We start from the raw sequence: 72,089 nt of genomic DNA, 5'->3' as shown, positions 1-72,089 counted from the left end.
ACTAAACAACGTGTAATTGTTCTCCCTTTATGAAGGAACTTGCTAATCGTTAACTCAACAACCTGGTAACTTACTCGATAATATGATAGGAACATAACAATGTCATGGTACTCTGATTTCTTTGACACCGTCATTATTTTGTGACATGTGGTTGGTTTTCTAGTTGTCTTCTATTGTTGGATGTGAAGATTAACAATGGGCATGTATTGATGAAAAAGGGTACGGCCCCGCTTTGGAATCATTTATTGTGAGCCCTATGGGCAAGCATATATTCTCTACATGTCTTGGAGAATAAGAAGGCCTCGTAAAGATATGGTAAGAGAGAAATATGAATCCTATGATAACAAATACACATATACCAAATCTCTACTCTCTTTTTTTGAGGAAAGCATGAGCTTTATAACTTAACGGTGCCAGCTAATATCAGCCAAAGCACATACAACCACAGCGGCTGGAACATCAGACTCCCACTGCATACAGTGGTGCGGATCACACAATCGCCCCATACTAGCTAGCTAGTTCATAGGCTACAGAATTTGCCGAGCGGCGACACACAAGAATTACATGATGCGGGAACCACATCTTTAGCTGGTACTTAGTATCCTCAATAACTGCTGCATACATCGAGGAGTAAGATTTGCGCAGGTCCATGGCCTCCATGAGGAGTTGTGAATCGGTTTCCAGGATCACCCTCACGATGCCCAAGTCAGCAGCGAATGAAGCTGCATGGGACAGAGCATAAGTTTCCGCAGCGAAAGCATCTCGAATATTCTCCTGTCTTCCCACCCGGGCTCCCACAATATTGTCATCTGCAGTTCTCGCGACCACACCCCAGCCGGCGAAGTCTTCTCCAGGCACAAAGGACCCATCAAGGTTAATCTTGATCATGTCTCCATCCGGTGGCCTCCATCTCTCCGGTGTAGTCTTTTTGGGCGGAGACATGAAGATCTCTTGATATTCAAGCACAAAACATCTTGCTTTCCATGCCACAGTTGTTGCTTCAAGAGGTAACTCCCCCTCCCTTAGTTTGTTCCTATTAGACCACCATAGCCACCGGAAAATGAATACAAGAAGCCTCTTCTTCTCGTCCAGCCCCCATAGATAATCAAACATTGCATGCACTGACGTAATGCCTTCCAAGTACATCCTCTCCTTCTCCAAAGCCAGTTCCCTCCAGCCTTGCTTGACCAACTTACACTTAATGGAGAGGTGTGCACCATCCTCATCCACCCGCCAACAAAACAAACACATAGTGTCAGATATAGGGATTCCTCTGTGTTCGATGTTGGTCCGAAGAGCTAGAGATTCATGCTTCATTCTCCAGGCAAACATATGAATGTTTTTCGGCCATGGCAATTTCCATATTCTTATCCATGCATCATCACTAGTGTTATCCAGATTTCCGACCTGCACTGTGCTCTGACCCACATCCCCATTCTGTTGGCGACTCGTAAGCTGTGCGTGCAGTTTGTATGCACTTCTGACCGAATGCAGACCCTTTTTATCGTATTGCCAAGCGATGAAATCTTGGACTCCTTCCCGCGGAGGAATTTGGAGGATATGCCGTGCATCATCTACCCAAAAAGTTTCTTTAACCAGCCGTTCGTCCCACATTCCCATTGCTGGGTCTATCAAGTCGCTGACTCGCTCTAGGAGATGAGCTCCCCTTGGCGTGATAACATGTCGAGACCACAGACGCGGGATCCACGGGTCAGACCAGATGTTTACATCCGCCCCATCTCCAATACGCTAGATGTAACCCTCCTTCAATAGCTCTAGCCCATGCAGGAGGCTGTGCCAAGCATAAGAGATACCATCTTTTGGAACTTCTTCAAGGATATGTGTATCGGGAAAATATCTTGCTTTCAGTAGCTTAGCACACAGCGTGTCTGGGTTTTGGACAATCCTCCAAATTTGTCGTGAGAGCATTGCTACATTGAAGCCATACATATCTCGAAACCCAAGACCACCCCTTGCTTTTGATTCCGTGAGTTTCTGCCAGCTAATCTAGTGCATTGTGTGCTCTTTTTCTTGCTGACTCCACCAATAAGTACCAATGAGTGAACTAAGTTCCTTGCAGAAGGATTTTGTTAGGTAGAAGCAGGACATAGCGAAGGTTGGGATTTCTTGGGCCACAGTCGTGACGAGTGTTTCCTTTCCTGACTTTGCAATGAGCTTCTCCTTCCATCCATAAACTCGTCCGAGCATACCACTCTTCACAAAGGAGAAGGCCTTCTTCCTGGATATACCAACATGCACAGGTAAGCCAAGGTATTTCTCATTCCATGTCTCACTTCTAATCTGTAACGCTTCTTTGATATCCTCTTTCACTGCTGCCGGAGTATTTGGACTGAACATGATGGCTGATTTCTCGGTATTAATACATTGGCCTGAGCAGTCCTCATATAGGTCTAGTATTTCCTATAGAGCCGCCCCCTGCTCCTGGTTGGCTTTCGGCAGCACCGAGTCATCGGCAAAGAGAAGATGGGAGACCACTGGGGCTGCACTGCATATTTTGACTCCACTGATTTTCCCAGTTCTTTCTGCATCATGGAGTAGAGCAGACAGCCCTTCCGCACAAATAACGAATAGATATGGGTATACCGAGTCACCTTGACGGAGGCCTTGTGAAGTGAAAAATTGGCGTGTCAGCTCTCCATTGACCTTGATCTGATAACGAACCGAGGTGATGCATTTCATGATCAGTTGAACCCAGTTATTGCTAAAGCCCAGCTTAGTAAGCATGGCCCGTACAAAGTTCCATTCGACTCGATCGTAGGCTTTGCTCTTGTCAGCCTTCACTGCTGCCACCCCCTGTTTCCCCTTCTTCTTGTTTAGCAGATAGTGTGATAGCTCGTATGCCACAAGGACGTTGTCCATGATTAATCTACCAGGAACAAAGGCACTTTGGTTCCCCGATATGATGGCAGGCAGGATCATCTTGAGCCGGTTGGCAATGACCTTGGACACAAGTTTATAGATAACATTGCACAAGCTTATAGGCCGGAGATCCTTTATTCGGTTTGGGTTCTTGACCTTCGGGATTAGCACAACGACCGTATCATTTACCCCTCAGGCATGTCACCCCCATTCAGCACAGCAAGAACTTCTTCGACCACTTTTTCGCCCATAAAATGCCAATGGCGCTTGTACACAAGCGAGGGCATCCCATCCGGTCCCGGGACTTTAAGGTTGCCAATATGATCCAACGGCAGCCTTCACCTCTTCCCGAGTGAATTCAGCATCAAGTATGCTCCTCATGTTCGCTGTGACCCGGGGTTCAACCTTGTCAATAAGTTCATTGATTCTGGAACCTGCCGATGTGGTAAATAGATCCTGGAAAAAAAGAGCAAACATAGTCAGAGAGTCCCTCTCCCTCCTTCACCACCGAGCCATCCTCCCTCCTCAGCTCCTTTACTCTGTTGGCCTTCCTTCTAGCATTCGCCACCGCCATAAAGTATTGAGTGCTTCTGTTCCCATCCCGCAGCCATGACACATGTGATCTTTGTCGCGCCTTAATGTTCTTCTTCTCCTCAAGCTCTTCAACCACACACCGCAGCCTTGCCTCCTCTCTTATCTTGTACTCCGACACCGGGGCACCCATACACTCCTCCAGATCCCTCTTAGCTTTTTTTAGGCGTCCCTCAAGCTACCCCACTACTTCTTTATGCCACTTCCTCATTCTTCCTACAACAAACCGCGTAGATTGAGCCACATTTGCTCCCTCTCCCATCATTCCTTCCTTCCATGCTCCTTGGATTTCAGCACTACATCCCTCCTCCTTCAACCACCACGCTTCAAACCTAAACTCCCTATCACCCCGGCTGATTGTTCTCCCTTCTCCTTGAGTGCATATAATTACCGGCCGATGGTCCGAGTGACGTGGTGGTCTATTGATCACATTATAGTCTGGGAACATCTCACACCAAGCAGGGTTTGCTGAAAAAGGCTTTCGCCCCGCTTTATATATAAAGCACAGATCACCAACAACTCAGTACAACACACGCCACCAACACACACGCACACACCCAAGGCAGGATACATAGGCGCTGAGCGCAGCAACACCACCCCTATCACTACAAGAGCCACCGGGGTCTCAACCGTGAACACGCCACCGCGAAGAGGAGAAGCTACATACGACGCTCTGTGGGCTCCAAGGCGGTGCCAACAGGAAGGTTACGACACCGAAGCGCCGCCACCGCCCGACCCAAGGATCAGAGTTTGCCGTTGCCCGATCTAGCCTTTCACATATGTAGTTATATATTAATGTCCCTACTATGATTCCTCCAAGTGTACTTGTCCCCTGTGTAGCCAATATCAGTGAGATCACACGCTTCTAGAGCTCCCCGAAAATTGTCCATCATTGTTTGTGGCCTCATCACCCCTCCAACCTTCTCATCATCCGAAAGAATTTCGTTGAAGTCTCCTAGACATATCCACGGCCTCCCATCCTGGTGTTGTTGCCCCAGGATTCTTACCGTATGCCACATTTCTATCTTCCTCTCCATGACTGACTCACCATACACACCCTTCATCCTCCACAATCTTCCATCCTCTTCCCTCACATCCACATCTATGTGTCTCCTACCATACGATCTCATCACTACATCAATTCCCCTTCGCCAAAACAAAGCCACACCCTTGCTCCTTCCCTCTGAGTTCCATCCCGTCATATGAACAAGGCCAAGCATCCACCTGAATCTCTCCAGTTCTTTCGCTGTCATCTTTGTCTCCGCCAGAAACACAATGTCGGGATCCTCCACCCTCCCCAAGTCGGGGAGACTACGAACTGCCGGGCCATTCCCGAGCCCCCGGCAGTTCCAACCAATCAGTTTCATTGCTCTCGGCGGGGCTGCTCTGGCAACCCGGCCGATATGCTAGTTTTGTCTGCAGCCTCCTCAGAAGCATCCACCCGGTCCGCTTGCAGCTCTTCTGCCATCTTGCCCTTCTTGTGGTCTCCCTCCTTCCCATCCTCCAATAAACTACTCTTTCTTCCAAGAACCTGCTCCCTCTCGCTAGCCATACCCTTCTGAATCTCCCTTCCCTCTCTCCCCTGCTTCTTGTACCGTTTGCCATCCACCTTCCTCCCTTGTCCACCCGCAGATTCACTCCTTCCCGCACCTACTCCTTTAGTCCTCTCTCCTTACCATGCAGGTCCTTTGACCCTTCAGATCCACCAACATATCACTCACCTGCTCCCCCTTCGTATCCCCCTGATCACCTCTAATGGCTAGCACCACATAGCTCTCCCTATTCTTGCCCACATTCCCACCTTCTTCCAACAGCAGCTTCCTCGGGACGCCCGCCCTTTCTCGCACGTATCCAGCTATGGGTGGGATAGTCGCTTCCTCTCCTCCGTCTACCTTGCCGTCAGCGCGTCCGCTAGAATGTGAGTCACTCTTACGCCAGGACAGACTGTCACTGCCGCTGCCGGACCTTTAACTTGATTTGCTATAGCAGAGGGTTCTGCTACCTCCAACCCCACGCCCTGCGCTACGCCAAAACCCCTCCTCTGATCCAGTTCTCCTCTGCCCCATATAACATAATTAAGTATAGCCGTGCAGATAACACTCTCCTAACAATGAAAAATAGCTGTAGAATTTGAGATCTAATAAGAAACCATGCATATAACATTCTCGTAACGGCAAAACTGCGATATATTTGTAAAAGGGCAAATGATAAATAGCGAACCTAGTGCATTTGAAGAGAATATAGCAATAGATTAAGAGCATATTGTTTAGCATCACACGATAGTAGCAGTGTACAGAGCATCCACTAATCTCTATTAGCCCTAGTTGAGCATTTAAGTTGGCACATGACGAAGTAAACATTCGGTGAACATGGAATATCCAGGAGTTAAAGATTTAGCATTTAGTGAACATGGAATCTTTCACATACACAACAACTCTAAAAATATACAATGCATGCAATTCCCAGGACCAACGGCACATCAACAACGACCTCCCCCATGAGCATCTCAGTATCACTTACATCATAGACTCCAAACAAAGAGCAACATGTACAGCGGTGAGCATGTAAATCGGTACACACACCTGTACTGTTGTACAACATCTAGCCACCGTGGCAGAGGCCATGCTGCATGTGTGCCTCCCTTGTGAGTGGGACTGCATCTATACAATTGTACAATGGAAAAGGAATTAGAACTAAACAACAATAATTAGTATAACAGAAGGCAGAGACTGTACTGTGCTCTGTGCAATTTTATCAGTAAAAGCTGAAGTTATAGAACAAAATTTAACAGTATAAACAGGTAGAGACCGTGCAAGTTTATCAGTACAAGCTAGATATATAAACAACATTTAACTGTATAAACAGAAGGCAAATACTGTACTGCACAAGCTATCACTATAAACTAAATCTATAAACAAAATTTAATAGTACAGATAAAATGCAGACTGTACTGAGTGTAGTACTATTGTGCTAATTTATCAGTATAAACTGAACTTTGTTCAGTGATGCATCGTGTGCTTCAGTGCTTGTTCTAGCCGAGGAGAACCTGTGTAATTGACTACTGGCGTGTACTAGCAAGTGAGCTATATACTAGCAACCTGGCATGATTATGTGCATCGTGTAATTGACTATTTGTGCTTCAGTGCCGCAGTGAGCAGTGAGCTATGTACAGACATGAACTCTAGTATCCGGCAGATCAGAAGAGGAAGGACAGAACATGAAAAACCTTCCATGGCGTCATGTACTAAACCTACAACATTCTGATTGTCCCATTGGAAACAAAAATTCCAATGGATTAAGCCACGTCTGTACTAAACCTACCATATATTCCCATCTAATTTAGTCCAATGGATTATGCCACATTAGTACTGAACCTACAACATTCTAATTACCTGCAACAAATCAGTAGCATACATGACATCGAAGGGATGCAAACTAGATAATTTAGTAGTCTTCTACAGCACACAGAACAGTAGGCATTCTAACTTGCAGCAGCAAATCAGTAGGTAGATGACCACCAACAACACAAATCAGCTCGAACACTCGGTCCTCGACGCGACGGCCAGCAAGTAATCAGCCATGGAACCGAGGCCAAACTCTAGCATCACAGAAAGCAGATGGGAACAAAGGGGTGGAGGGGCTCACCATGGGGGTGCTGCTGCTGCTCATCCATGGTCGGTCGTCCTACATCCATCCGGCTACAACTGCTCATTCATGGCAGGAAACCACATCACATCTCAGTCAAGGGAATGGAGGGTAAGGGAAGAAGAAGAAGAAACTGAAGGTAAGAAGACCTGGATGGCGTCGGAGCAGTGGTGGAGGGGCGTCCTCCATGGCGTCGGGGCAGGAGGACGAAGACGGCGTCCTCCATGGCGTCGGGGCAGGGGGATGAAGACGGCGTCCTCCATGGCGTCTGCGCAGGGGAACCAGTGATGGACGTCGCATGCGAGGGGCGATGTGGAGTCGGCGTGGAGGTAGAGGACGTTCCCGTAGGCGTCCATGCGGAAGAGCGTCGGGTCGAAGCTGGCGTCGCCGTGGTGGTCGAGCTGCTTCCAGAGCAGGTTGGCAAAGCCTGCACGACCAACCACCAACATGGACCGAGGAGCATCGGGGTGTGCCTGCATGAGGAAGGAAAGCAGTATCAGAGAGTTGAAGGGAAGAAATCGAAGATGAGGGTACCTTGAGGACAAAATAGAGCAGAAGTACTATAAGTTAACGGGGCAAGGGTCATCACTACTAGGAAAAAGCCTAACAGTAGCGCGGATTTTAGGTACATTAGTAGCGCGGGTGCCCGCGCTACTGATACGGCGCTACAACTAAGTGGTAGTAGTAGCGCGGGTACCACCCGCGCTACTACTACACCCATTAGTAGTAGCGTGAATACCACCCGCGCTACTACTAACTAGTAGTAGCGTGGGTCTTTACCCTCGCTACTGCTAACTAATTAGGTATTAAAAAAAATTAAAGCCATGGCTGCTGCTGCTAGCTAGGCGTCATCGTCCTCTTCATCCATGGTCGATGCTGATCCCGGGGGATGAAGTCGGCCATGGTAATACACCTCTCCTTTGCTGCTGCTACAAAAAAAAGAGACAAGAATTAGAAGAGGAAGAGAGAGATAGAGAGGAGTAGGTGCAGCAACTCACCGGTGGTCGCCGGAGTTTGAGCCGAAACCCTAGATGACGCCATGGATGGTGCTCTGCTCGATCTGGAAGATGAAGAGAGAGAGAGAGAGAGAGAGAGAGAGAGAGAGAGAGGAGTAGGAAGAACAACTCACGTGTGGTTGTGTCCATGGCGGATCTGGCCTCTGCCATGGATGGCGCTCTGCTGGATCTGCCTCTCCTTCCAACATCAGAGAAGGAGGAGGAAGGAGGGGGAGGGGGCTGCAGTGGGTGTGGAGGTCGCCGGATTTGGGGGAGGCATGAGGTGCGAGGCCAGCGGTGGTGGTGGATGAGGAAGGGAATCGCGGGTGGGAGGGAGAAGCGGAATGGGAGAGCTTATGGAGAGAGGGGGGAGAGTGAGGGAGAGAGGAGGGATTCGACTGAGGATATGGAGAATTCACCTACCTTGTACTTAGTAGTAGCGAGGGGTATAAAACTTAGTAGTAGCGCGGGTTCATACCCCTTGCTACTACTATGTCATGTCCGGGGGGGGGGGGGGGGGGCACCGTAGAAATTGCTTAGTAGTAGCGAGGGTTAAAAACCCGCGCTACTACTATCAACTTAGTAGTAGCGAGGGGTAAAAAACCGCGCTACTAGTAAGTAGCAGCAGCGAAGGGTATAAACCCGTGCTACTAGTAAGCGCCTGTTATCCTGGTGGCATTGACTGACTGCAAAATTGGCTCTACAGTTTATTATTTAGCTATGATAAATAAGCTGGTATAAGAATGATTGTGACAGCAGTAGATATAGTAAGAATGCAAAAGTACATTCAATGAGAATTGTATTCTTATAAGCTACCAGCAGAGAAGCAGAAAACAGACGAACAGCCTGGCACTAGCATATAGCGCTGAGGCACTGGCGGCAGTACAGAAAGCACTCCAAATTCAGATCTGCTGGACCAATTCAGAACTATGCAAGAGCCAGGTACAGAAGCAAGCATGGTACAGAAGGAAGCAAACAGTTTCATCAGTGCATAGCTGTAGCAGATCACCAGGTATGGTGCCGTAATTTACTGTTGTTGTTGCCTAGACAACACCTCCAAATTAGAGAACCGGCCATGAACTTTTGTCATTTAACACATGTGGTAAACTATAAAATGATGAAAGCACTACTGATGACAAATGTACTAGTAACATTCTTGTCATGCAAGCAGTCACAAACACCCCATATATATATTCCAGTCTGCGAGTTCAAAGACCTATATATGATTGCAGAACACTAGCATCTGTGTTGATTCAAACTTCATGTTGGCTGAGTTTGTTACTGATTCATCTACTGAATTTCACACTATACAAGAGCCACAAAATCTCAGGGGCCTGAATTTTCTACAAGATTTGTTAAGGCACGCCTACAAAAATTTAACACGCTTCGAGTTTTGGGCAATTGTGGATACCATAATGGAACACACACGTTTCTGGCCGGGCGGGCGACGGGAAAAAGCATGGGCAAAGTAAAGTGAAATTTCGATCACGCAGTTGCCGCTATGGGCAACGCTCTGTAGCAGGCTCGCCTGGCCGCTCGGACAATATCCTCGATCTGCAAGGGCAAGAACAAGAGTATGTTTTGGTCACGTTAATAAGATGATGATATAAAAAATGATCAACGTATCGTCATATGAACAGTGCATGCCTTGTTGTAATAGCATTCAAACTGTGCATTGTTTACAATGTCATTACCTTGTCACTGTGTATATCTCGACCAATAAATAAGCCACTGACATGTTCTGGCTTCTCCCTTGAGGCGTGAACATATATGGTATATCTTCCGTCATGACCCTACAGAGACGGCAACACAAGACATGAACAGATAACTCTGAGCAAAGTGTGATGACACAAGAATCATGGCAGTGCTGAAAAGATCGGTACTTCTACATAGAACATAAAATCAATTTACAGTAGGTTGCAATTTACATAGAACATAAAATATATAAACAATCACTAGCTAGAAACCTTGCAATTTACACTAGGTTGTATACTATTGCCTTCCTTTCCACTTGTGTTCATGAGCATCTGCTAATCTAATTAAACAGGTACTGCCCACTTGGAGTAGTTTAGCTTACAGGCCACATCAAACCGCCGAATCTCGGTGCAAGTAGAGCTAGACTATTAGTGTAGTAGTTGCCACCCTTTGATTACAGAAAGGAGCACAAAGCACCCAGGCTCTGAACTTGAAGCGATGAAACATCTACTATCTGGTTAATTACATGGGCAGACTCATGGATACTGGAAAGATCGCACAGGTAAAAAGCTAGCCGGAGTTTTTCTTAGTGAAAACCACGCGTCACGTTTATGTAAACAGTCAAAAGTTAGCATTTAGTTACCGGGTCCAAACGGGATAGAAAGATAGACAGGCACTGCTACTCAACTCATCAGAAACTAGCGGCTAAAACAGAGGCGAGAGTACTCTGCCTTGGATGCCAAGACGGTACACGTTTACCCGACCGTCACTCGTGGCTACTACGAGGTCAGCACCATAATCCACTCTCTTGCACCTAGCCGCTGAACTGAAACATGAGCCCGAAATTAGGAGATAACAGATAAGCCAAATGCATAGGGGACCTACGGAAGATGGAAATGATAGCACTAAACCAGCGCAAGGCCAATTGCATGGCACCAACGAACCAAAGATAGATGCAATGAAGCAGAGAAAATCTAACTAAAACAAGCATATGCTAGCTGGGCCATGGTCAAGTGCAAGCAGAGGAAGATGAGAGGGGGAGGGAGATGCTACCTGCCGTGGTGGGTCGTCGTGGACGAGCTTGAGCTCGGCAGGACCTCTTGGTCACCCTATGAGCAGAGGAGCAAACCTCAGATCAGTGTTCATCCACGGCTGCCATATCGGATCGAATCGAAGAGAGAAGGGGAAGGGAAGGGATACCTTGAGGGTCGACTTGAATCGGCGCCGCCACCTTCCTGGTAGCCGGAGACCCGCGGCCGGTGTGTAGCGCCGCCACCGCAAAACCTATGCAGGCCACGCGCGCGCCGTGGTCCGGCCAGCTCGACGAAGCGCAGTTCGGTCCTTGTATGAATGGTGACCTCGACGGAGATGGTAAGACCAATCTCGAGTAAATTGCTCCAATAAACCACATTTGTGGCTAGTGTACTGGATTGCCATCATTTTTGCCAAAAACCATAAAAAAAACACCAACTCTGCGGCAAGTGAGTAACAAATAGCACTGATTCTTGCGTTAGCTTGTTCAAACAGTGTTTCTGACAGATGGGACCCACCTATCAGGCTGAATTGCTAAAAAATAAACATGTGGACGGTTGACTAGTCTCTCACGCTCTCTCTCACACACACTAGTCTCTCTAGCATTTCATCGAGCACCTCGTGTGCACCCACATCACCTACTCCTTCGGTCTGGCAGCGCAATGCCGACCGCCACCACCGTGCCATGCACTTGCAACCATCCGTAGCCATCTCCGCGCGCCTCGCCGGCGCTGGCCCAACCACTAAGTCCTCCTCCTGGGTGTGGTGCGACTTCCAGGAACTCGAGGACGCCACCCCACGCCTTGCCTCCATCCGCGCATAGGATGTGGAGCTCAACGGCGCCGGCCTAACCGTCTAGTGCGTAGCCATCTCCGAGCGCGTCACCGGCTTGGGTCTAACCGCCGCTTCCGCTTCCTGGCGAGTCGACGTTTGGCAAAACGTTGCCATTGGCTACCCGTGCTCATTGTTTCTCTTTCTCCTGGGGATAATCTAAGGCTGCCATGGCCCACACGCTACCCCCTGGTTTTTTTTAGAACGAAGACGCTAGGAGCGTCCGGCTTTAATTTAATAAAGCCCACAGCATAGGCAGCGTAACAGACAATGTTAGGACCTCGAACACGAGCACGGAGGCTCAGACATAAGTTTCGAACCAGAGCACGGAGGCTCAGACCACGATGACGCGAAGGCAGACAAGTCTAGACCAGGCCAGCAGTAGCACGCAGCAGGCAAAATACAGTCCCGGAGGCAGAGCATAGAGCACGCAGGCTCGCTCGCAAGACAAAAGGGTCACTTCACGGCGCAGAGGTGGCAGATGGCTCCCTAGCCAAAACGTAGATCTGACGAAGGCGATCTTGGGCGAGTTTCAGTTTTTCAGCATCTTTGCGCTTCGCCAACGGACTCCACTGCTGCAGAAGAAGGTTGCATTTGTAGATTATATTAGCAGGGTGAGATGGGAAGATACCCTCGATAGCTAGTTTGTTCCTAGTGAGCCAGACTGCCCAGGTCAAGGCGCCGATACAGCTCCAGAGCACTCGGTTGTTGCCACCATGAAACGAGTCTACTATGGTAGCGAGGTCAGACGCTGACCGGGGATCCCAGGAGGTGTTGGCCGCTGCACGAACGGCGCTCCAAGCAAAACGTGCCAGAGGACATCGGAGAAAAACATGGGTCGCGTCCTCCAGGACGTTACATATCGCACACAGGCCGGTCAACGGCCCATTGCGTTTGGCGACGTTAGCCGAAGTGGGCAGTCTATTGCGGAACAGTTGCCAGAAAAACACCTTAATCTTAAGCGGAAGGCGCGCGCTCCACAAGCCATTTGGCATCTGGAAGGGTGGGCCCTTGCACAGCTTACGGTAAAGAGACTTGACCGAAAACTTGCCAGACGGGGTGAGGGCCCAGGTGACTGTGTCCGCCGTCGATGACAGCAAGACCGGCGCAATGGTATCAAGCAATTCCGTTAGGTGTGCTTGTTCTACTTGCGATAAATCTCTCCAGAAATGTAATGCCGGAGGGGAAGAGGCAAGCGCCATGGCAACTGTGATCTCCGGGTTGACAGCCAGAGTATAGAGGTTCTGGAAATCGACCCAGAGGGGTTGGGCTCCCACCCAGTGATCTAGCCAGAAGCGAGCCGAGCGTCCATTACCAATGGAGAACTTGGCTCCCTGAGCGAAAGCTGGCCGGACCGCTTGGAGATCGTTCCAGAAAGGAGATCCCCTCGCCACGCCCTCGAAAAAATTCCCATTCGGGAAGTACTTGGCCCGCAGCAGATCAACCCATAGACCTGTCGCTCCCTGCGAGAGTTTCCAAATCCATTTGCACAAGAGTGATTTGTTCTAGATTCTGGTGTTTGTGATCCCAAGCCCTCCCAGATCCTTGGGACGGCACACCGCAGCCCACTTAACCATGTGGTACTTGCGTTTTGGTCCCGAGCCTTCCCAAAAGAAACGGGACCGCGGTGTGTCCATCTTGGCGTGTACCCCTTCTGCCAGAAGGAACAGACCCATTGCAAATTGCGGCAGCGAGGAGAGGCTCGCATTCGTGAGCACCAGCCTAGCTGCAGAGGAGAGGAACTTCCCCCTCCACGGACAGACCCGCTCTCCCACCTTGGTCCAGAGCGGAGCCCACCCGTCGATCTTGATGCGTTTGGCATCCAACGGGAGACCTAGGTAGGTAAACGGCATATTGCCAAGTTTGCAATTGAGCAGGTCCGCGATACGTCTACCTTCATCCGCCACCAATCCCATGGGCATCACTTCACACTTGTGAAAGTTGATCTTAAGCCCTGACATAATCTCAAAGCTAATCAGTAAGGCTTTGACCGTAGCCACACTATGGAGGTCGGGCTGGAACAGCAGTAGCGTATCGTCTGCATATTGCAAGTGCGAAATCCCCCTGGGATGAGGTGTCCCAACACCCCTTTTATGTGGCCTGCCTCCGTTGCTTTCCGCAGCATAGCTGCCAACGCATCAGCGACAAAGTTGAACAAGAGCGGCGACATGGGGTCACCTTGGCGTAAGCCACGCTTGTTCCTGAAGAAGTGCCCTACTTCTCCATTCACCGAGACCGCAGTTTGGCCCCCCGAGACCAGTTGCATGACTCGGTGCACCCATAACGGCGAGAATCCTCGACTGGTGAGGATCTGCCTGAGGAAGTCCCAATTAACTCGGTCATAGGCCTTCTCAAAGTCTAGTTTAAGGAGGATCGCAGGTTCGTGTGTGCGCTTAAGCTCATGAAGGGTCTCTTGCAGCGCTAGTGGTCCCTCCAGAATGTTTCTACCCGGTATGAACGCCGACTGAGCACGACTAATGGTGCGATGGGCGATCGGCGAGAGCCGAGTGGCACAACTTTTGGCGCAGATTTTAAACGGAACGTTAATAAGCGCGATAGGTCTGTACTGGTGTATGTTGTCCGCCCCTGGCACTTTTGGGATTAGCGATAGTACGCCGTAGTTTAACCTAGCAATATCCACGAAGCCACGCATGAAGCCATTACACACCTCGTAAATGGGATCGCGCAGCAATGGCCAAAAGTGCTTAAACATCGCCACCGGCCACCCGTCCGGCCCCGGAGCCGTGTCTGCTCTCATGCTTAGGAGAGCGTCGTCAATCTCCTTAGGGAGAAACGCGAGCCCCAACTCTTCGTTCTCACTATGGAGGACCTTTTGGTACGGGAGCCACACATCCGTGCTGAGACGCGCTTGTTGTGCCTCGTCGGTCCTCATCAGACTTATGTAGAAGTCGTAGATATGTTGGGTGATTTCCGAATGTTGTAGAAGAAGCCCCTGCTCCGACTGCAACCTAAGAATTGAGCATTTCCTGCGTCTGCCGTTCGCGTACGCGTGGAAATACTGAGTGTTCGCATCTCCTTTGAGCGTCCACTTGAGGCCACCCCTACGCCTCCAATATTCCTCCTCTGAACGCAGCAGGGCTTCGACTTGCCCTTCCAAGGCGTATCGATGCGCCCATTCTTGCTCTGAGAAAGGACGAGTGTCCGCTTGATTGTCAAGGACGGTTATTTCAGCAAGAAGCCTCTCCCTGAGGATCTTGTCAGCACGCCCCTGGTTCGCGCCCATCCATTTAGGCTTGCGCGGAGGCGGCCCCCGACAGCGATCCAAAAGTCCATAGGGCCGCGTTGCTGGCCTGCGAGTTGGACGCTTCGCAACCATCTCTCCCTAAAGATGGAGTCGAAATCTGGGACCTCAAACCACGCGGTTTCGAAGAAGAACCGCGGGCTGCGGCGAATCCTGTCCTCCCCTGAGGATAAGATGAGGGGCACATGGTCCGAACCAATCCTGGTTTCTGCAAGGAGCGAGCAGAGTGGAAACACCACTTCCCAGTCTGGAGACATGAAAACCCGATCCAAGACGGATCGCACCGGGGCTAGTTGCTTGTTAGTCCAACTATACCTTGCCCCAGTTCTGGCCACTTCCCTAAGTGCCATAGATGCAAAAGCATTGTTGAACATAGCCACCCTTGGCCAGTTGATATTATCGTTGTTTTTGTCTGCTCCTGACCGGATCAGTTTAAAATCACCTCCCACCATTAACGGGAGTTGAGCTACCAAAACCTCCCTCACCTTGGCTTCAAGTTCTCCCAAGAACTCGGCCGAGCGTGAGTGATCTGCTGGTCCATAGACTTGCACGATCACAAGCTCGCGAAGCGACGCTCGCACGCGGATGTTGGCAGCAATGAAAAAGATGTCGACCTCCCAGGTCAGCACCTCGAATGTGGCGCTGCAGAACCCGAGCAGCATACCACCCGAATGGCCCGTTGCCGGCTTATTGTGCCAAACAAAGCGCTCAAGGGGGTCTATGGCTAGGATATCATGGTGTCTAAACTCTGGTCTAATCGTTTCCTGGAGACCAACGATATCAATGGCTTCTTTCCTAATATATTCTTTAAGTTGGGTGCGCCGACCTGCGTGGCCGAAGCCACGGATGTTCCAAAGAAGCGCACGCATCTAGATGACGCGATTACGCAGGCGCACCCCCCTTGAGGTGATCGCCTTGGCCACACGCCTCACCTTGCCGCAGCGAGGCGAGGGAGGAGCAGCAACCCCTGTTGCTATCTCCCCTTCGGGCCGGATCGCTAGCGATGTCGAGGGCTCAGCCTCAAGTGCCAGACGATCCGCGTGTTGAGCAGCCGCCGCTGCCAGCGCCGCCTGCGCCATCTCCTTCGCACGCACCAGTGAGATGAGTTCGCTCATCCCTCACCCATCGGTTCAACCCCAGTCTCTCCCAACACCTCGCTCAAATGATCATCCGAAAAGGAGTCGAGAATCGTAAAACGAGGCAAGGGATTACCTGAGGTTTCCAGGTTCTTCTGTGCTTGTAGGAGTTGGGCGCGTTGGAGTGACGGAAGATTCCCTTTGGCACCCTTGGCCCGAGCGCTGACCCGCACAAGGGCCGCCTGCCCCTCCACCACGGCCTTGGAACGCTTGGCCTTCGGCAAGGACGCCGTCTTGGTCGCCTCCTGAGCGAGCGGGCCGGGGACAGGCACCGCCAGAGCCATCACCGCCTGGCGCGGCGTCGCCGGCGCTCCTAAGAGCTGCGCTGCACGCCCGGCCTCCGCGGTGACCTTGCGAACTGCCACCTTCTTGAGCTGCTTCACCGCACCAAGCTTGTTGCTGTTGCGGCCGCCTTGGGTCGGGGAACGCGAGGAGAGAGGCAGCGAGTCTACCGACGCCACACCAGGGGTGCGGGCATCGGCCTGCGGCTCCACCATCATGTCCGAAACCACCGCAGCCGCCATCCTCACCGGAGGGGACGTGACAGACCCCAGGTTGGAGCCGTACTGGTTTGGGATCGAGAGCTCCAACTCCACGGACCCCCCCCCCACCAGAGGCTGCTCCATCATAGGCATCTGCACACGGTCCGCCGCCCCTCCTTTGTCGGTGATGCCCAACTTCTCCCACGCCGCCGTATCAATGGAGTCGTCCTCCATACTAGCATCAAGGTCCTTGTCACCGTCATGCCCCGGCCCATCCGGGTCCTGGCCACGGTTGGGGGAGGGGGGTTGGGGGAAGGGAGGGCTGGTGCCGCGAGTTGCTCCGGGGGAAGCTCGGGCTCGATGGAGATGTTGAAGCCTTCGCCGTTAAACCAAATCTGGACCTGACCACGGAGCTTGCTTGGATTGCGGCAGGCGAAACGCATGCGGACCGGCCCCGAACAGATCAAAGACTCCTCCTCGACCAACAGAGGACGGCCGAGCATAGTGGTAGCCGCCATGAGCCGGTCGGAGCGGCGGTGCTTGGGTGGGACGCCACCCAGCTTGACCCACACCTCCGGCATGGCCAGACCCTTGGGCGCGTCGAGGACCGCATCACGGATGTCCACCATGAGGTTGTTGAGGGAGAGGAAGAGCTTGCCGCTCCGCGTAGCCATCCTAAGCATTGCGGGATCTAGGAACACCACCATGAACGCGCCGCCTTGGATAGGAGAGATCTGCCAGTCCCAGGCTCCCTCAAAGAGGTGCGGCAGCTCCACTTCTAGGATCTCTTGCGTGAGCGCACCGGAAGGCATGGAGAGCACCGCCGTGTTGGCCCCCCTCAGAATCTGCGGCTCCTCCGACGTCTCTTCCGGGAACTGGAGGCAGAAGAAGCCCTCTCCGGAGATGGCGTGGCCCATGGTTTGGAGGAGCAGGGGCTTGCCGCGGGTCGGGCACTGCGCCGAAGTGTGCCCCTCCTTGGTGCACACCACACACAGCGGCTTGAAGGTGCAGAGATTCTGGAAGTGGCCCGTGCGTCCACATTTGAAGCACTCCGGGCCGTCGGCTTCTTCGATGGGGATCGGCTCCTCCTCCGTGCCCTTGGACGAGCCAGGTGCCTCAAATCTGGGCGGGAGGGGCGGTTTGGGAGCCGCCGCCCCCGCAGGCTTGAACTTCTGTTTCTTCACAGAGGGGTCGCCGACGCGGTCGCCACCCGCAGCGGACTGCTGCCCCTTGCGCTTGAGCTCGAGGCCGCGCTTCTTGTACTCTTCCTTCTTCTTCTTCTTACGCTCCTGCTCCTTGAGCCACCAGGCGGGAGGCGGACCCCATCCGCGCTCTTCGTCGGCCCGCCCGATGTTGCGATCCCGCGGCGGCTCCATGGGCGGCTTCTCCCCCCGGCGGTCTTGCTTGGATCCTATCGCCACCACTTCAGCGAAAGATCTCACCAGAGGAGGTGGGGAAGGAGAGGGTGAGGGAGTGGGAGAGAGAAAGCGAGCGGAGTGGCCGAAGCGCCGCACCTCCGAATTGGAGGCTGGAAACCCTAACGCAGTGTTTAGGGTTCCACGGGGTAGCCAGAGCCATTTATATGGCTGCGCGGATCGGGCGGGCCTGGGCTGGGCCTCCACCAGTGGGCCAGGCTGTGACCTGAGGGCCGGCGAGGCTCCCTGCGCCACAGACTCTACCCGAGGCTGGCCGCCGCACGCGTTTGTCCCGCACTTGGGCCGCAAGCGACCCGTTGGGCCTGGCCCACCAGCGCCCCGGGCGTGTCGTCCCAACCCTAGCCTGCGCTCCGCCCGAATCCGCCGCCGTTGGAGACATCTAAGCAAATCTGAGGAAGCTTTCGGTTCGTTGATCAGGGGATTGGTAGGCGTGGCATGGATCATAGGAAAGCCACTGTCGACGAACATAAATCTCATTGTTTCGACCCCTCAACCTCCGTTGTTGGACTAGATCCAGCGGGAAAAATCGGTCGTCCGGTTGCATGAGTTGATCGACCCGCACGTCAAGTGAAGGCACGTAGGGAGACGGAGTGGATCGATCCGCACCGCATCGCAGCAGCTTCTCAACTCAAGCAAGTGCGCACGCAACAAACGCACGCTCCCATGGAAATCCTAAGTCGACTCACTCGTTCCAGCACCCAAAACGCTTCTCTTTTTTTCCCCGGAACGACTCGATCGGATGCATGGGCTACCAGGAAGTGCAAAACAACATAGTACGTAGTAGTATTTTTGTTTAGATTTGGTGTTCGTCTGTGTACTGCTACTGAGATGTATGGATTAACTCCTACGACACCCAATCCAATCCAACCACGCCCAATTGATTCGGTGGAGCTAGCTAGCTAGCTAGGGCTCCGGCAACCACAGAGGTAGGAGAGTACTTGCCTTGCTCATCGATGGGGTGGCGGATGGGCGTCTTCTCCGGCCGCGCCCGCGCCCGCCGGGAAGGATCCGCTCTCGATCGCCGTCTTCCCTTGTACACAAGAAGCTTCTCTCCCAGAGAAAGCGTCGTCATCGTCATCGCCCAAGTCCCAAGTCATAAGTCGCACACGCATCCCGCACACGGATGGATCACTATTCCTCGTATATATAGACAAGAGATGGCGGCATGGTACGTGGAGGCCAGAGAACAAGGAATGCCGCGGAGGCAAGGCCATGCCACGGATCGGTGAGGTGGCACAATCCATACCCTTCCTCCCTCCCTGGCTAGCTGATGGGCATCCCCAGGCACACATTTACAGGAAAGGGAATTAAATGCCCTAGGCACGTCGTTTCATTCCAAAAATACCAGTAGTACTCCCTTCCAATGCATGGGCCGGGCGTCTTAGACGTCTTGTTTTCTCCGTACCGTAATAACTGATGCATGCAGATGGATGTGAGTTGGATGCCGCTGCATGCATCCGAGATACGCTACATGTATCCGTTATCGTCGGGTGTTTTGCTGTTTCAGTCGGTTAGAGTTAATTTTCATCTTGGTCCATGCCCTGTGGCCCCACGTGATCTGGATACCGAGATATTCTCCGTAATGACTGGTGGATGCAGCCCCATGTGAGCTGGATGCCGAGATACTCGTACAAGGCCAACCACATGGCCATATTTATCCTACATGCAAGCGCTATGGCCCTCCCGACTTTTCAATTAGTCAGAGTTAAGTTTCTACATGTATCTCACTTTCTATCCTTAGCAATTACTTGTTGATTACTAGTTTTTACAACGCCCTTTATGGCATCAAGAATGTCGTATTTTAACATTATACATCTCATATACTATGAATCTTATCAATAGTACAAAACAATCTCTAAAAATGCATTAGACCCTACATATATATATGGATGGAGAGAGTGGCAAATTAACTTTCCAAGTCAGCCTGCTTTCTTTGAGGGTGTCAGAAATGGACGAGGAGTCAATTGTTCTATAGTGGGTTGAATGCAACAGCTCATCTTTCTTTATAATAATATGTTCATGCCTACTGTTGCTTGATGTTGATGGGCATGGGATTTGCAAGCCATTGTTTATCCATACATCTCCTTTGCATATAACAGAACAGAGGAGCAGACATGCAATGATGCATCAGCCATCCATCCAGAGAGATAGTACAAGAAGGGGAGAGATGATTTATTTGGGCAGCAATCAAACCATCCAGGAATACATCCATGCACACTTCAAATCATATACCACTACTGATGCATGCATCTTGTAAGCAACATGTCCCACAACAAAAATAAAACACAGCAGCTATCATCTATCACCATCTATTTGTTCCAAAAACAAGTCAACTAACTAAACCGACAACAATCCAATCCATTTCATGATGCCTCGGGGCTGCCCTTCTTCAGAGTCACAAGCTAACAAAGAGCTAGCAGCACTTGAAGAACACAAAACAAGCCAAGACCTCTGCATCCGAAACTTGGATAATAAGTAGCATGTTCCACCAATCGTCCCGCGGAACGTTGATAATAGTCAAACAACAAAAAACTTCAAGCCCATGGGAGTTCCTGCGTGTGAGTATGAGTAAATTGCACGATCACATCCAACCCTTGATTTCCGCAAACACGACCAGGGCAACCCCTAAGATGAGAAGATCCTGACACGTGACTCTTGTGACCCTGAAATCAACATGCACCAATTAGTTGCACTCTAGACCAGAAAAGTCATCAAGAATTCGTCATTATCATGACATTGAAAAGTAAATACTCCAACTTGGGTATCGGTTCGTCAACTACATCAGTTGGACTAATATGCAAAAATAAGAGATTTCAGATAGGTACACATCTTTATGAAATGACATGGCCTTGATTGGCATATTAAATGGATGACACCGTCGATTCATTGGATTGAAGCAGAGATGCATCACATTATAAGATTAGAAGCAATGATCACAAATGGGGTGCAAAAACTATAAAAACAAACAGGGAAAATTACTACCAGCCTCCCTAGCTGTGAATATTGAGCCAAGCCAGAGCATGAACAGGACATCACCACTGAACAAAATCATGACAATCATCTACTTTGGCTAAATGGCCAGCACACACATCAGCCATAGCTCGAAGGCTAGGCCCCAGAGAGATGAAAACGAGGAGGAAGGAGATACCAGGTACTCAACTAAGTAGTTGCAGCCGAAGAGGCAGTCCTGGAGAGCCCAGATCATCGTGCCATGTACGAACTGCTGGATGGTCTCGATGTTGACTTCGTCTTGTGTCACTGATTGGTCTCTTGTATATATTATACTATATAGAGAAGGAGATGGTGCTTGCTATGTACGTACCTATTCCTACCTAGATCAGCTGGGGGTGTGCAAATGGCACGACGGAAAGTCGTCTTGGCTGATGTACACCCAGCTATTTCCAGACCAAGAGAAAGGGGAGTGACATCCAATAGCAGCAGGTCCTGGACCTTCTTGTTGCCCTCTCCGCTGAAGATGGCAGCTTGGACGACACCTCCGTAGGCAACAGCCTCATTAGGGTTGATGCTCTTGCAGAGCTTCTTGCCTTTGAAGAAGTCCTGATGAAGCTGCTGCACTATGGGAATCCTAGTGGAACCACCTACAACATCGTGCACGATGCTCTTTTCCATCTTTGCGTCCCTGGGGCACATCTCCACAGGCACCATACACTTCCTGAACAGATCCACTCACCTCCTAAAACCTGGCATGTATAATGGTGGAGTAGAAGTCGATGCCCTCAAACAGCGAGTCAATCTTGTGCAGTGGAGGAGAGCGTTCCCTTTGCCCTTTCACACGATGTCCTCGGCCTTCAATTGCCACCAATGTCCTTCTTGTTCTTCCTCTTAAACTCCTGGACAAAGTGGTTGACCACCGTGTTGTCAAAGACCTCACCACCAAGATGAGTGTCACCAACTGTGGCTTTAACCTCAAAGATACCCTCCTCAATGGTGAGAAGAGAGCCATCAAAGGTACCACCTTCAAGGTCAAATATGTGGACATTCTTTTCACCAACACTGAAAGACTTCTTGTCAAGACCATAAGCAACGGCAGCAGCTATTGGCTCATTGATGACACACAGGACATTGATGTGTGTCAACAGCTGTGACTTTAACCTCACCACCAAGATGAGTGTCGCCAGCTGTGGCTTTAACCTCAATGGTAAGAAGAGAGACATCAATGATACCACCACCAAGGTCAAAGACGAGGGCTTTCTTTTCACCAACACTGGAAGCCTTCTTGTCAAGACCATAAGTAATGGCAGCAGCTGTTGGCTCATTGATAATATGCAGGATATTGATGCCAGCTATGACACCCGCATCCTTTGAGCCTGCCTCTGCGAGTCATTGAAGTATGCCGGTACAATCTACTGTGACAACAACATTCTCACAGTTGTGTGAAGGAAAGCTTCAGCAATCTCACTTATCTTGACACCACCGAAATCTCAAATGCCACCTTTCTAAGAGCTTTCTTCCCATACATCAAAGAGGAAAGGAATTTCCACACCAAATACCTCTTCTCCACCTATATGACCTGTGCAGGAGGAAATTTGATGATGCTTTGAAGTGACCTACACATGAAGCTTATTCAGCTGGAAAAGCACAAATGTACATCACTTTGGATTGGCACAACTGAATTCTGCTTGTTGACCCTCCTGATTCATGAAGCTGACAAGCAAAAAATGAATTGACTTCATATTCTAGTAGTGCTACTACAGTATGAAACCAAAACCAGATGGTCATAAGGTGACAAGGAAACAAAAATAAAGATAGTGAAGTGTGACTGGCACTTACGTTTCCTCGTTCGAGCTTGGTTTGAGATCTCTATCAATTATTCCACGGGTCAAGCTCTGCTTGTGCTCAGATGATTAACTCGTCCAAGTTCAGGGTCCCACAAGCTTGTGTTTGATAATGATACACGAGCTACAGATTCCTGAACGAAAAATACAATGTAAGCAAAGATAACCATAATAAATTGGTTATGACTACTGAACGAGAAAATGCACTTTCAAGAGCGGAAATCCTCCTATATCCAGTAACAATTAGCAGATAAGCTACTAATGGGATTCGACAAATTCGTAATTGAAATGTATGAAGGCTTTAAGAACCATTTACTTGCACAATATATTAGACCAAGATCAACTGAACAAAATGTTGGTTAAATATATAAATATACAAACTACAGTGACATAGTTTTTGAAGAAGTGATTGATCATTTTAAGTAGTAGGAGTACTGTTTGGTCGTGGTTCTACTAGAAGTCACGTGCTTGCAGATCAATTATTGGTTGTTGCTCAACATGCAAGTTCATTAGTGCATTATTACTCGTAGGTAGATGGGAGGCAACAAAGTGCATTTGCAGAAGACACACACACACACACACACACTCACTCACACACTCAATACTCGATGGTGTATTAAAAGACAAGTCAGCAACCAAAACTGCAGAACTAAACAACTAGGCCATGGAACAAAAAAAATCTGGCACTCCTCCTTATCCTTGTCCACAGCAATGGACAATTACCGGAGAAGCTAATGATGGGATTAAAAAAATCGTAACTGGAACATGTGAAGGCTTTAAGCATCATTTTGTTGCACAATAGGTTAGGCCAGGATCAACTCAACATCAGGTTGGTTGCTGAATATAAAAATATACCAACTATAGTGGCGTATTCTGTCAAGCAAGATTGTCCTGCTGTTGCGTTCTTATGTAAAAGAGATCATCAGCGTGGCCACTGAGGTCTGGTAGCTCATCAAGTTCACCGTCTAACGCAACACCATCGTACAGGAGGAAATGTATTCACTTATATACACTGTATCTGTAGTGGATAGGAATTTAAGGAGCTCCCAAAACAGGGCATAAACTGGAGCTCACAAAAATAGTACGTAGTTCAGCACCTAACATGAATACAAATCAATCTGAAATTAAAAGGATTCCATTTTCAATTGAAAACAAATAAACTTAAATTAAAAGGCTCCGTTCCCAAATTAAAACCATAAAGTGAAAACAGAGCTAGCAAGAATGAGAACGTGTGCAAGAAATAAACATTACAAGTGCTTGTTCAAACTTGTCAGACTACCTAACCTCTGTTTTGCTGCCTGTCCTGAGGTTTCAAAGCTCAACATGTTTATATCGATAGTGCATGCGAATTTACAGAGGCAGACAGAGTGGGAAAGGAACGTAGGACGAGGACAAACCTTGTGTGCAATGGAGGGGTAGCAGATCTGGGCATCAACGAAACAGATCTGGGCGGCAGCGCAGCAGCTCGTATCAGAAGTAGTCAAGGACGTCGTCTGCGTGGTAGGCAGTGCTACCTCTTGAGCACTCCGTTGGTTTTCCCTTGAAGAGGAAAGGGTGATGCAACAAAGTAGCGTAAGTATTCCCTCAGTTTTTGAGAACCAAGGTATCAATCCAGTAGGAGGCCACGCACGAGTCCCTCGCACCTACACAAACAAATAAATCCTTGCAACCAACGCAATAAAGGGGTTGTCAATCCCTTCACGGTCACCTACGAGAGTGAGATCTGATAGATATGATAAGATAATATTTTTGGTATTTTTATGATAAAGATGCAAAGTAAAGAAAGCAAAATAAAAACGGCGCCAGAAATAGCTTGTTGTCGGGAGATTAATATGATGGAAAATATACCCGGGGGCCATAGGTTTCACTAGTGGCTTCTCTCGAGAGCATAAGTATTTACGGTGGGTGAACAAATTACTATTGAGCAATTGACAGAATTGAGCATAGTTATGAGAATATCTAGGTATGATCATGTATATAGGCATCACGTCCGACACAAGTAGACCGACTCCTGCCTGCATCTACTACTATTACTCCACACATCGACCGCTATCCAGCATGCATCTAGAGTATTAAGTTCATAAGAACAGAGTAACGCTTTAAGCAAGATGACACGATGTAGAGGGATAAACTCATGCAATATGATATAAACCCCATCTTGTTATCCTCGATGGCAACAATACAATACGTGCCTTGCTGCCCCTACTGTCACTGGGAAAGGACACCACAAGATTGAACCCAAAGCTAAGCACTTCTCTCATTGCAAGAAAGATCAATCTAGTAGGCCAAACCAAACTGATAATTCGAAGAGACTTGCAAAGATAACCAATCATACATAAAATAATTCAGAGAAGATTCAAATATTGTTCATAGATAAACTTGATCATAAACCCACAATTCATCGGTCTCAACAAACACATCGCAAAAGAAGATTACATCGAATAGATCTCCACGAGAGAGGGGGATAACATTGTATTGAGATCCAAAAAGAGAGAAGAAGCCATCTAGCTAATAACTATGGACCCGAAGGTCTGAGGTAAACTACTCACACATCATCGGAAAGGCTGTGGTGTTGATGTAGAAGCCCTCCGTGATCGATGGCCCCTCCGGCGGAGCTCCGGAACAGGCCCCAAGATGGGATCTCACGGGTACAGAAGGTTGCGACGGTGGAATTAGGTTTTTCGCTCCGTATCTGGTAGTTTGGGGGTACGTAGGTATATATAAGAGGAAGGAGTACATCGGTGGAGCAACAGGGGGCCCACGAGGGTGGAGGGCGCGCCCAGGGGGTAGGCGCGCCCCCACCTCGTGCCCTCCTGGTTGATGTCTTGACGTAGGGTCCAAGTCCTCTGGATCACGTTCGTTCCGAAAATCATGTTCCCGAAGGTTTCATTCCGTTTGGATTCCGTTTGATATTCTTTTTCTGTGGAACTCTGAAATAGGCAAAAACAACAATTCTGGGCTGGGCCTCCGGTTAATAGGTTAGTCCCAAAAATAAAAGTGTATAATAAAGCCCAATAATGTCCAAAACAAAATATAATATAGCATGGAACAATCAATAATCATAGATACGTTGGAGACGTATCAGGCAGCCATCTTGAGATCCAGCATTACAAGTGCTTGTTCAATCTTGTCAGATTACCTAACCTCTGTTTTGCTGCCTGTCCTGAGGTTTCAAAGCTCAGCATGTTTATATCGGTAGTGCATGCGAATTTACAGAGGCAGACAGAGTGGGAAAGGAACATAGGATGAGGACAAACCTTGTGTGCGATGGAGGGGCAGCAGATCTGGGCAGCAGCGCAGCAGATCTGGGCGGCAGCGCAGCAGCTCGTATCAGAAGTAGTCAAGGACGTCGTCTGCGTGGTAGGCAGCCATCTTGAGATCCAGCATCCAGCAGCGGACGGCTGGGCTGGTGTGGCTTTTGGCGCCGGCGTCCAGAAGGATGCACTGGACGGTGGCGTGGTAGCGCTCCAGCTTCCGGCGGGCTTTGTACAGCCCCATGCCCGCAGCAACTCGGCCACCAGCATGTCGCCGGCCACGCTGCTCAATCAGAAAAATGTGACATCATCAGTGGATATTCAAGCTTTCACTTGGTGGGGCAAGACTAGCCATTAAAGAGTGGAAATTTTAAAAAGTAAAAAAGAAGACATAGTGTTTGAAGAAGCAATATCATTTAAGTAGTACTATCTGGTTGTGGTTTTTCTGTCACATGTATGTGCTTGCAGATCAATTATTGGTTGTTGCTCAGCATGCAACTTAATTGAGTTCATGATGCAGTTCATTTCCTTTGTTTTCATGTCACCTTGCGATCATCCGGCCAGACATGAAATACAAAGAGTACGCGCCCTTTGGTTCATCTAGAGATGGAACAAATGTACATCACTTTCAAGCTAAACTGAACTCTGCTCCTGACCCTCATGATTCATGCAGCTGACATGCAAGTGAAATAATTTCTCCTATATGTAGGGACAGTAACAAAGTTATAGGGGATTCGAAGATGCGTCCACTAGATGGCAACAAACCATTACATTCATTTGTAGTGCCAGCTATGCTTTCCCAAAACAGATTACGGCATGGGATGTGATTCATTTTCCACTACTGGAGGATGGAAAGGATACACATACATACACGCTCAATGGTGTTGGAAACTGCAGAATTCAAACCGCTTGCACTCCTCCTTAGCCTTGTCCACGTCACTAAGGAAATCCACCGTAGAGGTTAACAAGCCTCTCCAACAGCTCTATCTCACCTCGCTCTAGTTTTCTTAGGAACCCATTTGAGAATTTCATCATAATGTAAATAAGTGCAAGAGAGAAAATGGTGGGAATTTGGGGGTGCTAAGGAGAGATGAACGAGCGAGTACCTTCAGTGGCGGCAGGAGGAAGCCGCGGGACAGGAACAAGCGGAAGCCGCTGTTGTTGGTGGCCCTGCTGACGCCAGTGGTCTTTGGCAGCATGGACGGCCGGTCACCTGGCAAGCAACCGCCATGGAGTGGAGCCGAGGTCTCTCCTTGTCCACCTGCATGAGGAAATCGCATCAAAGGTATGGCTACACGGGGCAGTTACAGAGAAGTTACAGGAGATTCAAAGGTTGAGTTTTTCTGAGCTTTCCATTTTGAAAAGGCATGATCCGCAAGCACTATATAATTTTTGCAATTATATAGTACTAGCACCTTCTATCGTCAGAATTTTTTATGTTTTCTGACCATTTTCTGGTAGATCAAATAGATATTTATAAAAGTGTGTGCGAGTTATGGTTTCAAGGTTTAAAGAATAGCAAGAAAATTTGAAGATGCCTAGAAGATGGAGAGTGGTAGTCATATGATGACTCTCAAATACATTCGCGTATGTACTTGCTGATATGCTCGATCACTGTCAATTCTACCATTTGCACCTATAGCCGTACCTCCGGTAACATGCTTACAATCACCAACCTTGAAACTTGTGATAGACAACGAATTTTGACAGTGGGAAAGTGAACCAAGATTTCAGACCACCCTAGAGAGAAAGCCGGGGTTTGCTCAAAACCCCAAACTGATGATTCTTTTGTGTCGTACCAAAACTACAACAGACATGCTACGAAACAAAAATTGAATACATGATAACAACGACAGTTAATTTAACAATTCTATTAAACAGTAGGAGAGCAAACCTGACCATCATCCACACAAATGACGTCATATGCATAACTTGGTCATGGTAAGTAGAAAACAAATGTTCACTATCGTCTACATTCCGATGAAACACAAAGTACTTCACATAGAAAGGATCACATGCACGCACACACAAAACTGTTTGATTCCATTACTGTCCACGGCCCTCAAAGAAACCAACCGTAGAGGTTAACGAACCTCTCACCCGTTGTTTTCTTTGTAACCCATTTGAGGATTTCGTCATAATGTAAATAAGTGCAAGGGAGAAAATGGTGGGCATTTCCGGGGCAGAAAGGAGAGGTGAACGAGTGAGTACCTTCAGTAGAGGAGGAGGACGCCACAGGACAGGAAGAAGCGGAATTCGATGTTGTTGGTGGCCCTGCTAACACCGGCGGTCTTTGGCAGCATGGACGGCCGGTCGGCCGATAAGCAACCGCCATGGAGTGGAGGCGTGATCCCTTTTGTCCACCTGCATGAGGAAACCACATCAAATTGGGGCGGCAGCGGAGAGAGGAGCAGCTGGGTGAGAGGTGGATACAAAAGATTCGTAGCTGAAACATATGAAGGCTTTAAGCATCATTTAGTTGCACAATAGGTCAAACAAGGATAAACTGAACAGCAGGTTGGTTGAATATAGAAAATACTCCCTCCATTCCAAAATAAGTGTCATGTTTCTGGAACGGAGGGAGTACCAACTACGATGGCATATTCTGTCAAGCAAGATCGTCCTGCTGTTGTGTTCTTATGTGAATGAGATCATCAGCACGACCATTGAGGTCTGGTAGCTCATCAAGTTTACCGTCTAACAAAACACCATTGTACAGGAGGAAATGTATTCACTTATATACAGTGTATCTGTAATGGATAGGAATTTACGGAGCTGCCAAAACAGGGCCTATACTAGAGCTCACAAAAATGTAGTTCAGCACCTAACATGAACACATATCAAACTGAAATTAAAAAGGCTTCCACTTCCAATTAAAAAAATGAACTGAATTTAAAAGGCTCCGTTTACTAATAAAATGTAAACTGAAAACAGAGCTAGCCTGAATGAGAACGTGTACAACAAATAAATATTTCAAGTGCTTGTTCAAACTTGTCAGACTAGTTAACCTCTGTTTTGCTGCTTGTAATGAGGTTTAGTAGCTCGGCATGTTCATATTTGCAGTGCATGGGAATTTACAGAGGCAGACGGAGTGGGAAGAGAACATAGGACGAGGGTGAACCTTGCGTGTGGTGGAGGGGCGACAGATCTGGGCGGCGGCACGGAAGCTCGTACCAAAAGTTATCAAGGACGTCGTCTACCTGGTAGGTAGTGTCTTGAGGTCCGCCATCCAGCGGCGGACAGCCAGGTTGGTGCAGCTCCTGGCGTCCGCTTTGAGCAGGTTAACGAGCCTCTCAAACAGCTCTATCTCACCACACTTGTTTCTCTTAGAAGCCCATATAACGATTTCATCGTATATAATGTGAATAAGTGCAAGGGAGAAAACATACGGGCATTTGGGGGCGGTAAGGAGAAGGGCACATGTGAGTACCTTCAGTGGCGGTGCAAGACGGAAGGTTGACATCGCAGGACATGAAGAAGCAGAAGTCTCTGTTGTTCGTGGCCCTGCTGGTGCCAGTGGTCTCTGCCACCATGGATGGCTGGCGAGCAACCGCCATGGAGTGGAGACGAGGTCTCTAATTGTCCGCCTGTGGGAGGAAACCACATCAAATTGGCACAGCAGGGCAGAGAGGAGTAGATGGGCGAGGGGGGGGGGGGGGGGGTTTCAACAAATTCGTAACTGAAACATATGAAGCTTTAAGCATCATTTAGTTGCAGAATAGGTTAAACTGGGATAAACTGTAGCGAAGGATGGTTCAATATTAAAAGGTACTACCTCTGTTCCAAAATGAATGTCATGTTTTTGGAGTGGACAGAGTACCAACTTCGGTGGCGTATTTTGTCAAGCAAGATCGTCCAGCTATTGTTGTCTTGTGTAAATGAGATCATCAGCACAGCCATTAAGGTCTGATTGCTCATCAAGTTCACCGACTAACAAAACACCATTGTACAGGAGGAAATGTATTCACTTATATACAGTGTATCGGTAGTGGATAGGAATTCACGGGCTCGCAAAACAGGGCATAAACTGGAGCTCACAAAAATAGTGGTCCAGCACCTAACATGAATACATATCAAACTGAAATTAAAAGGCTTCCATTTCCAATTGAAAACAAATGAACTGACTTTAAAGGGCTCCGTTTCCAAATGAAACAAAAACAGAGCTAGCCTAAATGAGAACGTGTGCAACAAATAAATATTTGAAGTGCTTGTTCAAACTTGTCAGACTAGTTAACCTTTGTTTTGCTGCATAATAAGGTTTAGTAGCTCATCATGTATATATTTGTAGTGCATGGGAATTTATAGAGGCAGACAGAGTGGCAAGGGAACCTAGGATGAGGGCGAGCTGTCAGGACCCCGATCCTAAGTCACACCGATCTAGCATGTAACACGTCATATCACTTTACGGCCTCACGCACGGTATTCCCACGGGTGCCACCTTACCTGGCCCGGGACCGTTTGCACCTTTTGGCTCACGTATATGATAGTGTCGCTAGCATCCATATGACAAAGAACCCGGGCCGACATGACTAGTCGTGAACCCAAAATGGCACTAACTTACAGGGACAGGCATACATGCATGAAACCACATCGAGCATGTCGGTTAGCAGCGTGTGAATCCGGGCTGTAGCAACTGGGCTAACAGGACTCCAGGAACTCGGGCTGTAGCAGCCTAGCAGGACTTCGGAAGTCACCGCGTGACATTTCCCCGAAGGGACAGACACAGGAACGAAATGTATCACATGCCGGCCAGTCTAGGTGTTCCGGAGCAGTAGTGCTGGGCTAGCAGGACTCCGGTAAACCGGACTATAGCGGACTACCAAGGCTCAGTGGAAGCACCAGACTACATTTCCCCATAAGAGAGGCTACCGAGGATAAACAACTAGATTGTCGGATCCCAAACACACCAAGCATTTCAATCATACACACAATATGCTCGATATGTGCAAAGACAACATGGCATCACAACAAGACTCTACGACTCAGGGTATTTATTCATTAGGCTCCGAGGAGCCAAGTATTACAAACATGGGTCTCATGATCCAACATACAGAGCATACAAGCAACAAGCACAAGCGGAAGCTTAACTTGTCTGAGTACAGACAACTACAAATGAAAAAAGGGCTGAGAAGCCGGACTATCTACAAGACCCTGCCGAGGGCACAAAATCGTAGCTGAGGTAACAAGCTAAACGTCGAAGTCCATGCGGAACTACTAGTGAGACTGAAGTCTCTCTGCAAAAACATAAAATAAGAAAACGTGAGTACAAATGTACCCAGCAAGACTTACATCAGAACTAGCTACATATGCATCGGTATCAATGAAGGGGTGGTGGAGTTTGACTGCAGCAAGCCAGCTTTGACTCGGTGGCTATCCTGAACTACGACTGCAGATAACTCTTTTGAGGTGGCGCACACGAGTCCACATATTCACCATACCAATACACCACTATGGATCCGCTCCCGTCTCCCTACGAGAACTCCATCCATAGCACTCACGCTTATGCTACGCATTTTAGAGTATCCACTTTCACTTGTCTATGTACTGTATAGGCAACCCAGAAGTCCTTTACCGCGGACACGGCTATTCGAATAGATCATTTATAACCCTGCAGGGGTGTACTTCTTCACACACGCTCTCGCCACTTACCACCATGTACACGTCGTGTATCTCGGCAACCTTCAAGCGGAAGCCTGGAGAGGGAGTCGGCCACGACCTGACTAACCACAGAAGTCTCTAGTCCAGGTTTATCGCCTATTCGGGTTCCATCCGCGAGGAGATCCGGCCGGGGTTTCGCTCACAGCCCCAAACGATGTGTGCAGGGTTCCCGAGACACCAAACGGGCCACGGTGTATCTACCGCATCATAGCCCACCCCTAGGGTCAGCGCTACGCACGGCCTCCAACACATATCCTGCAAACAGCAGAAACTTGTTGCAACTCCTGGATAGAGGGCAAGGGCAGTTAATAAGTCGAGAGGGTCCATTGGTTTCGGGCCCAATGCGCGGTAGTAGCTGTTCATGGATCACAAACACGGAACTCAGTTCCTAAGGACGACTTCAATGAAACAACCCACCATGTACTCCTACATGGCCTCTCATCGATACCTTTACCAAACCGTGTTCACACACTTAGCTCTCAACAATAGGACATGTTCACACACCTCCAATTCATCCCCGATGAATCAGACCTGACTCAACTCTAAGCAGTAGCAGGCATGACAACAAGCATGAATGAGTAGGCACGTCAGGGCTCAAACAACTCCTACTCATGCTAGTGGGTTTCATCTATTTACTGGGGCAATGACAGGTCTTGCAGAGGAAAGGGGCTCAACTACCGCAGCATATAACAGTTGAATCGTTGTTGTCCTAATGCAGTAAAAGAGAGCAGGAGCGAGAGAGTGGGATTGTATCGGAATGAACAAGGGGGTTTTGCTTGCCTGGCACTTCTGAAGATAGTATATCTCTTCATCGGTGTCATCGAACTCATCTTCGGAACCACGTCTATTGAGAGGGGACAAATACCAGCAATAGAGAAGGAAAACACAATCAATGCAATGCACAATATGATGCATGATCATGACATGTCAATATGCTGTATTTTGAACTAATGCAACTAAAACCAGAAGGGTTTGGGTCATTTTGAACCAAAGGTTCAACCCCAAGTTCAAATTATGAATTTAAATAGTGCCTTATCATGTTTGAACTAAACAGCAAGGTTAGTTACTTAAACATGCATGAAACCAGTACAGATGGATAGATTGGATTTTTCTGATCATTTTTCATATATAACTTATTTCAATCTGAGCTATGGTTGAATTTCTATGAATTTTAGAAGTTTTGACATTTTCTGGAATTTCCCAAATAAGAATGAACCCAGAAAATACATTACTGCATCAGCATTGCGTCACTTTGACATCAGCGGTCAACAGAGACGGTCCAGGTCAAACCTGACCAGTGGGACCCATACGTCAGTGTCTCAGGCAGGTTTGGGTGGATGGCAAGTGGGATCGGTCAACGATGACTTGGCCAAAGTCTAAGCTGACACGTGGGGTCCACAGGGTTAGCACTAATCTAAACAGATAATTTAGACTAACCTAATCTATTTTAGTTAGCCGGTTAGTTAGGCGGTGGGGCCTGGTTGTCATTGACTCCAGGGGTAATCAGTAGGGTGCTTAGGCCCTAATGATGGTGCCACGTCAGCGGCCGCCGGGGTTAGTCGCCGGCGACCAAACAGAGCGGCGGAGGCACTCGGAACGGTGCCACAGGCGTCAGCTGGGCGCGTGGCTTGATCCTACGGCCAGCTGGAAGAGTGCCGCGTCCAACAGTGCAGGTGGTTGAGCGCGCGGTGGCCGGGAACGACGCCGGCGAGCGTTTGGGCGGCGGCCGGAGCTCGGGTGATGACGGATTCGTCGCTACGGTGTGCAAAACGAGCGGTTCTCTACACCCATGATACCTACGCATGCCCACATGCCATTTGGACACACTGGCATGACCAAATGGTCACCAGAGCAACACCGACGACGGGCCCGAGCGGCGGCTGGATATGGCCACGGTAGAAATCGCGGCTAGAGAGCGAGAGGAGCAGCGGGGTTAGGGGGGAAGGACCGGCACCTCACATCGCATCGTATGGAGGGCTCGGTGGCTCGGGGGAGGCTCTGTAATCCGCGGGGTGGTGATCGCGATATCCGGCGTCCGAGCTTGAAGACGACGGCGTAGTCGACGCTGTGGAGCGTCCGGGCTTGCGCGAGCCGATGGAGAGGTTGAAGGAGAGACGAAGTAGCTCGGCGGCATGTCCACGGGGCAGGGGGACAGCGGTGGTCATGGTGGTTCTTGTCGGCTCTCTTGGATGCGAGCGAGGGGAGCGGGGGAGAGAGACAGAGGGGAGGTGAGGACGAGGGAGAGGTCGAGAGGGTCGAGGGGGAGTGCGTGGCGTTCACAGCCGCGTCGGGGAAGCGGCGGGAAGCAGGAGGTGGCCTCGTGTGTGGACGCGCGCGGAGAGCACGCGCCTTCGTTCTCCTGGCAGGGGAGGAAGACGACAGGGGGAGGCCAGTGGGTTGGGCCTGCCAGCGCTGGGCCAAGTGGCACTAGGTAAGCCACATGTAACCTCTCTCTCTCTCTCTCCTTTTATTTATGTTTTCTATTTTCTGTCTTTGTTTATTTTGGATTTAGTAAAATACTAAACCACTTTATAAAATCCTGAAATAAATTGTGGGCACATACTGGATTATTCCCAACAGCCCTCAATTATTTCAGAATTATTGGAGCATTTAAAATAATTATAGAATTTAAAAGCCCCAATTCAAATACAATATGAGTTAATTCAAAAATCCAGAATGTCCTAGAAATATGTTCATACTTTTTGGCCGAGGTTTTCACCTTATCAAAAATCATGAACTTTTCTGGAGGGCATTTTGGTTCATTGGAAATATTTGAATTTGAACCTAGTTAAATTTCATCATGTACTAGGGCTTGAGCATCCCCATTTCAAATTCATTTAAACTCAAACATGATGCATGGATGCAAATGCAACTAATTACAAGCAATACTCTAGGGCTGTGACACGCAACCTTGAGTGTGGTGAAGGGGCGGCAGATCTGGGCGGCGGCACGAAAGCTCATATGGAAGTCATCAAGGACGTCATCAGCCTGGTAGGCAGTGTCTTGAGGCCCGCCATCCAGGGGCGGATGGCCGGGTTGGTTCAGCTCTTGGCGTCGACTTCAACCAGGATGCACCGGACAGCGGCGAGGTGGCGCTTCAGCTTCCGGCGGGCTTTGTCCAGCCGCAATGCCCATAGCAGCTCGGCCACCAGCATGTCAACGACCTTGGCGTCACGCTGCTCAGTAAAAAAAATGTCATCATCAGTGGATATTCAATTTTTCACTTGGTGCAAAGGATAGCCATTAATGAGTTGAAATTTTAAAAAGTAAAAAAATAACACATCACTTTGGAAGAAGTAATTGAACATTTGAAGTAGTACTGTTTGGCTGTGGTTCTTCTGTCAAATGTATGTGCTTGCAGATCAATTATTGGTTGTTGCTCAATACGAAACTTAATTAGAGCATTCTTTGCTTCTAGATGGGAACCAACCAACCGCATTTGCATTTGCAGACGACACACACACACCCGACTCATGGTGATCAAAACTGCAAAGCTATACAACTGTGCAGCAGTTTGAATACCAAGGCATGCTTCATTTGCAGTGTGAGTTATGGAATTCCAGAACATTCATTTGCAGTGTGAATTATTGTTTTCCTAAACATGTTACATGAAACTGATAACATGGAGATGGAAAGGAGACATATTTATATATACAACATGCAATTAATGGTATTGGAAACTGCAAATTTCAACAAGCGCTGACACTCAATCTTAACCTTGTGCATGGCACCCAGAGAAACACACCGCAGATGTTAACGAGCCTCTCCAACAGCTATATCTCACCTCGCTCGTTTTTTCTTAGGAACCCGTTTGAGAATTTCATGATAATGTAAAGAAGTACAATCGAGAAAAGGATGAGCATTTGGGGGCGGTAAGGAGAGTGGCATGATTGAGTACCTTCAGTGGCGGTGGGAGGCTGGCGTCGCAGGAGGATTCTGATGCTGATGGTCTTTTGCACCATGGACGGCCAGTCTGCCGGCGAGCAGCCGCCATGGAGTCTGTTCTTGTCCACCTGCGTGAAGAAACCGCATCAAATTATGGCGGCAGACTGAGCAGAAGAAAAAGCAATAATCCAAAAATATTTTTAAACAATGCTTCTATGAAACATCAATTTTGTTTTCTCCGAAAGCATCACTAGTGTTTTCTCCGAATGCATGTGCGCCCAGGAGCAAATACACCATATCCATAAAGGTTGAGTTTTTCTAAGCTCCCTCTTTTGAAAAGGCTTAACCGGTGCGCACTATATAATTCTCGCAACTATATAGTACTAGCACTTTACATCATCGGAAAAAAAAATTATGTTTACTGACTATTTTCTGCTAGATCTATGTAAACAAATTATCAATTTCATGAGTCAGAATTAGATAGCTTGCATACTTCAAGGGTCTTGCATATTAAACATAAATTTTGTTCATGATATGTACTGGACCAAATAGACTATGGACATGCTTTGCACATGCCACTCTGCTAGTATATACACAACAGTCAATGATGTTGGAAACCGAAGAATTTAAAACTGACCATCGTCCACACCATAACGTCACATGCATAACTTGCTCATGGTAAGTAGAAAGCAAATGTTCACTATCGTCTACATTCTCATGAAACACAAAGTACTTCATATAGAATGGATCACATACACGCACACACAAAATTGTTTGATTCCATTACTGTCCATGGCACTCAAAGAAACGAACCGTGAGGTTAACGAGCCTCTCATCGGACCCGTTTTGTCTTAGTAACCCATTTGAGGATTTCATCATAATGTAAAGAAGTGCAAGGGAGGAAAGGGTGGATATTTGGGGGGCAGTAAGGAGAGGTGAACGAGTGAGTACCTTCTGTACCGGACGAGGACGCCGCAGGACAGGAAGAAGCAGAATTCGATGTTGGTTGTGGCCCTGCTGACGCCGGCGGTCTTTGGCAGCATGGACGGCCGATCGGCCGGCGAGCAACCGCCATGGAGTGGAGACGAGGTCCCTTTTGTCCACCTGCGTGAGGAAACCGCATCAAATTGGGGCGGCGGCGGAGAGAGGAGCAGATGGGCAAGAGGGGGGATTCGACAAATTCGTAAATGAAACATAGTAAGTTTTAAGGATCATTTAGTTGCAGAATAGGTTAAACCGGGATAATCTGAAGAGCAGGCTGGTTGAATAGAAAAAGATACTTCCTTCGTTCCAAAGAAAGTGTCATGTTTTTGGAATGGAGGGAGTACCAACTGCGGTGGCGTATTCTGTCAAGCAAGATCGTGCTGCTATTGTGTTCTTATGTAAATGAAATCATCGGCAAAGCCATTGAGGTCTGATAGCTCATCAAGTTTACCGACTAATGAAACACGATTGTATAGGAGAATACGTATTTACTTATATACAGTGTATATGTAGTGGATAGGAATTTAAGGGCTCCGAAAACAGGGCATAAACAGGAGCTCACAAAAATTGTAGTTCAGCACCTAACATGAATCCAAATCAAACTAAACTTAAAAGGCTTCCATTTCCAATTGTAAACAAATGAACTGAATTTAAAAGGCTCTGTTTCTAAATAAAACATAAACTAAAAATAGAGCTAGCCTGAATGAGAATGTGTGCAACAAATAAATATTTGAAGTGCTTGTTCAAACTTGTCAGACTAGTTAACCTCTATTTTGCTGTCTGTAATAAGGTTTAGTAGTTCATCGTGTATATATTTGTACTGCATGGGAATTTACAGAGGTAGACGGAGTGGCAAGGGAACCTAGGACAAGGGCGAACCTTGCGTGTCGTGAAGGGGCGGCAGATCTGGGCGGCGGCACGAAAGCTCGTATGGAAGTCATCAAGGACGTCATCAGCCTGGTAGGCAGTGTCTTGAGGTCCGCCATCGAGGGGTGGATGGCCGGGTTGGTTCAGCTCTTGGCGTCGAATTCAAGCAGGATGAACCGGACGGCGGCGAGGTGGCGCTTCAGCTTCCGGCGGGCTTTGTCCGGCCGCAATGCCCATAGCAGCTCGGCCACCAGCATGTCAACGACATTGGCGTCACGCTGCTCAGTCAAAAAAAATGTCATCATCAGTGGATATTCAATTTTTCCCTTGGTGCAAAGAATAGCCATTAAACAGTTGAAATTTTAAAAAGTAAAAAAGAACACATGACTTTCGAAGAAGTAATTGAACATTTGAAGTAGTACTGTTTGGCCGTGGTTCTTCTGTCAAATGTATGTGCTTGCAGATCAATTATTGGTTGTTGCTCAATATGAAACTTAATTAGAGCATTCTTTCCTGCTAGATGGGAACCAACCAACCGCATTTGCATTTGCAGACGACACACAGACACCCGACTCGTGGTGATCAAAACTGCAGAGCTATACAACTGTACATCAGTTTGAATACCAAGGCATGCTTGCACTCAAACAGATACTGCCTACATTCATTTGCAGTGTGAGTTATGGAATTCCTGAACATTCATTTGCAGTGTGAATTATGGTTTTCCTAAACACATTACATGAAACTGAAAACATGGAGATGGAAAGGAGACATATTTATATATACAACATGCAATTAATGGTATTGGAAACTGCAAATGTCAACAAGCGCTGACACTCAATCTTAACCTTGCGCATGGCACCCAGAGAAACCCACCGCAGATGTTAACGAGCCTCTCCAACAGCTATATCTCACCTCGCTCGTTTTTTCTTAGGAACCCGTTTGAGGATTTCATGATAATGTAAAGAAGTGCAAGAGAGAAAAGGATGAGCATTTGGGGGCGGTAAGGAGAGTGGCATGAATGAGTACCTTCAGTGGCGGTGGGAGACTGGTGTCGCAGGAGGATGCTGATGCTGATGGTCTTTTGCACCATGGACGGCCAGTCGGCCGGTGAGCAGCCGCCATAGAGCCTGTTCTTGTCCACCCGCGTGAAGAAACCGCATCAAATTATGGCGGCAGACTGAGCAGAAGAAAAAGCAATAATCCAAAAATACTTTTAAACAATGGCTTCTATGAAACATCAATTTTGTTTTCTCCAAAAGCATCACTAGTGTTTTCTCCGAATGCATGTGCGCCCAGGTGGAAATATACCATATCCATAAAGGTTGAGTTTTTCTAAGCTCCCCCTTGTTAAAAGGCTTAACCGGTGCGCACTATATAATTCTTGCAACTATATAGTACTAGCACTTTACATCATCGGAAAAAAATTATGTTTCCTGACCATTTTCTGCTATATCTATGTAAAAAATTTATCAATTTCATGACTGAGAATTAGATAGCTTGCATACTTCAAGGGTCTTGCGTATTTCACATAAATTGTGTTCATGATATGTACTGGACCAAATAGACTATGGACATGCTTTGCACATGCCACTCTGCTAGTATATACACAACAGTCAATGATTTTGGAAACCGAAGAATTCAAAACTGACCATCGTCCACACCATAACGTCACATGCATAACTTGCTCATGGTAAGTAGAAAGCAAATGTTCACTATCGTCTACAATCAAATGAAACACAAAGTACTTCATATAGAAAGGATCGCATACACGCACACACATAACTGTTTGATTCCATTACTGTCCACGACACTCAAAGAAACCAACCGTGAGGTTAACGAGCCTCTCATTGCACCCGTTTTGTCTTAGTAACCCATTTGAGGATTTCGTCATAATGTAAGGAAGTGCAAGGGAGAAAAGGGTGGATATTTGGGGGGCAGTAAGGAGAGGTGAACGAGTGAGTACCTTCAGTACCGGACGAGGACGCCGCAAGATAGGAAGAAGCAGAATTCGATGTTGTTGGTGGCACTGTTGATGCCGGCGGTCTTTGGCAGCATGGACGGCCGATCGGCCAGCGAGCAACCGCCATGGAGTGGAGAAGAGGTCCCTTTTGTCCACCTGCGTGAGGAAACCGCATCAAATTGGGGCGGCGGCGGAGAGAGGAGCAGATGGGCAAGAGGGGGGATTCGACAAATTCGTAAATGAAACATAGTAAGTTTTAAGCATCATTTAGTTGCAGAATAGGTTAAACCGGGATAAACTGAAGAGCAGGTTGGTTGAATAGAAAAAGATACTTCCTCCGTTCCAAAAAAAGTGTCATGTTTTTGGAATGGAGGGAGTGCCAACTGCGGTGGCGTATTCTGTCAAGCAAGATTGTCCTGCTATTGTGTTCTTATGTAAATGAGATAATCAGCAAAGCCATTGAGGTCTGGTAGCTCATCAAGTTTACCGACTAATGAAACATGATTGTACAGGAGAATATGTATTTCCTTATATACAGTGTATATGTAGTGGATAGGCATTTACGGGCCCTAAAAACAGCGCATAAACTGGAGCTCACAAAAATAGTAGTTCTGCACCTAACATGAATCCAAATAAAACTAAACTTAAAAGGCTTCCATTTCCAATTGAAAACAAATGAATTGAATTTAAAAGGCTCTGTTTCTTAATAAAACATAAACTAAAAACAGAGCTAGCCTGAATGAGAACGTGTGCAACAAATAAATACTTGAAGTGCTTGTTCAAACTTGTCAGATTAGTTAACCTCTATTTTGCTGCCTGTAATAAGGTTTAGTAGCTCAACGTGTATATAATTGTAGTGTATGGGAATTTACAGAGGCAGACGGAGTGGCAAGGGAACCTAGGACAAGGGCGAACCTTGCGTGTGGTGAAGGGGCGGCAGATCTGGGCGGCGGCACGAAAGCTCGTATGGAAGTCATCAAGGACGTCATCAGCCTGGTAGGCAGTGTCTTGAGGTCCGCCATCGAGGGGTGGATGGACGGGTTTGTTGAGCTCTTGGCGTCGACTTCAAGCAGGATGCACCGGAAGGCGGCGAGGTGGCGCTTTAGCTTCCGGCGGGCTTTGTCCGGCCGCAATGCCCATAGCAGCTCGGCCACCAGCATGTAAACGACATTGGCGTCATGCTGCTCAGTCAAAAAAAATGTCATCATCAGTGGATATTCAATTTTTCACTTGGTGGAAAGGATAGCCATTAAAGAGTTGATATTTTAAAAATTAAAAAAGAACACATGACTTTTGAAGAAGTAATTGAACATTTGAAGTAGTACTCTTTGGCCGTGGTTCTTGCAGATCAATTATTGGTTGTTGCTCAATATGAAACTTTATTAGAGCATTCTTTGCTGCTAGATGGGAACCAACCAACCGCATTTGCATTTGCAGACGACACACAGACACCCGACTCATGGTGATCAAAACTGCAGAGCTATACAACTGTACAACTGTTTGAATAGCAAGGCATGCTTGCACTCAAACAGATACTGCCTACATTCATTTGCAGTGTGAGTTATGGAATTCCTGAAAATTCGTTTGCAGTGTGAATTATGGTTTTCCTAAACATATTACATGAAACTGAAAACATGGAGATGGAAAGGAGACATATTTATATATGCAACATGCAATTAATGGTATTGGAAACTGCAAATTTCAACAAGCGCTGACACTCAATCTTAACCTTGCGCATGGCACCCAGAGAAACCCACCGCAGATGTTAACGAGCCTCTCCAACAGCTATATCTCACCTCGCTCGTTTTTTCTTAGGAACCCGTTTGAGGATTTCATGATAATGTAAAGAAGTGCAAGAGAGAAAAGGATGAGCATTTGGGGGCGGTAGGGAGAGTGGCATGAATGAGTACCTTCAGTGGCGGTGGGAGGCTGGTGTCGCAGGAGGACGCTGATGCTGATGGTCTTTTGCACCATGGACGGCCAGTCGGCCGGCGAGCAGCCGCCATGAAGCCTGTTCTTGTCCACATGCGTGAAGAAACCGCATCAAATTATGGCGGCAGACTGGGCAGAAGAAAAAGCAATAATCCATAAATATTTTTAAACAATGGCTTCTATGAAACATCAATTTTGTTTTCTCCAAAAGCATCACTAGTGTTTTCTCCGAATGCATGTGCACCCAGGAGCAAATACACCATATCCATAAAGGTTGAGTTTTTCGAAGCTCCCCCTTTTTCAAAGGCTTAACCGGTGCGCACTATATAATTCTCGCAACTATATAGTACTAGCACTTTACATCATCGGAAAAAAATTATGTTTCCTGACCATTTTCTGCTATATCTATGTAAACAAATTATCAATTTCATGAGTCAGAATTAGATAGCTTGCATACTTCAAGGGTCTTGCGTATTTCACATAAATTTTGTTCATGATATGTACTGGACCAAATAGATTATAGACATGCTTTGCACATGTCACTCTGCTAGTATATACACAACAGTCAATGATGTTGGAAACCGAAGAATTCAAAACTGACCATCGTCCACACCATAACGTCACATGCATAACTTGCTCGTGGTAAGTAGAAAGCAAATGTTCACTATCGTCTACATTCTAATGAAACACAAAGTACTTCATATAGAAAGGATCACATACACACACACACAAAACTGTTTGATTCCATTACTGTCCACGGCACTCAAAGAAACCAACCATGAGGTTAACGAGCCTCTCATCGCACCCGTTTTGTCTTAGTAACCCATTTGAGGATTTCGTGATAATGTAAAGAAGTGCAAGGGATAAAAGGGTGGATATTTGGGGCAGTAAGGAGAGGTGAACGAGTGAGTACCTTCAGTACCTGACGAGGACGCCGCAGGACAGGAAGAAGCAGAATTCGATGTTGTTGGTGGCCCTGCTGACGCCGGCGGTCTTTGGCAGCATGGACGGCCGATTGGCGTCACACTGCTCAATAAAAAATGACATCATCAATGGATATTCAAGTTTTCACTTGGTGCAAACTAGGCATTAAAGAGTTGAAATTTTATAAGTAAAAAAGAACACCTAGTTTTTGAAGAAGCGATTGATTATTTTATGTAGTACTGTTTGGCCGTGGTTCTTCCGTCATGTGTATGTGCTTGCAGATCAACTATTGGTTGTTCCTCAATATATGCAACTTAATTAGAGCATTATTGGCTGCCAACCAACCAACATCATTTGCATTTGCAGAGGAGACACACACGCTTGACTCATGGTTATCAAAACGGCAGAGCTATACAACTGTAAAGCAGTTTGAATACCAAGGCATGCTTGCACTCAAACAGATACTACCTACATTCATTTGCAGTGTGAGTTATGGTTTTCCTGAACATTCATTTGCAGCGTGAATTATGGTTTTCCTGAACATATTACATGAAACTTATAACATGGAGAACGGAAAGGCAATTAATGGTATTGTAAACTGCAGATTTCAACAAGCACTCACACTCCTTAACCTTGTGCACGGCACTCACAGAAACCTACCGCAGATGTTATCGAGCCTCTCCAACAGCTATACCTCACCTCGTTCTTTTTTCCTTAGGAACCCGTTTGAGGATTTCATTATAATGTAGAGAAGTGCAACAGAGAAAAGGATGGGCATTTGAGGGGCGGTAAGGAGTGGGGCATGTGTGAGTACCTTCAGTGGCGGTGGGGGGCTGGCGTCGCGGGAAGACGCTGATGCTGATGGTCGTTGGCACGATGGACAGCCGGTCAGCCGGCGAGCAGCCGCCAAGGAGTGGAGACAAGGTCTGGTCTTGTCCACCTGCGTGAAGAAACCACATCAAATCAGGGCGGCAGACTGAGCAGAAGAAAAATCAATACTCCAAAAATATTTTTAAACAATAGCTTCTATGAAACATCAATTTTCTTTTCTCCAAGGGCATCACTAGTGTTTTCTCTGAATGCATGTGCACCCAGGAGCAAAGACACCATATACACAATGGTTGAGTTTTTCTGAGTTTCACCTTCTGAAAAGGCACGATCGGTGAGCACTATATAGTACCAGCACCTTGCGTCATTGGAAAAAAATGTTTTCTGACGATTTTCTGGTAGATCGATGTAAACAAATTATCAATTTCAGGAGTCATAATTAGATAGTTCGCATGCTTCAAGGGTCTTGCCTATTTCACATAAATTTTGTTGATGATATGTACCGGAGGAAATAGACTATGGACATGATTTGCACGTGCCATTGAACTAGTATATACACAAAGGTCAATGGTGTTGGAAACTGAAGAATTCAACAACTGCTCACACTACTACATAACCTTGTAGGAAGTCCAGCGTGAGCCTCTCCAACAGCTCATTACTATCAATTCTACCATCCACACCTATAGGCATATCTCTCATAATATGCTTACAAACTTGAAACTTGTGATAGCCAAAGAATTTTGACAGTGAGAAAGTGAACCAAGATTTTAAACCACCCTCCAGAGAAAGCCAGGGTTTGCAAAACCGCCAACTGATGGTTCTTCTGCGTCATACCAAAAGTAAAGCGTACACGCTACTAAAAAAATGAAGACGCCATAACAATGACCAGTTAATTTCAGGATTCTATCAAACGGTAGGAGAGAAAATCTGACCATCCTCCCCACAATAACATCACATGCATAAGTTGCTCATGGTAAGTACAAAACAAATGTTCACTATCATTTACATTCTGATGAAACACAAAGTACTTCATATATAAAGGATCGCATGCGGGCACACCCAAAACTGTTTGATTCTATTACTGTCCACGACACTCAAAGATACCAACCGTAGAGGTTAACGAGCCTCTCATCTCGCTCGATTTTTCTTAGAAGCCCATTTGAGGATTTCATCATATATAATGCGAAGAAGTGAGCAGGGGGTAAGGGTGGGCATTTGGGTGCTGAAGGAGAGGGGCGCGTGTGAGTACCTTCAGTGGCGGTGGGAGGCAGAAGGGTGACGTCGCGGGACTATAAGAAGCGGAAGTCGCCGTTGTTGGAGGCACTGTTGACGCCGGTGGTGTTTTCCACCATGGATGGCAGGCAAGCAACACCCATGGAGTGGAGACGAGGTCTCTTCTTGTCCACCTGCGTGAGGAAACCACATCAAATCAGGCGGCGGCACAGAGAGGAGCAGATGCGCGAGAGAGGGGGAGGAGACCTTGGGCATGGAGCAGCCGAACCCTCTCCTCACACGGAATCGCACGGCCGCATCATCACCCAAGCAGAACCACATCCAGACGGAGGGTAGGCAGGGTTGCTCTTGGGCGGCCACCTTCGTCACGGAGGAGCAGCCCATCAGCTGCGCAAGCTACAGGTCGTCCCTAGGAGGAATCAAAAACAAAATCACGTGAGACATGAATCCACGGTGTGAGAGTAGGAGCAGAGCGGGGACTGAAGAGCAGGGCGATAATATGGAAATTCAGCATAGTATGAGAGGCAGAATATATAAGGTTCAGCCTTAACAAACAAGGTCCTATATAAATAAGTAAAGACTGGCTGTTTATTCTCACCAAACAAACAACCACCATCCAAGGATCCTTTATCTATCTCCCCTAAATAAATGTAAAGTACTGCTCAAGGCATAAACAAAAATATGGAGATTTGGTTAACTGTAGTCCACTCTTTCTAGTGGTAAACAATGTTAAAGTTCCTCATCATGAGGTTCTGGATAGCTCACAAACAGTGTAAGTCTCAGTTTAAATAGTTATATGAAGTTGGAAATAAAAATAGTACGCTCCCTTTGGTTCATCTAGAAAATGAACAAATGTACATCACTTCGAGCTAACCATCCTGGTTCATGCAGCGGACATGCAAATGAATTAATTCCTCGTATATATACGGGACAGTTACAGAGAAATTACACGGGATTCAAAGGTTTATAGGCTTGATGGCAACAAACCACTACATACATTTGTAGTGAGAGTTATGGTTTTCCATAACAAATTACAGGAAATTGATAACATGGAAAATGGAAAATAGACACATATATACTATACTACTATATAGTGTATCAGTAGGGAAGTATATTGACCGTTGGATCTTTTAAATAAAATGGCTCATATTGAATTAACTATGAAACAATGTGGAAAAAATATCTATCATCTGATTTGATAATCCAGCGTTCCAAGTTACAGGTATTCTCGTTTGGTTACTGGCAGAAAGGAAAAGCAGTGAGGCCGCTATAGAAAAAGGTTATAAATAAAGTGAGACCATACAATAGCCAAGGAAAGCTAGCCCATGTGTAACCGGGTGCAGCGTTCGATTTTGAGACATGTATGCAGCATGGTTTATAAAGCGGTAAAGCGACCTAAAGCAAGCACCACCCGCTCTAACGCTTAAGCGACGCCTAAGCGCCTAAAGAGACGCTTAAGCGCCTAAAGCAGGCAAATATCTAAGGCACTGCCAGGACGCCTTGTCTCTTAAGTGACGCTTAAGCATCTGAAGCAGGATGCTTTATAAACAATGGTATGCAGGGCTCACGGCTGCCTGTTTCAGCGATCAACCCAAATGTTCCAAGTAAGAAAAATATGAGACTATGGCTGAGGTACATTTAGGACCACAAGATAAATTTGATATTATGGTTTCACAAACCAGCGGCCGAACGTGAGCCACTCTATCAACGCGGATCGTTCGGCCCTCGTTGCCGCTATGAGACAGCCAACTCACACGCTCGGTCCACTCCCTCACCCCACGACCTTCCTCCTCCGTAACCACCGCCGCCGCGTGCCGTGCGCCGCCTGCACACCCCGCCTCCTCCCTCGCGCCGCCTTTGACCATGCCAGAGCGCCGTCGCCGACCTCCCACCGTGATTCTCCATCGCTGTGAATTACTCATTGTGTGATCTTGTTGGCTGGCCGTGGCACCGGGCGGCGGCAGGGGCAAGAGCGGTGGCTGCGCCGTGCCCAAGGGGTCCTTTGCAGTGTACATGTGCCAGGGGATGTGGCGGTTCGTGATCCCCACCGAGTAGCTGGGTCACTGCTCGTTCGAGGAGCTGCTCCGGGAACCGGAGGAGTTGTGAGTTCTAGCAAGATGGCGCGGTCCGGATCCCCTGCGAGTCAAGGCATCTTTTGGCTCATTGCCCCCGGGAAGAAGGATTCTGCTGGTGTCGCCGCCAACATGTGCGACTGCTTCTGCTCCTTCGAGACCGAGATCCCGTGCAGATGAAGCGCTGGACTCCCTAGAGTTCTTGCGTCCTCCCTTGCTCTGAAGAATTCAGACAGATAACAGAGATCTCCTTCCTCCTTCTTATTTTTCATGTGTCCTTTATTGCGTTCTCCTGTTCTTTCTTCTCGGTTTTATGTAAAGAAAGGGTAAGAGATTGCAGCTAGTTCGATCTGTAATTGGCACAACACCAGGAACAGGCCAAGGAGTGCTTCGGTGCAAAAACTTAAGCATTTGACCCTGCTTGTGTGTGCCATTCTCTTTTGTTTACATTCCCCTGCTTTCATTATCTCGAAACTGAAACTAATTGAGCAACTAACTAGTGTCCTACAATTCACAGCTCACATGTCCTCTTTACTGAAAGTGTGTTTACCAACCAAAACAAAGTCTACATCTCATCTCATGCAGATAATAATAGCTCATCAGGGGCACCAAAGTTGGTCGGGCCAGCAGACAAATTTGCACAATGACCGAGAAGAAGTTGATCTGACAGTAGACGAAGTTGCACATGGCTGAGTAGACAGTTGGCCTGGGCAGCATATGTAGTTGCACACTCTTGTCGGCATAGTCGTACAGTGTGTCCGCGGAGTTACACACTCTCGTTCGCATAGTCGCACACACGCCCAGCTACAGGAGGTGCTCACGTATGGCCGCAGAGTGGCACACTCTCGTCGGCATAGTCGTGCATGCGTGGCCACAAAATTGCACACTTTCGTATGCATAGTCGCACTGACACAACTACGGGAGGTGTTCACGCACGGCCGAGGAGTGGCACACTCTTGTCTGCATAGTCGCAAACGCACGGCCGCGAAATTGCACACTCTCATCAAATTGGTCGCACATGCATGGCCGCGCGGTTGCACAGTCTCGTCCGCATAGTCGCACAAGCACTGCTGCGGGAAGAACTCACACACAACCGCAGAGTTGCATACTCTCATCATCATAGTCGCAGATGCGTGACCACGGAGTTGCACACTCTCGCCCGCTTAATCACATACACATCGGTGAGGGAGGTGCTCACGCACGGCTGCAGAGTTGCACACTCTCGTCGGCATAGGCGCACATGCGTGCCCGCGGAGTTGCACATTCTCATCGCCATAGCCACACATGCGTGGCCGCGGAGTTGCACACTTGTCTACATAGTAAAATATTCGCACACGCACGACCACGGAGTTGCACACTCGCGTCAGCATAGTCGCGCATGCGTGGCCATGGGGTTGCACACTATCATTGGCATAGTCACACATGCGTGGCCTCAGAGTTGCACACTCTTGCATGCCTAGTCGCACACGCGCGGCCGCAGAGTTGCACACTCTCGTTGGCATAGTTACACATGTGTGGTCATGGAGTTGCACACTCTCATCGGCACAGTCACACATGCATGGCCACAGAGTTGCACAATCAGTCGTCATAGTCGCACATGCATGGCCATAGAGTTGCACAATCTCGTCCGCATAGTCACACATGAATTGCCGTGAGAGGTGCCCACGCATGGCCACGGAGTTGCACACTCTTGTTGGCACAGTCGCACATGCATGGCCACAGAGTTGCACAATCTCGTCTGCATAGTCACACATGAATTGTCGTGGGAGTTGCTCATGCCGAGCCGCGGAGTTGCACACCCTCGTCGGCATAGTCGCACATGCATGGCCATAGAGTTGCACGATCTTGTCCGTATAGTCGCACATGAATTGCCGTAGGAGGTGCTCACGCCCAGCCGCGGTGTTGTACACTCTCGTCGGTATAGTCGCACATGCATGGCCATAAAGTTGCACAATCTAGTCCACATAGTCACACATGAATTGCCGCACGAGGTGCTCACGCATTGCCGCGGAGTTGCACACTCTCGTTGGCATAATCGCACATGCATGGCCATAGAGTTGCACCATCTCATCCGCGTACTCGCACATGAATTGCTGCGGGAGGTGCTCACGCCCGGCCACGAAGTTGCACAGTCTCGTGCATAGTCGCACATGCGCGGCCGTGGAGTTGCACAATCTCGTCTGCATAGTCACACATGAAATGTTCTCGGAGGTGCTCACGTCCGGCCGCGGAGTTGCACACTCTCGTGGATAGTCGCACATGCGTGGCCGTGGAGTTGGCACATTCTTATAGGATAGTCCCTCAAACGCGGTTGTGGGGGCTGCACACGCACGGCGACTATCAGGCAGTTGGCCAGGGCAGCAGACGAAATTGCACATTTCACTGTTAGAAAGTAGTATGAGGTGGTGCCATTAGTGAAAACTGCATGTCCACAGTTAGAGAAAAAGTTGCACATGGACCGTCAGCTAGTTGCACATCGATGGCTAAACAGTTGCACCAAACGGAGACTAAATTGCACACTAAAAAGTTTGTCGAAACATACCCATATGGGACCAGTTTTGAAGAGCACACCGTGTGGATTCCAACGGCGAAAACGGATTTTAATTACAACGTGCGGTTTAAAAGTTATGACTTTTTAAAAATTTGAAAACTTAAATTAAATGCGTTTACACTTGTCTACACGGATGTTTTTGTAAGACTTTTCTGTTACATGTACTTTTTCTAATATATGGATTAAAATTATTTTTTATATCAATTAGAGGGGACAAATTATTACATTTTATAGATTAGAGACTAAAAAAATCTATTTAAGGCCGGCCGCTCGCTAAGCCTAGCGAGCAGCCGGCCGCTCCGTAGATCGATCCAAATTAAAAAGCCTAACTATTACGCAGTGATGACTACAAAATTGACTGTGATTGTTGTGGCCATTAATTGGGTGGATATCCCGGCCCATGAATTGGAAATGAGTTGGAGGCAGAGATCCAAGTCCGATAACACCATGGTGCGGATCGGCCGCCGGGACGAGGGCACGCTGGTCGCATACATGAAGTGCAACAACTACCAGACGTTCGCCTATGTAAAGACCACGGAGCCACTCAGTGTTTACTTGACAAATTATAGTACTCCCTCGGTCCTATAGCTGGATACATTCGTTAAGCCTCAATTAATATAAGACGGAGAGAGTAATAATTAATGTCTAATGAGCAATTTGTTCATCACTGATTGACTTCATCTCAAGTGTATATGTTCTTTTTAGGACAACAAATAACGGGCAAGTGTCTCAATTTCTGGAGGCTAGACCAACTTCTTTTTAATGACATGGTATGTGCGACAACATTTGTTGGCCACCGATTATGGTAAATATTTCGTAGATGAGAAGTTCGTCGCTAGATAAAGCCCACCTCAAAACGTATCATGTAAATGTCCCGACAGGTTCACCGGCTCTGCATGAGGGAGAAACACCCGAAGATGAACATCACCAAAACAAGCTTTTGTGACGAGCGAGGGAAACAACACTATGGAGCGCCAATAGGAGCGAAGTACACACCATTGTGGTTTTTGCCCCGAATGACAACACCAATCCACAAGCCACGAGAGATATCTATGATTTTTACGCGCAAAATCATTTGATGAATTTCTGGTGAGGAATTCATGCTTTGCATCATTGCTGACAAAGTGTTTTTCAAAATGAAGAAGCAAGAAGGGCTCAACTTTGAATTACAAAGCCATCAACTATACGACTATAGCCACAGTATTAAAACCTCGAGCAAACAAAGAAAACAAAACATAGCAAGATGCAGAGGCGCTGGTAGGCAGCTATGAAAAACTCACATTACAAGCTAACAAGATAAATCAGACCCGAAAAGCTAGAGCAACGCTGAGGCCTTCTTCTACGAAATGATCATCACCAGGAAGTAGTACAGTTTGGCCGTGGTTCTTCTGTCAAATGTATGTGCTTGCAGATCAATTATTGGTTGTTGCTCAATATCAAACTTAATTAGAGCATTCTTTGCTGCTAGATGGGAACTAACCAACCACATTTGCATTTGCAGACGACACACACACACCCGACTCATGGAGATCAAAACTGCAGAGCTATACAACTGTACAGCAGTTTGAATACCATGGCATGCTTGCACTCAAACAGATACTGCCTACATTCATTTGCAGTGTGAGTTATGGAATTCCTGAACATTCATTTGCAGTGTGAATTATGGTTTTCCTAAACATGTTACATGAAAGTGATAACATGGAGATGGAAATCAGACATATTTATATATACAACATGCAATTAATGGTATTGGAAACTGCAGATTTCAACAAGCGCTGACACTCAATCTTAACCTTGTGCATGGCACCCAGAGAAACCCACCGCAGATGTTAACGAGCCTCTCCAACAGCTATATCTCACCTCGCTCGTTTTTTCTTAGGAACCCGTTTGAAGATTTCATGATAATATAAAGAAGTGCAAGAGAGAAAAGGATGAGCATTTGGGGGCGGTAAGGAGAGTGGCATGAATGAGTACCTTCAGTGGCGGTGGGAGGCTGGCGTCGCAGGAGGAGACTGATGCTGATGGTCTTTTGCACCATGGACGGCCAGTCGGTCGGCGAGCAGCTGCCATGGAGTCTGTTCTTGTCCACCTGCGTGAAGAAACCGCATCAAATTACGGTGGCAGACTGAGCAGAAGAAAAAGCAATAATCCAAAAATATTGTTAAAAAATGGCTTCTATGAAACATCAATTTTGTTTTCTCCAAAAGCATCACTAGTGTTTTCTCCGAATGCATGTGCACCCATGAGCAAATACACCATATCCATAAAGGTTGGGTCTTTCTAAGCTCCCCCTTTGAAAAGGCTTAACCGGTGCACACTATATAATTCTCGCAACTATATAGTACTAGCACTTTACATCATCGGAAAAAAAATTATGTTTCCTGACCATTTTCTGCTATATCTATGTAAACAAATTATCAATTTCATGAGTCAGAATTAGATAGCTTGCATACTTCAAGGGTCTTGTGTATTTCACATAAATTTTGCTCACGATATGTACTGGACCAAATAGACTATATATGGACATGCTTTGCACATGCCACTCTGCTAGTATATACACAACAGTCAATGATGTTGAAAACGAAGAATTCAAAACTGACCATCATCCACACCATAACGTCACATGCATAACTTGCTCATGGTATGTAGAAAGGAAATGTTCACTATCGTCTACATTCTAATGAAACACAAAGTACTTCATATAGAAAGGATCACATACACGCACACACAAAACTGTTTTATTCCATTGCTGTCCACGACACTCAAAGAAACCAACCGTGAGGTTAACGCGCCTCTCATGGCACCCGTTTTGTCTTAGTAACCCATCTGAGGATTTCGTCATAATGTAAAGAAGTGCAAGGGAGAAAAGGGTGGATATTTGGGGGGCAGTAAGGAGAGGTGAACGAGTGAGTACCTTCAGTACCGGACGAGGACGCCGCAGGACAGGAAGAAGCAGAATTCGATGTTGTTGGTGGCCCTGCTGACGCCGGCGGTCTTTGGCAGCATGGACGGCCGATCGGCCGGCGAGCAACCGGCATGGAGTGGAGACGAGGTACCTTTTTTCCACCTGCGTGAGGAAACCACATCAAATTGGGGCGGCGGCGGAGAGAGGAGCAGATGGGCAAGAGGGGGGATTCAAAAAATTCGTAAATGAAACATAATAGGTTTTAAGCATCATTTAGTTGCAGAATAGGTTAAACCGGGATAAACTGAAGAGCAGGTTGGTTGAATAGAAAAAGATACTTCCTCCGTTCCAAAAAAAGTGTCATGTTTTTGGAATGGAGGGAGTACCAACTGCGGTGGCGTATTCTGCCAAGCAAGATCGTCCTGCTATTGTGTTCTTATGTAAATGAGATCATCGGCAAAGCCATTGAGGTCTGGTAGCTCATCAAGTTTACTGACTAATGAGACACGATTGTACAGGAGAATATGTATTTACTTATATACAGTGTATATGTAGTGGATAGAAATTTACGGGCTCCGAAAACAGCGCATAAACTGGAGCTCACAAAAATAGTAGTTCAGCACCTAACATGAATACAAATCAAACTAAACATAAAAGGCTTTCACTTCCAATTGAAAACAAATAAACTGAATTTAAAAGGCTCTGTTTCTGAATAAAACATAAACTGAAAACAGAGCTAGCCTGAATGAGAACATGTGCAACAAATAAATATTTCAAGTGCTTGTTCAAACTTGTCAGACTAGTTAACCTTTGTTTTGCTACCTGTAATGAGGTTTAGTAGCTCACCATGTATATATTTGTAGTACAGAGGCAGGCAGAGTGGGAAGGGAACCTAGGACAAGGGCGAACCTTGCGTGTGGTGAAGGTGCGGCAGATCTGCGCGGCGGCACGGAAGTCATCAAGGACATCGTCTGCCTGGTAGGTAGTCTCTTGAGGTTTGCCATCCAGGGGCGGATGGCCGGGTTGGTGCAGCTCTTGGAGTTAGCTTAGAGGAGGATGCACCGGACGGCGGTGAGGTTGCGCTCCAGATTCCGGCGGGCTTTGTCCAGCCGCCATGCCCATAGCAGCTCAGCCACCAGCATGTCAACGGCCTTGGCGTCACGCTGCTCAATAAAAAAATGACATCATCAATGGATATTCAAGTTTTCACTTGGTGCAAACTAGGCATTAAAGAGATGAAATTTTATAAGTAAAAAAGAACACCTAGTTTTTTAAGAAGCGATTGATTATTTTATGTAGTACTGTTTGGCCGTGGTTCTTCCGTCATGTGTATGTGCTTGCAGATCAACTATTGGTTGTTCCTCAATATATGCAACTTAATTAGAGCATTATTGGCTGCCAACCAACCAACATCATTTGCATTTGCAGAGGAGACACACACGCTTGACTCATGGTTATCAAAACGGCAGAGCTATACAACTGTAAAGCAGTTTGAATACCAAGGCATGCTTGCACTCAAACAGATACTACCTACATTCATTTGCAGTGTGAGTTATGGTTTTCCTGAACATTCATTTGCAGCGTGAATTATGGTTTTCCTGAACATATTACATGAAACTTATAACATGGAGAACGGAAAGGCAATTAATGGTATTGTAAACTGCAAATTTCAACAAGCACTCACACTCCTTAACCTTGTGCACGGCACTCACAGAAACCTACCGCAGATGTTAACGAGCCTCTCCAACAGCTATACCTCACCTCGTTCTTTTTTCCTTAGGAACCCGTTTGAGGATTTCATTATAATGTAGAGAAGTGCAACAGAGAAAAGGATGGGCATTTGAGGGGCGGTAAGGAGTGGGGCATCTGTGAGTACCTTCAGTGGCGGTGGGGGGCTGGCGTCGCGGGAAGACGCTGATGCTGATGGTCGTTGGCACCATGGACAGCCGGTCAGCCGGCGAGCAGCCACCAAGGAGTGGAGACGAGGTCAGGTCTTGTCCACCTGCGTGAAGAAACCACATAAAATCAGGCGGCAGACTGAGCAGAAGACAAATCAATACTCCAAAAATATTTTTAAACAATAGCTTCTATGAAACATCAATTTTCTTTTCTCCAAGGGCATCACTAGTGCTTTCTCTGAATGCATGTGCACCCGGGAGCAAAGACACCATATACACAACGGTTGAGTTTTTCTGAGTTTCACCTTCTGAAAAGGCATGATCGGTGAGCACTATATAGTACTAGCACCTTGCGTCATTGGAAAAATGTTTTCTGACCATTTTCTGGTAGATCGATGTAAACAAATTATCAATTTCAGGAGTCATAATTAGATAGTTCGCATGCTTCAAGGGTCTTGCGTATTTCACATAAATTTTGTTGATGATATGTACTGGAGCAAATAGACTATGGACATGATTTGCACGTGCCACTGAACTAGTATATACACAAAGGTCAATGGTGTTGGAAACTGAAGAATTCAACAACTGCTCACACTACTACATAACCTTGTAGGAAATCCAGCGTGAGCCTCTCCAACAGCTCATTACTATCAATTCTACCATCCACACCTATAGGCATATCTCTCATAATATGCTTACAAACTTGAAACTTGTGATAGCCAAAGAATTTTCACAGTGAGAAAGTGAAATAAGATTTTAAACCACCCTCCAGAGAAAGCCGGGGTTTGCAAAACCCCCAACTGATGGTTCTTCTGTGTCATAGCAAAAGTAAAGCGTACACGCTAATAAACAAAAATGAACACGCCATAACAATGACCGGTTAATTTCAGGATTCTATCAAACGGTAGGAGAGAAAATCTGACCATCCTCCCCACAATAACATCACATGCATAACTTGCTCATGGTAAGTACAAAACAAATGTTCACTATCATTTACATTCTGATGAAACACAAAGTACTTCATATATAAAGGATCACATGTGGGCACACCCAAAACTGTTTGATTCTATTACTGTCCACGACACTCAAAGATATCAACCGTAGAGGTTAACGAGCCTCTCATCTCGCTCGATTTTTCTTAGAAGCCCATTTGAGGATTTCATCATATATAATGCGAAGAAGTGCGCAGGGGGTAAGGGTGGGCATTTGGGTGCTGAAGGAGAGGGGCGCGTGTGAGTACCTTCAGTGGCGGTGGGAGGCAGAAGGGTGACGTCGCGGGACTATAAGAAGCGGAAGTCGCCGTTGTTGGAGGCACTGTTGACACCGGTGGTGTTTTCCACCATGGATGGCAGGCAAGCAACACCCATGGAGTGGAGACGAGGTCTCTTCTTGTCCACCTGCGTGAGGAAACCACATCAAATCAGGCGGCGGCACAGAGAGGAGCTGATGCGCGAGAGAGGGGGAGGAGACCTTGGGCACGGAGCAGCCGAACCCTCTCCTCACACGGAATCGCACGGCCACATCATCACCCAAGCAGAACCACATCCAGACGGAGGGGAGGCAGGGTTGCTCTTGGGCGGCCACCTTCGTCACGGAGGAGCAGCCCATCAGTTGCGCAAGCTACAGGTCGCCCCTGGGAGGAATCAAAAACAAAATCACGTGAGACATGAATCCACGGTGTGAGAGTAGGAGCAGAGCGGGGACTGAAGAGCAGGGCGATAATATGGAAATTCAGCATAGTATGAGAGGCAGAATATATAAGGTTCAGCATAGCTGTTTATTCTCATCAAACAAACAACCACCATCCAAGGATCCTTTATCTATCTCCCCTAAATAAAAGTAAAGTACTGCTCAAGGCATAAACAAAAATATGGAGATTTGGTTAACTGTAGTCCACTCCTTCTAGTGTTAAACAATGTTAAAGTTCCTCATCATGAGGTTCTGGATAGCTCACAAACAGTGTTAGTCTTAGTTTAAATAGTTATATGAAGTTGGAAATAAAAATAGTACGCTCCCTTTGGTTCATCTAGAAAATGAACAAATGTACATCACTTCGAGCTAACCATCCTGGTTCATGCAGCGGACATGCAAATGAATTAATTCCTCGTATATATACGGGACAGTTACAGAGAAATTACACGGGATTCAAAGGTTTATAGGCTAGATGGCAACAAACCACTACATACATTTGCAGTGAGAGTTATGGTTTTCCATAACAAATTACTGGAAATTGATAACATGGAAAATGGAAAATAGACACATATATACTATACTACTATATAGTGTATCAGTAGGGAAGTATATTGACCGTTGGATCTTTTAAATCAAATGGCTCATATTGAATTGCCTTAACTATGAAGCAATGTGGACAAAATATCTACCATCTGATTTGATAATCCAGCGTTCCAAGTTACAGGTATTCTCGTTTGGTTACTGGCAGAAAGGAAAAGCAGTGAGGCCGCTATAGAAAAAGGTTATAAATAAAGTGAGACCATACAATAGCCAAGGAAAGCTAGCCCATGTTTAACCGGGTGCAGCGTTCGATTTTGAGACATGTATGCAACATGGTTTATAAAGCGGTAAAGCGACCTAAAGCGAGCACCACCCGCTCTAACGCTTAAGCGACGCCTAAGCGCCTAAAGAGAGCGCTTAAGCGCCTAAAGCAGGAAAATATCTAAGGCACTGCCAGGACGCCTTGTCTCTTAAGTGACGCTTAAGCATCTGAAGCAGGATGCTTTATAAACAATGGTATGCAGGGCTCACGGCTGCCTGTTTCAGCGATCAACCCAAACGTTCCAAGTAAGAAAAATATGAGACTATGGCTGAGGAACATTTAGGACCATAAGATAAATATGATATTATGGTTTCTCAAACCAGCGACCGAACGTGAGCCACTCTATCAACGCGGATCGTTCAGCCCTCGTTGCCGCTATGAGACAGCCAACTCACACGCTCGGTCCACTCCCTCACCCCACGACCTTCCTCCTCCGTAACCACCGCCGCCGCGTGCCGTGCGCCGCCTGCACACCCCGCCTCCTCCCTCGCGCCGCCTCTGACCATGCCAGAGCACCGTCGCCGACCTCCCACCGTGATTCCCCATCACTGTGAATTACTCATTGTGTGATCTCGTTGGCTGGCCGTGGCACCGGGCGGCGGCAGGGGCAAGAGCGGTGGCTGCGCCGTGCCCAAGTGGTGCTTCGTAGTGTACATGGGCCAGGGGATGTGGCGGTTCGTGATCCCCACCGAGTACCTGGGTCACTGCTCGTTCGAGGAGCTGCTCTGGGAACCGGAGGAGTTGTGAGTTCTAGCAAGATGGCGCGGTCCGGATCCCCTGCGAGTCGAGGCATCTTCTGGCTCATTGCCCCCGGGAAGAAGGATTCTGCTGGTGTCCCCGCCGACATGTGTGACTGCTTCTGCTCTTTCGAGACCGAGATCCCGTGCAGATGAAGCGCTGGACTCCCTAGAGTTCTTGCGTCCTCCCTTGCTCTGAAGAATTCAGACATATAACAGAGATCTCCTTCTTCCTTCTTATTTTTCCTGTGTCCTTCATTGCGTTCTCCCGTTCTTTCTTCTCGGTTTTATCTGAAGAAAGGGTAAGAGATTGCAGCTAGTTCGATCTGTAATTGGCACAACACCAGGAACAGGCCAAGGAGTGCTTCGGTGCAAAAACTTAAGCATTTGACCCTGCTTGTGGGTGCCATTCTCTTTTGTTTACATTCCCCTGCTTTCATTATCTCGAAACTGAAACTAATTGAGCAACTAACTAGTGTCCTACAATTCACAGCTCACATGTCCTCTTTACTGAAAGTGTGTTTAGCAACGAAAACAAAGTCTACATCTCATCTCATGCAGATAATAATAGCTCATCAGGGGCACCAAAGTTGGTCGGGCCAGCAGACAAATTTGCACAATGACCGAGAAGAAGTTGATCTGACAGTAGACGAAGTTGGACATGGCTGAGTAGACAGTTGGCCTGGGCAGCATATGTAGTTGCACACTCTTGTCGGCATAGTCGTACAGTGTGTCCGCGGAGTTACACACTCTCGTTCGCATAGTCGCACACACGCCCAGCTACAGGAGGTGCTCACGTATGGCCGCAGAGTGGCACACTCTCGTCGGCATAGTCGTGCATGCGTGGCCACAAAATTGCACACTTTCGTATGCATAGTCGCACTCACACAACTACGGGACGTGTTCACGCACGGCCGAGGAGTGGCACACTCTTGTCTGCATAGTCGCAAACGCACGGCCGCGAAATTGCGCACTCTCATTAAATTGGTCGCACATGCATGGCCGCGGGGTTGCACACTCTCGTCCGCATAGTTGCACATGCACTGCTGCGGGAAGAGCTCACACACAACCGCAGAGTTGCATACTCTCGTCAGCATAGTCGCAGATGCGTGACCACGGAGTTGCACACTCTTGTCCGCTTAATCACATACACATCGGTGAGGGAGGTGCTCACGCATGGCTGCAGAGTTGCACACTCTCGTCGGCATAGGCGCACATGCGTGCCCGCGGAGTTGCACACTCTCATCGTCATAGCCACACATGCGTGGCCGCGGAGTTGCACACTTGTCTACATAGTCAAATATTCGCACACGCACGACCACCGAGTTGCACACTCGCATCAGCATAGTCGCGCATGCGTGGCCGTGGAGTTGCACACTGTCATTGGCATAGTCACACATGCGTGGCCTCAAAGTTGCACACTCTTGCACGCCTAGTCGCACACGCGCGGCCGCAGAGTTGCACACTCTCGTTGGCATAGTTGCACATGTGTGGTCATGGAGTTGCACACTCTCATCGGCACAGTCACACATTCATGGCCACAGAGTTGCACAATGTGTCGTCATAGTCGCACATGCATGGCCATAGAGTTGCACAATCTCGTCCGCATAGTCACACATGAATTGCCGCGGGAGGTGCCCACGCATGGCCACGGAGTTGCACACCCTTGTTGGCACAGTCGGACATGCATGGCCACAGAGTTGCACAATCTCGTCTGCATAGCCGCACATGAATTGTCGTGGGAGTTGCTCACGCCGAGCCGCGGAGTTGCACACCCTCGTCGGCATAGTCGCACATGCATGGCCATAGAGTTGCACGATCTTGTCCGTATAGTCGTGCATGAATTGCTGTAGGAGGTGCTCACGCCCGGCCCCGGTGTTGTACACTCTCGTCGGTATAGTCGCACATGCATGGCCATAAAGTTGCACAATCTCGTCCGCGTAGTCGCACATGAAGTGCTGCACGAGGTGCTCACGCATTGCCGCGGAGTTGCACACTCTCGTCGGCATAATCGCACATGCATGGCCATAGAGTTGCACCATCTCATCCGCGTACTCGCACATGAATTGCTGCGGGAGGTGCTCACGCCCGGCCACGAAGTTGCACATTCTCGTGCAGAGTCGCACATGCGCGGCCGCAGAGTTGCACACTCTCGTTGGCATAGTTGCACATGTGTGGTCATGGAGTTGCACACTCTCATCGGCACAGTCACACATGCATGGCCACAGAGTTGCACAATCTGTCGTCACAGTCGCACGTGCATGGCCATAGAGTTGCACAATCTCGTCCGCATAGTCACACATGAATTGCCGCGGGAGGTGCCCACGCTGAAGGGGAATGCGACAGAAAACTAAAATTTTCCGACCTACGCACCAGCCCAGGACCACTATGGAGACTGCATACATGGTTTGATCTTTTTCGTTACCGACTCATAGCGCAGCGGGAAGTAGAGTCGATGACGATCGGCGGTGCAGATCCCCGCAGCTAGGATTTACAACCTCCCAACCGCGAGGATGTATACCCTCATCTGCTCCTCAGACAGCCCTCCGGGAGGCGGTCGAACAGCCCCCCGGACGGTGTCGCGGACAGCCCTTCCGGAGGACCTTCGAAACTCGAACGGTCACTCGGACAGCCCTTCGGGAGGACCTTCGAAACTCGGACGGTCACACGGACAGCCCTTCGGGAGGCACTCACGAACTAAGACCGAAAGTACGATCTCTCTACAGAGTTGCACACATACGGTGTCATCTATCCGGCAGGGCTTCGCCGTCCAGAACTAGTTCCTGCCGGAACCCAGACAGCCTTACGGCTCTACGAAACTCTTTTCGTGGGAGGGAGAGAAGAAGCCAGATAATGCATGGCATGTGTATGAGAGCAAGGGATGAGTGTGGAGGGCTGCCCCTCCACCTCTATTTATAGGAAATCCCAAGGGGGTAGGGTAGTTTCACAAAAAACCCAAAATGCACATGAATGAAGTCCTTCCACAAGGACCTAGGAGTGAAACCAAGGAACAAGAGGGTCCCCAAGGGGGGATACCCCATGTGGCCGGCCACACCCCCATGAGGGGCCCAAAAAATGGCTCCTATCCATCCATGTCATCCCCAAGATCTTTTGGAGCAAAGCCCCAAAAGGTGGCTTTCCATAAAGTAACCATAAAGCTGATTTTCACTATTCACGACGACATGTTTCAGCGTCTGATCGAACTAAAAATATTTATGTGGGCCAAGAACATTTCCAGTACCCACTAAAATGATTTTCAACGCATTCCGAAACAATTCCGGTTTTAGTGATTTTCATCTGCGAAACGCATCTGAAGTGGCTCCGGCAGCTCCGGAACATTTCCGGTTTTTATCTCAGAAAATTCCAAAAAGCTTCCAGAATGATTCTGGCATCCTCCAAGAATTATCAGGCATGTGCCGAAACCAATTTGACTTAATGGTGTATCCCGAAACAACTTTTCGGTATCATCGAAACTTATCCGATGACCTCTCTCTGCGGTACGATTCCGCTGTCCGAAACTTTTTCGGTGATTTTCTCTCAGACTCCCTGTCTAGTATTCAGCAGATAGATGACCCTTAAGCGTGTGACCCTATAGGTTCGGTGAAGTATAGACATGACCCGGAACCCCTTCCGATCAATGATCAACATCGGAGCCGTGGACACCCATATTGACCCCTATACCCACACGAATAAATATTCGAGTGAACCTCCAGTTGCCATGTGCTATTCCTGTTGCTTCGCGATATGTTACAAATACCCGAGGTGAGACATGTTGGCATTCCCGTGGATCAACAACTTGTCCACTATGCTAGTTACCTCGTTACCGGTATTGTTCTCTTCTCTCGTTATCGTGTTCCGGCATCCCCGTGATCAAATCACAAAGTGTCTGGCCAGACGATGATGGATACCGTAACACCAAGAGGGCCCAGAGATATCTCTCCATCGTCGGAGGAGAAAATCCCAATCTTGAGCTATCAAGTTACTTGACACACTTTTCCATGAACACGTAAGCCGCCGTAATAGCCACCCATTTACGGATGTCGTTTAACAAACCCCAAAGTTCATGAAGCAAGCATGAAGAAACTCGATACTCTCATGGTCTAAGGAATCATGCAAACGTTAACCATCTCTGTGTTATGTACCAATAAACTTGTGACGAATGAATCTCATAGCATAACATCAATCCGGGTCGATTCAACACAAATGTTCTCTTAACATTGTGCCCTCAAAGTTGCTGGCATAGACATGCCCATGACCAGGAAAACAGAATCATCATGCAACACTTGAGCTAGTCTTAGAGGCCAGACTAGGAATACTTCTTACCGTTTATTATTCCACACGTGCATTTGAGTCTTCCTCCGAGCCTCGTGGATATTGCAGACTCGAGAATCACTGCAGTTATAGCATGGAACATAAACATAATTATGAAATCGGAGATAAATAATATCATTTATTATTGCCTCTAGGGCATATCTCCTACAGACTCCCACTTGCACTAGAGTCAATAATATAGCTTATGCTAATGCACTTCACACCTGTGGCACACCGGTGTAAATATGCTTCGCTTGTGGTATAGCCTGATGTCCAACGGATCTGACGACTTCAGTTCCATGTGTATCTTTGCATGTCCTCGCGTTTTCACGTTTTCACAAAATTCATATTTTGTGTGGACTTGGCTTTGTATGTATGTGAATCACAGGTCGAACCTGGATTCCTCAGACTGAGTTATGGAGCAACTACCTGCAGTAGTGTCCCATTGTCAAAAGCCATCTTGGAACTATACTAAGTTCATGAATGAACTATATGATTCAACATCTTCTTTGTCGCTTCTAAAGCGTCAACATACTTAGCCCTTGTTATAGAATTCGCCACAGTAACTAGTTTGAACAAATTCCAACTAACTGTGCCACCACATTGTGTGTTACACAAAACCCTTAATTTAAATCGAAAATCGAATGGAGAAAAGATGAAGACTCTATCGATGTAACATTTTACAACGAACTCTTCATGATCTCTGCTTGCGAGGAACCATGTCATCAGTACTTACTCTAGTACTCTGTGACATCTTTCACTGTTGTCCCATGATCAGTAATTTGATCACTTTGGTATCCATACTCGCAACACCTTGGGAGTATCGGACATATCCGGTTGTTTTACATACCATGGAATACATGATTAATCCAAACACAAAAGTGTGTGGAATCTGCATCATGTATTTTACTCATCAGTGTTTTTGGGACACCGAGTCTTGCAAAAACTCTTTCCATGTGACTTTGGCAAGAATCACTCCTTGGCGTTTTAAATGCTAAAAGGTTTTAGCATCTTGTCAATATGTATTCATTGCTTAGCCCCATTAGGTAAATCTATCTCCATAGATCATCATGCCTAAAATTGAGGCTATTTAGCCTAAGCACTTCATCGAAAAACTATTTTCAAATGAAGTCCTAATTTGTGTCAAGAAATTTATTTCCAATTACCAATGTGCCAAGCACATAAGGTTTTTAGAAATATTATTACGCTCCCACTTACTTTCTTGAATTACAAGCATCTTCGTTACCCATTGATGAAGTCAAAACCCCTTTGACCATTTCATCAAAACACGAAGATTCCAACTCCATTTTGCTCTCTTCTGTCCATTGCTGGAACTCTGAAGTTTGCATACCTACTAGCATCCTCTGGATCGACAAATTACTTTGTACTGTATCATATACAAGTCCTAGCTTTCATTTCCATCAGATGGAAATCCTTTTATCATCCATGTTTCATATCTCATGATTGAAATATGTATTAGTTGCTAGTTCAACCCGAACCGACTTTAAGCATCGCTACGATGAAAACAACCTCATCGTATTATTTCAACAAGTCGAGCTTTATGGATAAAACATTTTATCCTTATCAGTTTTAAGTTCCATAAATATTCATTAGACTCTAAGTCTTCCGAAAGGTGTATCAAGGTTTTAATCTTGAATCACTTATATGGAAACTAACTCGGGTTGTATTGGCATTTAGCCAATTCCGGAGTCAGGGCCCATCAACGCTTCCTTGTGTATCGTAGGTATAATGTTGTCTAACAACAATATCTCGTTTGCGCACCTGAGAGGTTTGCACGAGCCTTGCCTACGTGGTTCAGCTGCAAGTTCGACCGAAGTTCATACATTTTATTGTAGAGACTTCTGTATCAGTCGCAGTAGGAAACTCTGGAATTTCTTCCAAGGTCTCTTTCCTTTGATCTGATGAAGATACTGTTTATCTCGTCGAGTTGCACTATTCTCCTACTCACCTTTTAGAAAGAACCATTCTCTTTAAAAGCACACCGTTTCGCGGCAAAACTATTTGCCTCGGTATAGTGAGGGAGGAATACCCAACATTTTGGTATAACCTACAAAGTAGCACTTGTCTGATTTGGAATAGGTTTGTAACCTTTTACACAAGCCCCATATTCCAAATGTTAAGAAAAGATATAGCATGGTTGGGCGTACCATACCATGGCTTCATTTCAACAGACCCGATGTAGCTCTTTTCAGTGTAAAAGCCGCAGTCTCTAAAGCATCACTTTAAAAAGGGATAATGGCAAATTTATTTATGTCATCTTTGACCTTACCATGTCATAAATTGTTTGATTACATCTCCACGGACTTTCCACTTGCAGTGGTGTTCCGGGAGGTGCAAGTTTATGAAACCCCTTTCACAACTCATCAGACATTCGCTAAACATGTAACTCAAATATTCCTTTGTGCAATCAAATTGCAGAAACATAATTTTCTTGTTACAATAACTTCTACTTCATTTTTGAGAACCTTTCGAATGATTTCAAAAGATCCAGACTTACGTCTCATCAAGTAAATATCCATATATCTACTTGAGTCATTTCTGAAGATAAATAAATCCACCACTAACAACACTTATCGGACTACACACATCAAATGTATGATCACTAATAAGTTTGTTGTTCGTTCCTTATGGCCTGTGAACGGTAATTTAGTCACTTCACTTTTCGGAGGAAAGTTGCAAGTGTCAGATGATTCAAAATCAAAAAGACTTCAAAATCCATCATAATGGAATTTTCGATGCGGGTTTCTCCAATGTGACCAAATGTAGTGCCACACTTGTGTGGTATTCTTTTAGTCTTGCGACATTTAGCGTCAGTGTTATGGATGTATCACATTACCCTCAATATTCATAACATACGTCCCATCGATGATGGAAGTATGGCCCTTATGTTATTCATAATACTTAACAACAATTGTTGTTTTTATGAACAACTCTTTTGCAACAAACATTGTGCAATGGGCTAGAGTGTATGAAACTCTAAAATGAATTATGAAAGTAAACCCAGAGGTATTGTATTATTATCAATATTCATAACATACATCTCATTCATAATGAAAGTATGGCCCTTGTGTTATTCATAACATCGAACATAAAAAGTTCTCTTATGAACAACCTTCTTGCAAGATGCCTTATGCAATGGGATAGAGTTTGTAAAACTCTAAATGAATTATGAAAATAAATACAAACGGCAATACACCGATGGAAGGTATAGTAACATTTACTATGTTCCCTGTGTATACCTTAACCTCATTTCTAGCTAGTCTTTCAGGCCATAGTAGTTCTTACATCGAGTTGCAACAGAATGCAATCGAGCGGGTATTTTTGTGATGAACTCACAATACCCAAGAATTAGTGATTAACATGTTTAACCATAATTCGCAAGAACTATATCTTTGACCAGCCTTCTGTACATCAAAAACTTGTATGACATTCATACATGAGCTGGATATTCCAGTCTTCTTTCCTTTTGCCTTTATACTTCTAGCAGTTTAACTTTTAGTATTTCTCCTACTCTCAGAAGAAGCACCCAACTTAAGAGTGGCATTAGCCCCGGACTTCCTAGGCGTGTAAGTCATACTAACACCCTTTGGACACTTCCTTTCTCTTTAAGTTGTTGTTTTATTCACCTTTCACTATATGACAGGCGTTCTTCTGGATCCCTTTCCCAACAGTCAAATGCATAGTAAACACTTTTACTAATACTTGCAAACAAACATTGCTTTGTTTGTATCTGAAAATAATTTTCAGTTCCATGAATATCATATAACTATCCCAACTTTCGAAGTTTGGGTTTCATGGAAGCAAACATATTCCACTTGACCGTAACAGAATTCTAGCTTTTGGATCAAAGGACGAGAGTCACATGATCCATAGCATTAGCGGGAGGATACGGAAAGCATGCGATAGGACAAAGTCCTTCTCGGCACTTTTGAGGACAATCCTCATATTACGGTACCAATCGTAAAGTTTTAACTAGATATTTAACAGCTATTCAATTTTAACAGGGAAGGTGGAAACGCGGGCCATTATTCTACAACTATTTTGCATATAACACTTAGACAATGTTCATAATTAATTGCACTAAGAATTAAACATGTTAATTCAACAGTGCGCTTCCACTCAAATCAATATCTCTCAAAATTGATTGTGAGTGATACAAGACCCACATTTCAATTGTTCGCCATTGGTGTAACAGCACTGATGACGAAAAATCTCAACCGGTAGGTCAACTTGCCAATCACATCTCTATGTGACTCTTGTTCATCTTTCGATGCGTGTGTTCCGAGCTCATGACGGTCATGCCTAAACGTCAAGACAACCAAGTGATCTCGCTGCGAGGTCTCAACTCACCCGCCTCACACTTCTCTAATCGTTCGTACCCGTGTGACACGGTGCACCCCGAAAAGATAGGTGCCGTGACGGTGCTACACTTGGGAGAACACTAACTACTTGGTATTTTAAGTGAGAGATCACCCTAATAAAAGCGACTACCGCGCAATCAAGAAGGGTGCATCATAAGGGATAAACATCTCAGGCAATTCATAATAGCATGATATGGTATAGCCCTTTCTGACGGAGAAGTCTTTCATTTCTTCGTCTTTGGCATTCGCGTCGGTGTTCACCTTCGCGAAGATTGCCACCACCTTGTCGATGCACCAGATAATATTGCTATCTCTATAGCTAACAAAATAATGCATTACAACAAGGTTGACACGCAGGTCATTAAAGTGCAATCATATGGCTCCAACCATCATGCCGAATCATGACACGCAGGTCATGTTAATCAAATTACATCATATAGTCATCTCATACATAATCGAATTAGTATGAGCACTGCTATACCACATCATATGCACATCCTGCAAAACCAAGTTAGACGCCTCTAATCGGTTTATGCAAAATTTATTTTACGTGGCTTCTAAGGTTTTGACATAAACCGCAGCGACCAACGTTTTATCATCAAGTATGATTATTCAAGTTGCTAGATTAACATCTCGGGGTGTATGAAACACGGGATAATTAAATCTCGAGCCCCATACTAAACTTCGTCATACGCATGACCCCCGTGCAGATCATATCTGCAATGCCCTTTCATCTGCGAATTTCATCTTTCTTTTGACTACGGCAGAACCCAAAGAACTGATAGCACTTCCATGATCAATCAGGATCACGGATTGCCAGAACTTTGTCAAATTCCACCATGCTGTCTCGAGATTGAGCAAACGCAAATTCTAGGGAAGCAACAAGAACCTCGGGTAACAGATTTCATCTGTCACCCGCATAAATAATTTTCAGCAATAGATCTCATCTACTACCTAATTATATTATGCAATACCCATACATCTCCATGTATTCTAGATCGAAACCTGCATCTACGCCTAGCACGGCTCTTGATGCCACTGAAGGGGAATGCGACAGAAAACTAAAATTTTCCGACCTACGCACCAGCCCAGGACCACTATGGAGACTGCATACATGGTTTGATCTTTTTCGTTACCGACTCATAGCGTAGCGGGAAGTAGAGTCGATGACGATCGGCGGTGCAGATCCCCGCAGCTAGGATTTACAACCTCCCAACCGCGAGGATGTATACCCTCATCGGCTCCTCAGACAGCCCTCCGGGAGGCGGTCGAACAGCCCCCCGGACGGTGTCGCGGACAGCCCTTCGGGAGGACCTTCGAAACTCGAACGGTCACTCGGACAGCCCTTCGGGAGGACCTTCGAAACTCGGACGGTCACACGGACAGCCCTTCGGGAGGCACTCACAAACTAAGACCGAAACTACGATCTCTCTACAGAGTTGCACACATACGGTGTCATCTATCCGGCAGGGCTTCGCCGTCCAGAACTAGTTCCTGCCGGAACCCAGACAGCCTTACGGCTCTACGAAACTCTTTTCGTGGGAGGGAGAGAAGAAGCCAGATAATGCATGGCATGTGTATGAGAGCAAGGGATGAGTGTGGAGGGCTGCCCCTCCACCTCTATTTATAGGAAATCCCAAGGGGGTAGGGTAGTTTCACAAAAAACCCAAAATGCACATGAATGAAGTCCTTCCACAAGGACCTAGGAGTGAAACCAAGGAACCAGAGGGTCCCCAAGGGGGGATACCCCATGTGGCCGGCCACACCCCCATGAGGGGCCCAAAAAATGGCTCCTATCCATCCATGTCATCCCCAAGATCTTTTGGAGTAAAGCCCCAAAAGGTGGCTTTCCATAAAGTAACCATAAAGCTGATTTTCACTATTCACGACAACATTTTTCAGCGTCTGATCGAACTAAAAATATTTATGTGGGCTAAGAACATTTCCAGTACCCACTAAAATGATTTTCAACGCGTTCCGAAACAATTCCGGTTTTAGTGATTTTCATCTGCGAAACGCATCTGAAGTGGCTCCGGCAGCTCCGGAACATTTCCGGTTTTTATCTCAGAAAATTCCAAAAAGCTTCCAGAATGATTCTGGCATCCTCCAAGAATTATCAGGCATGTGCCGAAACCAATTTGACTTAATGGTGTATCCCGAAACAACTTTTCGGTATCATCGAAACTTATCCGATGACCTCTCTCTGCGGTACGATTCCGCTGTCCGAAACTTTTTCGGTGATTTTCTCTCAGACTCCCTGTCTAGTATTCAGCAGATAGATGACCCTTAAGCGTGTGACCCTATAGGTTCGGTGAAGTATAGACATGACCCGGAACCCCTTCCGATCAATGATCAACATCGGAGCCGTGGACACCCATATTGACCCCTATACCCACACGAATAAATATTCGAGTGAACCTCCAGTTGCCGTGTGCTATTCCTGTTGCTTCGCGATATGTTACAAATACCCGAGGTGAGACATATTGGCATTCCCGTGGATCAACAACTTGTCCACTATGCTAGTTACCTCGTTACCGGTATTGTTCTCTTTTCTCGTTATCGTGTTCCGGCATCCCCGTGATCAAATCACAAAGTGTCTGGCCAGACGATGATGGATACCGTAACACCGAGAGGGCCCAGAGATATCTCTCCATCGTCGGAGGAGCAAATCCCAATCTTGAGCTATCAAGTTACTTGACACACTTTTCCATGAACCCGTAAGCCGCCGTAATAGCCACCCATTTACAGATGACGTTTAACAAACCCCAAAGTTCATGAAGCAAGCATGAAGAAACTCGATACTCTCATGGTCTAAGGAATCATGCAAACGTTAACCATCTCTGTGTTATGTACCAATAAACTTGTGACGAATGAATCTCATAGCATAACATCAATCCGGGTCGATTCAACACAAATGTTCTCTTAACATTGTGCCCTCAAAGTTGCTGGCATAGACATGCCCATGACCAGGAAAACAGAATCATCATGCAACAATTGAGCTAGTCTTAGAGGCCAGACTAGGAATACTTCTTACCGTTTCTTATGCCACACGTGCATTTGAGTCTTCCTCCGAGCCTCGTGGATATTGCAGACTCGAGAATCATTGCAGTTATAGCATGGAACATAAACATAATTATGAACTCGGAGATAAATAATATCATTTATTATTGCCTCTAGGGCATATCTCCTACACACGCATGGCCACGGAGTTGCACACTCTTGTTGGCACAGTCGGACATGCATGGCCATAGAGTTGCACAATCTCGTCTGCATAGTCGCACATGAATTGTCGTGGTAGTTGCTCACGCCGAGCTGCGGAGTTGCACACCCTCGTCGGCATAGTCGCACATGCATGGCCATAGAGTTGCACGATCTTGTCCGTATAGTCGCACATGAATTTCTGTAGGAGGTGCTCACGCCCGGCCCCGGTGTTGTACACTCTCGTCGGTATAGTCGCACATGCATGGCCATAAAGTTGCACAATCTCGTCCGCATAGTCGCACATGAAGTGCTGCACGAGGTGCTCACGCATTGCCGCGGAGTTGCACACTCTCGTCGGCATAATCGCACATGCATGGCCATAGAGTTGCACCATCTCATCCGCGTACTCGCACATGAATTGCTGCGGGAGGTGCTCACGCCCGGCCACGAAGTTGCACAGTCTCGTGCATAGTCGCACATGCGCGGCCGTGGAGTTGCACAATCTCGTCTGCATGGTCACACATGAATTGTTGTCGGAGATGCTCACGTCCGGCCGCGGAGTTGCACACTCTCGTGGATAGTCGCACATGCGTGGCCGTGGAGTTGGCACATTCTTATAGGATAGTCCCTCAAACGCGGTTGTGGGGGCTGCACACGCACGACGACTATTAGGCAGTTGGCCAGGGCAGCAGACGAAATTGCACATTTCACTGTTAGAAAATAGTATGAGGTGGTGCCATTAGTGAAAACTGCATGTCCACAGTTAGAGAAAAAGTTGCACATGGACTGTCAGCTAGTTGCACATCGATGGCTAAACAGTTGCACCAAACGGAGACTAAATTGCACACTAAAAAGTTTGTCGAAACATACCCATATGGGACCAGTTTTGAAGAGCACACCGTGCGGATTCCAACGGCAAAAACGGATTTTAATTACAACGTGCGGTTTAAAAGTTATGACTTTTTAAAAATTTGAAAACTTAAATTAAATGCGTTTACACTTGTCTACACGGATGTTTTTGTAAGACTTTTCTGTTACATGTACTTTTTCTAATATATGGATTAAAATTATTTTTTATATCAATTAGAGGGGACAAATTATTATATTTTATAGATTAGAGACTAAAAAAATTCTATTTAAGGCCGGCCGCTCGCTAAGCCCAGCGAGCAGCCGGCCGCTCCGTAGATCGATCCAAATTAAAAAGCCTGACTATTATGCAGTGATGACTACAAAATTGACTGTGATTGTTGTGGGCATTAATTGGGTGGATATCCCGGCCCATGAATTGGAAATGAGTTAGATTACCAAACTTGTCCAAATATTGCTCCGAATCCATCAGGATCTCAAATTCCACCCGAACTTCACGTTGGCAACAAACTAGACAGCGCCAGATACGGGTATAGTTAGTTTTCCAACAAACAAAAACGTACCATTGGCAACCAAGGTAGGTCTCGGGATTGGAAAGGGAAAGAGGATGAAATCCATGGCCATGGAACTCTACTTCTCCACGGACGTGTTGGCCGACATCCTGTGACGGCTGCCGCTGAGCTTGCCGCGCCGGCCTCGCCTCGGCTGCCGGCACTGGCGGGACGTCCTCAATGAGCGCACAACGGAGATGCAGAGCCACCCCATGGCCCTCATCTGGAACGTCAACTCCACCACTGCCTACGTCCTTGGCGACCGCTACCTCTCATCGTCTGCTATGGAATCTTGCAGAAAGCTGTGGAAGTGGGAGAGATTCTCCTATTTTCGTGAGTCTAAAGATGTGCACCTAGTCAGCTCCTGCAATGGCCTGAAATGCCTGTGCGACAACAAGGAGTGGACCGGTGGCGCGGTCACGGTTGTCAATCCGGCCACCAGTGACACACAGCCTGTCCCGTCGCTGCCGGTCTCTAGATTGTCTGTCAGGAGCCATGGGGCAAAGATATGGCACGAGGCATACAACTTTGCGTACCATCCGACAACGGGGAAGTACAAGGTGGTGCACGTCCCATGCAAATGTGATCCGATCTTCGTGTTCAAAACCGTGCAGGTGTTCACGCTGGGGAGAAGACGCGGCGGGACGTGCCGGCCCCTGCCAACGCGAGGTGCAAGCTTGCAGCGGGTATTGTTAGTATCGACGGCATGACGCACTGGGTAAGGACGGGCAGCCGACGGACGGTTGTGTCATTTGATCTGGACGCCGAGTGCATCATCTCCACCACAGGGCTGCCCCCGCTGCCGGACAGACGTGAGAGCTACCAACTGACTGCAGTGCACGGAAGGTTGGGCCTTGTGACAACATCCCAGGACGTGTGGGTTTTGGAGAACCGGAGGAGCCATAGGTATAACCTGGGGCACCGTGTCCCGCTGCCCCAGTTCGTATACGGTGAGCATGTCATTACATGGCAAGGACGGTCGTTTTACACACACCAGCTAAGAAGCGGGCCATTGTCGGCAGGTTGGAGGCAGAGATCCAACTCCGATAACACCATGGTGCGGATCGGCCGCCGGGACGAGGGCACGCTGGTCGCATACATGAAGTCCAACAACTACCAGACGTTCGCCTATGTAAAGACCACGGAGCCACTCAGTGTTTACTCGACAAATTATAGCTGGATACATTCGTTAAGCGTCAATTAATATGAGACGGAGAGAGTAATAATTAATGTCTAATGAGCAATTTGTTCATCACTGATTGACTTCATCTCAAGTGTATATGTTCTTTTTAGGACAACAAATAACGGGCAAGTGTCGCAATTTCTGGAGGCTAGACCAACTTCTTTTTAATGACATGGTATGTGCGACAACATTTGTTGGCCACCGATTATGGTAAATATTTCGTAGATGAGAAGTTCGTCGGTAGATAAAGCCCACCTCAAAACGTATCATGTAAATGTCCCGACAGGTTCACCGGCTCTGCATGAGGGAGAAACACCCGAAGATGAACATCACCAAAACAAGCTTTTGTGACGAGCGAGGGAAACAACACTATGGAGCGCCAATAGGAGCGAAGTACACACCATTGTGGTTTTTGCCCCGAATGACAACACCAATCCACAAGCCACGAGAGATATCTATGATTTTTACCCGCAAAATCATTTGATGAATTTCTGGTGAGGAATTCCTGCTTTGCATCATTGCTGACTAAGTGTTTTTCAAAATGAAGACGCAAGAAGGGCTCAACTTTGAA

The 72,089-nt window shown here is 47.1% G+C and overlaps 1 protein-coding gene and 1 pseudogene across 1 annotated transcript; both read right to left on the bottom strand.

Moving 5' to 3' along the window:
• Positions 1 to 4,256: 4,256 nt before the first annotated feature.
• On the bottom strand, positions 4,257 to 4,838 carry LOC141026878 (uncharacterized). The gene has a single exon (XM_073503755.1). The coding sequence runs from the start codon at positions 4,836 to 4,838 to the stop codon at positions 4,257 to 4,259; it is 582 nt and encodes a 193-aa protein (XP_073359856.1).
• Positions 4,839 to 21,264: 16,426 nt separating this feature from the next.
• On the bottom strand, positions 21,265 to 27,665 carry LOC109774509 (heat shock cognate 70 kDa protein-like; annotated as a pseudogene).
• Between the last annotated feature and the right edge of the window lie 44,424 nt (positions 27,666 to 72,089).

This window comes from Aegilops tauschii, chromosome 1 (genome assembly GCF_002575655.3).
Source record: "Aegilops tauschii subsp. strangulata cultivar AL8/78 chromosome 1, Aet v6.0, whole genome shotgun sequence".
Lineage (NCBI taxonomy): Eukaryota > Viridiplantae > Streptophyta > Magnoliopsida > Poales > Poaceae > Aegilops > Aegilops tauschii.
The sequence above is the reverse complement of the archived record's forward strand: the minus strand, read 5'-3'. Positions and strand labels throughout refer to the sequence as shown.

Bases quoted from the DNA above. Each gene is read 5' to 3' on its own strand.
- LOC141026878 (XM_073503755.1), bottom strand. From the start codon at position 4,838: ATGAAACTGATTGGTTGGAACTGCCGGGGGCTCGGGAATGGCCCGGCA.